The 68,998-nt window shown below is 49.3% G+C and overlaps 1 protein-coding gene across 4 annotated transcripts; it reads right to left on the bottom strand.

Annotated features, from left to right (window-relative positions):
- Positions 1-5,341: 5,341 nt before the first annotated feature.
- ICE1 (interactor of little elongation complex ELL subunit 1) lies at positions 5,342-56,584 on the bottom strand. Of its 4 annotated transcripts, none has more exons than XM_019653050.1 (19): positions 56,271-56,584; positions 45,181-45,239; positions 44,607-44,641; positions 41,857-41,875; positions 40,981-41,092; positions 39,432-39,508; positions 38,412-38,449; positions 36,554-36,636; positions 36,306-36,345; positions 36,166-36,222; positions 29,741-29,827; positions 27,330-27,712; positions 20,808-25,562; positions 19,543-19,711; positions 16,309-16,469; positions 13,511-13,701; positions 11,425-11,531; positions 7,433-7,531; positions 5,342-6,329 (listed from the first exon to the last, which is right to left on the bottom strand). In XM_019653050.1, the coding sequence occupies exons 1-19, from the start codon at positions 56,352-56,354 to the stop codon at positions 6,148-6,150; spliced, it is 6,738 nt and encodes a 2,245-aa protein (XP_019508595.1). In that variant the 5' UTR covers positions 56,355-56,584; the 3' UTR covers positions 5,342-6,147. The 4 variants fall into 4 exon arrangements, with proteins under 4 accessions (XP_019508595.1, XP_019508594.1, XP_019508593.1 ...); XM_019653049.1 differs by lacking the exon at positions 56,271-56,584 and adding an exon at positions 48,681-48,912 and having other exon boundaries at positions 13,541-13,701; XM_019653048.1 differs by lacking the exon at positions 56,271-56,584 and adding an exon at positions 48,681-48,910.
- Positions 56,585-68,998: the final 12,414 nt, after the last annotated feature.

Genomic DNA, 68,998 nt, shown 5'->3' on the forward strand with positions numbered 1-68,998 from the left:
GGACAGTCACCCTGTCCCTTCTCCTTGAAGGCAGCTCTCCAGGGAAGCACATGCTCCTTGTTTATCAAACAAGAGGAACTTATGAGGGTGGCATTCGGAAAGCTGACCTGCAAGAGGGGCTCATGACACTTTATAATGCACTTCTGCTGCATTTTAAGTTGGGGACAAGGGTCACATTTGGTTGTCTCCAGCATCTGTCCTTCAGCTGATCACACATCTCTGAAAAGACACCTGTCTCTACAGCTGCTGCCACAATGGAACCCAACTCTGCTTTTCTTGATGTTTCCACACCAACGAGACTCCGGAAGAGATAAATGCCCTGCAAGCGGCAAGTTCTCCCCCACCTCAGTCACTTTCCTCGTCGCCCCAGTGTCCCAGGGTGAGGTGAAAACAAGCCACGCCATGCCAGCCTCTGAATTCTTGATGGGCGCTTCCCGGAATCAGTGTGGCTGGGGTGACGGGCTTGGCAGGTGCAGCATTTTCCGAGCCTTCCCCTGGGTCAGGTGTCAGGGCCTGTGGGGAACCCCAATTCAAAGAAACCCCTGCAGGCTAAATGCCTTTTTGTGAAAACTCTTCCTCCAGAAACATTTTTCCCCCAATGGTGAAGCAGCCAAAAAATATCTAGGCATAGAGGTGAGGAGGCCTTCTCCCCACCGAAACACACTGAGCACCAGCCAACAGGCTTTCTACGAAGGAAGCTTCTGGAGGTCAGGTCTGGGGTGTCCGCACATGTGCAAACATGACTGCTGTTTTCTGGTAACATAAAGTGAGTTCTCAGCCATCTGCTGGTGGTGAAGGGCAGGCCATGATGGGCTTTGCCCCGCGGGGCGAGGTGCCCCTGGAGGGGCAGAGTGGGGCACACCTGCTTCTGGCCGGAACTTTGCCAACTGTCAATTGTTTTGCCAACACCCAGCCCCTTCCACATGTCCACATGCTGAAGGAGGCCTAATCGTAGTGGAGAGCAGGTGTAAGGAAAGGGACAGTCACTCGGGTGACCTCGTAACACAAGGTGGCCTCTTCGTAAACAACACAATTATTGCCTCCAAACCCCAACTCTGAAGTGTTACTAGCTGTCTTTTTCTTAAAGAACCATCATAAAACTTTAAATGTGCTGCTTCTTCAAAAATCAGAATGGTTATTTCATTGGAGGTTCTGCTGCGTTTTTCTTCGAGTTGGTTTTAAGAGTCTGACAGGTGTTGGGCTGAACTTCAGGGCATCGCACAACAGGCCTGAGGGGGGCGTCAGGCACAGGGGGGTGCAAGCTGGACAGAGCACGCGGCCTGAGTCCTATCGCTCGCTGCCTGCTGGACGGCCCTCAACCCAGGACCGCGCTGCCCGGCCTGTGAGTCCATCATGGGGACAGGGTGAGCCTGCTGGCCTGGGCAGGGTGCTGCACTGCAGTCCCATCAGGCACCGCTCTCCACCCCTCCCTCCCCCCCCTTCTCTCCCGCCCTGTCTCCCTCCTGCACCCAGAATCCCAAGGCCACACTTGACTTCCCGGCATGCTGAGCTTCTGAGGGGAAGTCACGGGAAGGCACGCTGAGCGGTTAAGTATGGTCCAGCTCCTCCAACAACCTGAGGCCACCGGAGGGGACCACTTCCCGAGCGGGCATGTGGCAGAGGACCCCGTTCCACTGGGCAGGGGAGCAGAGCGGAGGTGAGAGCGTCTCCTCCTGTGTTACCTCTGGGACCATAAGAAAGGTGCAAAGTGGGGTTCCTGTTACAGCATTGGGGGGAGCTGGGAGGGGGCCCGGGTGTGTGGAAGGAAGTGGCCGCCCTGCCGAGCCTGGTCCCTGAGCTGCACCCGGAGAGCAGGGCCTGAGTGACTGGACGACAGGGAGGCTGTATTCCAGTGAGTGGCCTGTTTTCATTTTTAATTGACTCCACACATACAATACACGATTAACATGAAAAGATTAAATAATAAAATACATTGGGTTACAACCAAAGCTATTAAAAATGGATACATAATTATACACATTTACATACAAAAACATGGCAACCAAGAGGGGCAGTTTCTATGAATGCCAATAGTGTGGTGGCTTCAGGATGTGTTTCGATGCCCCGTTTTCCCCATTTTGAGTTTTTTCAGATGTACACTCAAGATTTAGGTTGAGGTGATCTCAGAGCAGCAGTTAACGATTATTTAAGAAAAAAGGATTCTTAAGACCACAGAAAATATTAAAAACAAAAACAACAGGTCGTATATCAGCTCAGGGTGGCGGGAGGCAGCTACCCTACTCTCCTCCTCTTCCTCCCCAATTCCCACTGAAATGCACCCAAAGGGGGATAACGGGAGGCCGTCTAGAGGGCGGCTGGGAGGGCAGAGCCCAGAGCAGCGGCCGGCGCCTGGGCAGGACGGGTGGTGGCAGCTCTTAGGGTTCGCAGCTGCTGGGAGGCTCTTACACACCGGAGTCCCAGTTAGCACTCCGTGGGTTTGGGGACCGGCCCGTCCTGTCCCCCACTACAGAGCCCCTGGAAGGTGCTGAGCAGCACCGCCTTTCCCAGCAGGGCAACTGGGGGCCCACCTGGCCCAAAGTGTAAACCTCAGTGTGCAGGACCATAGGGGCAGGGGTGGCCTGAGCAGCACCTGCCCCGGGTCTGTCTGTCGCTCACACAGCCCACTGTTCATCAGTGCAAGCAGACACCTTTATTTTCATAGCGCACAGCTGTGGCGTCTCTCGGCGGCGCCTCGCCCAGTCCCACCTTCGCCCAATGGAGCTGCTTACTAACTGTGCCGAACAAACTGATCCAGATACAGTGACGCAGCTTCGAGTCACGGAAACAAGCCCAGCGCGCAGCGACAGAAATGTCCTGCTATGCAAATCGGCCTCCCTAAAATTCTCTTCAGAGGCAGGAAAGGGACTCCCTGTGCGTTCCACAACCAAAACCACGCCCACCTGGCTTCTCTGAGCAAGTGTCGGCCACTCGGAAGGGAACAGTGTTCAAGGTGACGGCTCTCTTACTTTCGACACCCCCTAACTTTCTAGAACATCCCTGATTGAACCCTTTCTTGTATCTGGGGTCTTATCAGGAAGCTTGATTGAGCTCACATTTATGAGCTCTATTCACACTACAGATTTTTTACAATATGGTTCCACACGAGAACGTGTTAGGAATATTATCTGAAAAGAACTGAGAATGCTCAAGTGGGCAGGGTGACGCAGTCACGGCTCCTTCGCACGACTGGCCCATCAGGAGAGAACCTTCCCGCCACGCTTACCCACCTGGCCACTTTTTCTTTGGTCGAAGCGTTTTGCTTCAGGGTCATTAAAAAACACCCAGGGAAGAATCTGACCAAACAGACAAACTATCTGCCTCTTTTTGGGGTGTGTAGGGGGTATGCTCTCAAATACCACGGATTTGACGTTACCCTTTCATCCTTTTTCTCTTTTGCTTTGGAGCTAGCAGGCCTGGCAAGAACACGAAGTGCATTCAGCACAAGTGGAAGCCGGTCTCGCTGACAAGGCTCTCGGGGTGTGCATGCGCCCGGCTGGTGCAGCTCGTGGGCCAGTCTGCAGCGCCCTCTAACGGCCACAGTGCAACTCTTTCCACCCCCAAGTACAGACCCTGTCTCACTCCCCTTCTCTTCAAGTTAAATGTGCGGGTGACACTGCTACATCCCATCTTAAAAAAATGAAGTAAGCGCTGTGACCAAGCTGTCTCAGTGGACAATTACAGCCTGAAGTACCTTCTATGTGCTGACCGCTGGGGATGCACAGCCGAGGGCTCCTTGGGACTGCACGTGGGGACAGGACTCAGGTGTCTACTACGGTCACCGGCCACGCTGCTCACCGCCTCACCGCCCACGCAGAACCTCTCCTCCGGCTCCCGGGCCGTTCGGTGCTGCCCAGCGGCCAGCCCAGAGCGCAGCCTGGCATGAGTCGCTGCAGGGGCACCGTGCCAGGCCTGTCAAGGGCAGCTAAGGGCTGCGGGACCCAGCTCGGGCGTCCAGGACCTGTGTGTACAGACCCGACTGGAGCCTAAAGCCCCACACAGCTCCAGGTCCAAATGTTTCACTGTTTCTTTAAAATGATAAAACCCCACCACAATGTTTGCCTGAGCACCAGAAATTAAATTCAGTAACAGCTTAGAAGTGCTTCACCCTCTGAGGGTGACACAGCACTACCGGCGAGTTCAGGTCTATTTGTCATCAGGTCACAACACAGCAGATGCTGACGCGCCAACGCCGCGCACCCAAGGGTCAGAGGAGTGGCAGCCGGCAGAATATGTCAGGAGCTGGCTACACACACATAAACCCGCTGAGGTTCAAAAACATGTGAGCACATGACAAGCCCCTCACTAGGCTAGTTCTCCCAAAGGCGCGTCTGCAGACATGCTCTGCTCTCTGCCTGACCTCCCTCTCACTTTGCATCGCTACGTCCACTGTTACACAGGAAGTGCCAAGGTCACCACGGCCACAGGGGACAAACCCCATCACCACCTGGCTGCCTCACCTGGCCCCGTGCTCCAAGCGCAGCTGGCCACCTGCCTGCCTTCTGGGCGCCGGCAAGGAGACCACCCACCACCTCCTGCCCTCCCCGGCGTGTCCTGCTCCGCCCAAGGTAGCATTTATGGTCAGCACTGCCACCACCATCCTCTCTCCTCTACCTCCCGACAGGTCTCAGCCACAGAACAGCCAGTGACTGTATCTCATGTGACACCTCTGCTCAAGTCTCCCAGGTCCCAGGGACTCAGCTACCGGTGCAAGCGGGCCAAGGGCACCTCCCCATCCAGGCTGTGACACTCATCAGGCTCCTCCTTGCAAGGCTGGCTCCCTCCTCTCAGGTCCTGGTTCAAGTGTGACCCACGGGAGTCCCCCTTGACCAACACCGAGAAGGGACCGGGCGTCCCCTGCTCTTCTCCTACGAGCTCCAGGCTCTCACTGAACTCACCCACACTTCCGACCGCTGAGTCACGGGCGGCTGCTCAGGGCTTTTCTCTATTGACGTCACAGGGCCTTTGGGAACTCGCTCCTCGCGGCCTGCTCAGTAAACACTGGTGGGAAAACGAGCACCCCAACCAGGAACTTGCGGGGGCTCCGCAGAGCTGTCCGGAACCCTCACTTGTTACAATTATTAAGGGACGTGAGTAGACTAGTGGTCAAACGTTATTTGCAAAGGGCGAAACTAACTGAACAAACACATCTGACGGGGAGGGCCCCCCGTCTCTACGCCACTGAGAGCCTGGCGGAGCGCAGGGCCGGTGGGACACTGGCCACGCCACGTTTCGGCCCAGCAGCGGAGTCTCCTGGGGCGGCCGCCGCCTTCTGTCTGTGGCTGGAGAGCTTTCTCCATCTTTGGTTAGACTCTTTACGGATCAGAACAATCATGTACATGGCTTACTTTTATTTTTTATTATAAAAAACACATACAAGAGTTTTAAGAAATGATGAATATAAGACAAATCAGAACCACGGTGAGTTATGAAACCCATTTTCTCTGTACAAATACTAAAATTCCGAAGTGGAATATGACTGAATGTGAAACACATTGTAGCACTGTCCGTATGTACACGGCCCAGGGCTCGGCCACTGGCTCGGTCTGTCCGCATGTGCCACTCACGCCAGGGCCGCCCGCGCTGCTCAGCCGCTCTCCCCTCCTGACACAGCGCTGAATGGCGCGGGGAAACCGCACCAGCATGAGTTTCTGAGGCTGTCCCGCTGTGCTCTGCCCCAGCTGCGCGTGCTCCCTTGGCCACCTCCACAGCCCGTTTCTGGCTAAGGTGGCGGGAGGGTCATCTAATTCTCTTTTAGCTAACTGAGTTTTTCCTATTCATTCCTTTGAGCGCAAAGCCCAGAATTAGCTCAGGAACCAAATCAATGCTTTTATATTAAATTCATTATAAAATGCCACTCATTTTAAAAAGCTAAAAGGACACTTTCTGCAGCAAAAAAGGGCTAAGTTCAAGTGTCTGTTGTCTGACCGAGACACAGTAACACACCACAGGTCAGGGCCCCGCGACACCGGCTGTGACATGCGTGTGGTTTAGAGCCGGCCGCGCCACTGCTTACGCCTCCGGCCTCCTGCCAGCGGGAAGAGCCCCGTGGCACGCTCTCTCGGAACCTGTTTGCATTCTGACAGCTGATTAATCTGTTTGTACTCAGGACATGTGAAGGCACTTCTGCGACGCCGTGCAGGCTGCGGTTTAGCCGAGCCCGTCCCCGCACAAGGCGCTGACTTCCTCCAGGGAGCTGACCACTGCACACGGGACACTGTGAGAGGCCTGTTTGCTCCACGCTTCCAGGATCTGGGATATTTCCGCTGGATTGCTGGGACTCAAGTCACAAAGAGCGTACACGGCTGCCAGCTGTATGCCCCACGGTATGTCTGAAAAGCATGTTCACATGGGTCATTATGCAAGACAATGTTATACAAAATTTCAATGGTGCAATCTACCTAATGCTCTTCAAATACAGAACACTCTCTGCCAGCAATGAAAATTAAATATAAAGGACCCACAATGAAAAACTTAAGACCTGTCTGTAAGTGGGGAAGAGAATGCAAACAGCATCAGGGCTCTCTGCAGGTCCCCAGGGCTGGCCTGTCCACCAAGGGCCGCCTGGGGATTAGCAGGGGGTGCCCAGCCGTGAAGCCCCTGCCTCCACGACCGATGCCAGCTGAGCCTTCCTAAGCAGCTCTGGGAGGATCACACGCCCATATTTAAGTTTTAATAAAATGTGGATTCCCCAAGCATTCGCCAAATAAATGACTCCTTTAAATATCCACTGGAAGTGTTTACAAATGGACTTTGAAAATGAAAACATAATGAAACGAAACAGTGACGAGCTGCCCTCATATCCTACTTCCGCACACGAGGTTACAGTACATGGCGGTAGATCAGAGCACATGACTAGTTACAGCTAGTTACAGACCACGGGGCATTCCACTTCTCATGCAGCAAAGGTTATGGAAGAGTTATTCCATTAAAACTCAATTTAGTTCACTAAAATAATTTAGTTAAAAAACTTAGGTGTGATTAACATTTATTATGTATTTTAGATTACTGTTAGTGATTTGATAGCCAACAAGACAAACAGCTACCACTTAAAATAAACATCACAACACCCACACATTCAAATGTCAATGCTGAACATGGAGCTAGCACTGCATCTTTAAATTCCCTCCCTGACTCTACCAGGCAATTAGAGAGGCAGAGTGAGGCTCACAGCAGGACTAAAAAAGGAAAATAAAAATGCCTAGCAGTAAGAGAAACCCAGTGATTCAGAAAACAATTTGAATACGCAAGAAGGTGCGGCCAGGGTGAGGCACTGGGCTCTGGGCCCAACGTCGCCGCCGCAATAGGGCCGGCCTGCAGCGTACACCCCTCCCTCGCCCCGCTATGGGCAGTGAGAGGCAGAGTGCGGCACCCACTGCGGACTCAGGCGGGTTTAGTAAGAGGAATGCATGTGATTCACAAACAGAAGCGTTACCTTCATCCCGGGCGTGCTGTATGAACATACCAATGACAGAACTAATGTTTTTCACAGCAGATGGAAAGCCTTCCTTCAAACCCAATTGGCCTAAACGACCTAGGGAAAAAAATAAACCAAAATATAAACAATCTTTGGTTAAATGTTTAACTTTTCATAAGAATTTGAAATTTCTTTTATTTCGTAAAACATTATGTACATTAAGCTTACTGATCCTGAACTTTAGTTAAAATGGGTGCCTGTTCTTTGGTGAAAACAGGCTAGTGAAGCACCAGGGCTCAGAAATGCACCACCTGCCTTATGGGGTGGACCAAAATGCCTAGTCGTCTCCTCATCCTCACTCGTACAGATGCTCTGCTTCCCAGCCAAGTTATAACACAAATGGAATGGACAGGGGTGAATGGTTTTGGCAGGCTCAATGTGAAATAGCCAACTCCTACTGGGTTAGACGGACTCGAAGACTGCGGTTCCATCAAACACACACGTTGTGGCTGTAACGTGGTGTGTGAGACAATGCTGTCACAGCACGGAGTGCGGTCCTCAGGCCCCCTGGAGTCCTCGAGGTCAAAACTGTTTTCAGGACAACCTAGGGTTCTGAGCCTCCCGACCCAGAGCTCAGACGTGGACTGACAGGGAAAAGCGATGGCTGATCAAGGACCCTCGCGAGGCCTCTCATCGCCAGGAGCCTCGGTCAGAGCAGCCCGCCTCCCTGAAGGACGTCACAGGGGATCTCAGGAAGTGCAGTCCCCTCCCCACAGGACTTTGAAGGGTGGCAAGTGCATGGGAAGCTTGCCCACTGCACACCTGGCATGCTGCTCGTGTCCGGGAAGGCACTGCACACATCTCAGAGGGGCGGGGAACCCGCTACGTCCTCCACAAAACAACCACTTTCCATTGAAAGAATGAGAAACTGTGGCTATTTAGACCGAAGCAGACATTTTCTCAAAAATGAATAAAGCGAGCCTGTCACTGCAAGGAAATCTGTCATTGTTGGCAACGATAAAATTTGAGGCTTTAAGCAAAATCAGAATTTTAGAAAAACTTCCATCAGCCACCCTGAGCTTGACAGCTTCAAATACTTGAGACTTCTCTGATGACGTCAGTGATGATACTAATTAATGTGTTTTCTTGATATTGCTGACACTTGAAAGAGCTATGTGAACCAGTATCTCCAGGTGAGTGATGCACGTTACAAAATCACAAAGGGTTATAAAGTCCCTTCTACGTACAAGTGGCGCAGAGCAGCGGGTTTTAGCGTAACGCAGAAGGAAGCGCACGGTAACGAGCCAGGTTTCACCGTGCAGCCAGCCTCTAAGAAGGAAGAATGTCCACAGCTACTGGAAAGACGACAAAAATACGCCTCCTTTTATCTATTCCATCTCTGTGTGAGGCTGGTTTGCTTCACGTATTTCAACCAAAACAACAGGTTACAAGAGACTGAATACAGAGCAGAGGAAAAGTCAGCTGTTCTCACTGACCCAGACAGGAAGGGGTTTGCAACAGACAGTGCCATTCTTGTTACTGTTACTTTTTATTTGTTTTGGAAATATAATTGTTTTTCATTAAAATTACTATTTATGTTGACATGAGTATTCCTGTTGGTTTTAAATGAGTAATTAAATATTTAAAAAATTTCTCAGCTTTAGTTTCTACTTCAATAATAATGGAAAGCTAGAACCTGGAGTGACTGAAGCTCCCCTGGGTTCTCACTAGGGGGACGGAACTCAGCTGCAGGCTGGAGCCCCAGGGCTGGCGCCTCCATGCAGCCCTCTCAGCTGGGTCTTTCCTTCAACCCACTGGGCCCGTGCGCCGCCTGGCTTCAAAGCGGGGCCCTGCGCTCCCTGGCCAGGCCCGTCCTCTCACAGGAGGACTCGGGGGACACAGCTGTGGTTCGTCGATCCTGTCCTGTGCCCACATTCTCAACACGCCCGTGGGGCACCAACAATTGACAAAGATGACGCAAAAATTTCCTAAACAGCTGGGAAGAAAAGTCCCCCCCCACAGAAGTCATGTAAGTGAGCCCAGGGTGGCTCAGCCACATTAAAGCGTGATGTCACTCGCCACGTCAGAGATAACAGCACATGCTCCACGCACGCTCGGGGAGCGTTAGCAGGGCTGAGGGCAGCAGGGAAGGCGGCCCAGCCTAGAGCGCGGGACTCACCAAGTCCCAGTCCCTGGGGTTTTCATTCCCGATTTAGAAACAGGTGTGCTAAGGAAGCGGAGAGCTGAGACAATGCCCTTGAAAAGCTCCAAGGCCAGGAAAGAGCACGGACAGAAATCCCCACTCAGGTTTCTCCCTGCAACGCGACACTGGTTTTCAGAGCGACTGTGAACACATTCTTCTTAATTCACGTATGGGTTGCTTGCTCTTGTGTAGTTTTGTGTGAAGTCTGAGAATCTGTATTTTTACAAAAGCTTCTCAGGCGATTTGGACAGTCCGCCAACTCTGACAGTGTCACGGGCTGGCTGAAGGATGAGGCCACTTTTTGAAGTGTGACTTCAAAAAGAACCACTTTCGTCTGTAAATTCCAGAAACTTCAGCTATGCATTTATAGGCTTAGCATCGCTCCTAATGTCTTATATTCTCAAAAAGGTTTTGCAATTTAAAATGAATAGGTTCAATGTATAAAACCACTCTTTCCCGAATCCCTCCGAGACTGTGCTACCCAAACCAGGCTTTCCAGACACACAGGTGCCACATCACTGTCTCTGCTGAACACTCCCGCGCGGGCTCTCCTGTGTCCGCACTGCTTCCTGTTCGGGGCTGACACTGACCTTCAGGGCATCCTGAGCTGAGAAGTTCAGCACAGGGTGGCCCCAGGCAGCACCCAAGAGCACTTTGTTCAGCTCCATTTACACGCCTTTATCTATCTGTGCATCAATCTCTCCTAATCCCCACAGTCTTCACACTGCCTGGTTTGGTACTTTTGGTTCTTTATGGTGAAATGAGATGTCAACCTTGAACCCAGGTGGTAATCTGGAACCGTTTTACATGTCTATGTGTCGCAATGTGCTTATGTTTGCACGTGAAGTGTGCACAGAGCAGGAACATATGTTTACTGACATAGTAACAAAATTAACCAAGGATAGTACATTTCCTACAGTGATCGATTTACACGGCTGACTTATACATAAAACTTCAATATTCCTGAACTTTATTTCAAATGGTATTATCTCGGAGCTCTATGTAAACTTCAAAGACACTAGAAGGCCATGATAACTATCTTCGAGGACCTAAAGGGCCTTCAGGCAGAAAGGAGAGGAAGCTGGTGCTGGGTGCCCTGGGGCAGGGAGCCAGTGCAGCTGCGAGGGAAGCCCGCTCCACACTGAGAGCCTGTGACCCACAGGCCCCGCGGCTGAGCTCCGCAGGGCCGGGCAGGTGGGCATGGAGAAGCAGGCAGGGCAAAGCAGAAGGGTCTGCAGGTCCGAGGGAGGCAGCACCAAGGCCACCGAGGACCTTCTTAGACCAAAAATAATCTATGTCTCATTTAAAGTGTTTCTAAACAATGATTTTAATTTCTGTATATTCAGCTTAGAGGAAAACAAAACTAGTTTCCAATGATAGAAGTACATAAAATGATCCTTACTGGGTAAGTATGAGAAAAATAGTGGTGTGATGAAGAGTGGGCAGGTAGCCTCATTTTAGGGAATGAAAAAGACTACGGTATAATTTATAGCAATTTGTGTGTCCTGGTGTGTCTATGTGTGCACCTCTGTGTATACTATATTAGCATCTGGGTAGCAAGACTTCACTTATAAGTCAAGTGTACTAACATTAAACATCTTAGTCTCTGACAAAAATGAATAAAATCATTCACTTATAACACAAGAGTATGTGTTAGGAGAATGAATCACGTGCAAAGCATCTACTGAAGGCTGTCAAGTCGGTCATTAGGTGAAGTTCCGGTCTACAGAAGCGATCGCACACTTCCTTGCTCCCCACCAAGGAACCATCAGCAACAAGAAAGCATTCAGTGAGGGCGATGACTCACCAATGAGCCTCAGTACTGACGCTACAATAACGTCAGGAGTGTAGGCGATGTTCGCGTGTCCTTTTCGGTATTTTATCCACTTGTCCATCACCGGCCACAGCTCCTTACTGGAATGACAACACACAGACACGCATATGAAAACGGCACGCTCATCATCACTCAAATGTTAAGGACTGACCTTAAACATGGCCTGTGAGAGAGAATTAGTGAAGGCGTGGGACTTCTGAAGACATCACTTTTTAGGTTAAAATGAGAAGACGCTGGAAGCCTGCGCATTCCCCACCTAGTCAGGGCATCTGTGCCCAGACTGGCTCAAAGGAGGCCGCAGACCCCGTGCTTGCATCTTGCCTCTCTCTTTCAACCCTTTCTACAAGATTCTGTGTAGAGCAGCTGAACGCTGTCCCCAACTCACAGAGCCGGAAGTGGAGGGATCTGGGTTTTCACTCAGGCCTTCCAGGCGTTACTGCCAGGCCCGTCCTGGGGACAAGCACGGACAAACAGGACCAGCAGAAAGAACCAAACTACACTTCAGAGCAGCGGTTCTCAACCTTCCTAATGCCGTGACCCCTTAATACAGTTCCTCATGTTGTGGTGACCCCCAACCATAACATTATTTTCGTTGCTACTCTATAACTGTCATTTTGCCACTGTTATGAATCGTCATGTAAATATCTTTTTGTTTTCCGATGGTCTTAGGCGACCCCTGAGAAAGGGTGGTTCGACCCCCAAAGGGGTCGCGACCCACAGGTTGAGAACCGCTGCTTTAGATGGATGAAAGAAACTCTCTGCTCAGTGACAACAGTGCCATTTCCTCTCTGCTTTCTCTTCTTTCAAAAATGTGTTTCGTTCTTATATAGTATTTACATTAGAAAAGTTAAATGCAGACGAACAACAGAAAAATGGAAATTAAAAGCACCCCAAGTAACGTCCTCAGATAACGCCTCTCTTCTCATTCGGGGCTTCCTGTCCACACGCTGCGACGTGTGCATGTTTACAAAAACACAGTGGGCGTGACCGGTGCTCCGGAAGCAGCGTCTGGCGTTGCTCAGACACGTCCTGATCGTCACACTGCCCTCATCGCCAGTGGAGTACCCTGACAAAACACCTTTGACTGGCACCGTCCCAGGCGGTCTCCTCCGTCACTGGGGACAGAGGGCCCTGCTCCCATGATGAGGCAGGAAGAGGAGGCCCACAGTAGGCACGCACACGTCATTACACAGATGACACTGGACAGACTTGTCACTTTCTTAGTAACAGACTATGAAATACTTCCATGTCAATACATGAAACTCCTTAATTTAAGGCTATTTGAATATGGCCATATCTCATTATATAAATGTACCTTAATTCAGTTCTTACTGTTGCCATTTAGATGTAAAATCTTTCCCTGGTGTTGAGGGGAAAAAATGAGTGGAGAACAAATTTCCATAGAATACAGTCCTCAAGTATCTCAAGAATAGGGTCGGATCCTTGGGAGAATCCCTTCCACTACCATAAACTCCTTCAAAACACCTTTCTCAGGCAGGGACCCAAGACAATTAAGATCCACAGATGGGAAATTTAACTATATTTTCCATTCTCCCAAAGATGGGCCACAGCTAGTTCCAGGATTCTTGATGCACAGAGGAAAGTTAACTCATCACTTAGTTCTCTTCCTCAAACCCCAGGTGGGAAGAGCTGCTAGCCTAGAATTCTGAGGATTTCTGCTCATGTGGGTTTTGCCAGAGCATCTGTATGTGAAGATCATGGTCGTCTACACAGACTGCTGAGCGTCTCCTGTACATGGGCACTGTCCCACGTGCTGGGATACGCCAGGGAACCAGAGTCACTCCTTCCTGAGTCATCTCTCCTTGAGACAGTCAGCAGGAACCGACTACCAAGTAGTGACAGGTCCCACAAAACAGTAAAACAAGGAGATGTGATAGTGATACTAGAAGGGTAGTTTTATTAACTCTTATCCCAATCAAAATGTCACTTGTAAATGTTCCCGCTGCATTACTCGTAAACGGCACAAATGATTCAGACCACAACTGAACAGACGACTTTCCAACAGCTCCACTGCACTTTCTGTTACACAGCCCTGTACCTTATGATGTTATCATGCGTCCAAACCCACTTCTGATGGCAGCAGAGCAGCTCAATGGCAAAGATGTACTCCCAGGCGCTATCACTGAGGTCCTCGCCGAACCGCTCACTCGGCTGGAATTCCGTTTTTGGACACAACTGGATGGTCAAAAGCAGCTTGGAAACCATGAAGCCGACGTCCGCAGGAGCATTCTAGCAAATGAAAGAATTAAATAAACAAATAAGATTTAGAGTTCCATGTATAACACACCTTATGTTAGTAAGCGCAAAGAGAATGCCAAGCATCAGGCGGATCATCATTTAACTTAAAAAGGCACCTTCTGAACGCCTTATTTTGAATAAGGCACAGTTTCTCAGCTATGGCCCATGTCCTGACACGATGACAGAAGGGTGGCTGAGAGGCAGACACAAAACCCAGGTGGGACGCAGCATCCCCTCAGCAGAAGAGACTAGCTACACTCCAGACTCGGATGCAAATTTTCACTAACTCGAATTGGAGAAGTTATAAAGCTGTTATAATAAAAACCTTAAACTTTAAAAACATACTCTAAATTCTGTCATCTTTCTGACCCTACATACCAAGTCTGGTGTTTTTCTAGAAATTCATAAACTTGAATCAGACAGCGCTAGTCTTTTGCCTGGGTTCTTTCACGCTCGTGTGTGTTTTTGCTCTTCATCCACATCATCTTACGGGCGGGCCGTCTGAGTGCTCCTTTCTATTGCTGGGTACCTCATCACACCGATACCCCAGTTTGGTCATCCATTCACCTCGCGTTGGGCATCTAGGTTGCTTCCAGCGTGAAGCTAGTTAATAACACTGCTATGAACGTTCATGTACACGTTCTGTGTGGACACAAAGGTGACTTCTCTCAGGTACATACCTACAGTGGAGTTATAAGTTTTTTCTTTCTTGTGTTGTTTTTTATTGGTTTCTGTTATTAAAAATGAACAGGGAGTTCTCAATCTTTTCCAATACCTGAAAAAAGATGGAATCACCAGATGCTTTCAAGATGAGACAGAATTCAGGTGGAACCTGTATGTGTTTTTTTGTATATCTCTAGTCATCTTTTCAGCCTCTTCTATGATAACCGAAAACAACTGCTCTATTCAAGTGTTCTACCCCTAAAAGCAATTTTGGTAAGTTTTACTTTACTAAAACATCTTCTAGGTTGCAGAATCTGTTGCTAGATTTTCAGGCCACAGTCTTCTCAGTCGTTGTCCTGGATCTGTAGCTGCGTCTTCTTTCTTAGCTGAAATCTTGGATATTTTTGCTCTTCTCTTTTTTCAATAATCTGAGCTTGGGTTATCGGTTTTGTCCATATTTTTAAAGCAATGATTTTTTCCCCATGTTTGTTCTACTTGATTACTAATACTTTTTAAAGTATATTCATTTTTCCTAGATTCCATCTCAGATTTTTAATTTTAAAGATAATTATTAGCCAACTTTATCATTAATTTAATAATAAAGATGTTTAGTTAAACTATTTTAATGAGTATAGGTTTTCCAAAAACTAGAGATCTTTGGTATGAAAGGTTTTCCTTTTCAATGACGTGTTAAAGATTGTGACTTTACTTTTATTTAAGTTTATATTTATTCCCAGGTTGTCCAGGACTGTGTATCTGAATTTCTAAGTAATTTTTATAGAATTTTTATGGAATCTTTGAATTACTTATGTCTAATTTTATTGCATTATTACCAAAGAATTTTGAGTGTAGAATCTTTACTTTTTTAAAATTAAGCTTTTCATGCCGCCAAACTCATGACTGGTTTTTATAAATGTACCACAGACATAAGAAAAAAATACCCATTCTTCATTCAAGTTTTCCTTTTATATTACTGAATTCCACTACTTCTGTACTGATTTCTGTCTATCAGATTTGTTGAACTCTGTAAGGGAATTTGGAAGTCTTGTACCATAATGGAATTTCCCCTCCAAAGGATCCCTCATTTTTTAAAGCTTTGACTTTGTATGTTTATTTGGTATGGCACAGGGTAATTACATTTATGAAAATTCTATGTTCTTCACAGATACTGTCTCTACTATCAAATGTTCACATCTGGTTTCCTCCTGAACTGGCTGAAGGAGAGGCACCTGTGCCCAGTGGAGGACCACACAGGGGCCAGGCAGCCCCTGAGCCACCTGAGGGAGGGGGAAGGGGAGGAAATGGGGGCTCTTCTGACAGCAGCACACACAAACACACTCTGGTTTGTCCAGACGTGTTGTTGAAGAGATGATTACAAAGTTGCTTTTCAATATTTTCCTAACTTTTGTCCAAAAACCCTTTCCTTTACTGTTTGTAAGAAAATAAGTCTAATAACATTAACATCAAAAAATACTAAAACACTAATCTAGATACTATTATTAGCGCATCAGTTACTAAAGAAAACAATATGTAAAACGTGAAAAAATACTTAGAACAAACACAAATTCCGTCAACTAGAAAGAAAAGTACAGAAAGCGAGATTCAGGAAAACCGTAACAGGAAGGAGCTGAGTACCCATTTTCCCACCTCTCTGAGCACCTGTAGAAGCAGATGGTTTGCATCTCTCCTCGGAGCACTGACACATACCTGAATATGTATGGGTTTCATCAGTCGCACATCAGTGCACAGAATAAACCGTGTTAAATTCACAGAGTACACAGGTCTTCCCAAAGGGCCTCATGCATACTCAATGAATGAAACGCAAAAGTTTAGACTAAGATGATATTTTAAAGAATCTCATGCAAAGAACATCATTTGCAAAGCGCCTATCACGGACACAGGAGCAAACCCTACTGTCTCTCCAGCAGCCCTCACCTTCTCCCAGCTGAGGAAAGCCCGCAGGCAGCTCAGCACCTCGCCCCGAGCGCGCTGCCTGGCAACTAGCTGCATCGCCTTACTGATCACCGACTGCGAGACAAACACGTCGTGCCACATGTTTGCAATGAACAAAGTCAGCTTTTCCGACTCTGGGAAATCTGTAAGAAAGAAAATAAGATAATGAGCCTTTATGTCTGATCGAGAGAATGAATTACATGCTAAGAACTCATTTTAATAATTCCACGTGGCCTTGTAAAGCCTCCTCCAGCTGAAGCGTTGCAGGTATTTCAAAGTCTTCTCTCTTCCCCGCCTCTCCCCTTTGGTGAACATTCTCTAATTAAAAATGAAACGTAACACATGGATATACACCACTGTATGAAAAGAGCAATCAACTCTAAAACATGGGGATGAGGCAACTGTCCTCTCTCCAGCCCGCCCCAACCCCAAAGCGCTCCCACTGGGCTCCTGCCACTTCAGGCCACTTTTCCTGCATTTACAAGAGAACTTGCTTGTAGAGCACATGCGGCTTTGGGTTGAAGATACAGGTTTTATACATTACGGATGATAATCCTTCAGTTGTAACTACCTGCTCCTACACTGCTGTCTTTTGTCTGTTCAATCAACTTAACAGACGCGTACGAAGTATGATAAAGAAACATGGTGAATGTTTAAATAAAAAATTTATTATAGCAAAAGACACGTTGCCATTAATCCCCCTCAAAATACTCCCCCTCCCTCACTTTGAATACACTTATCCCATTGTTCCTGCCACTTTCTGAAGCAGTTCTGGAAGTCCACTTTCATGAGTGTCTTTAGTTGACCTGTCATGACTGCCTCGATGTCCGGAATCATTTTGACTTTGGGGAAGAGCCAGAAGTCACATGGTGCCAGATCCGGTGAATAAGATGAAGACACACTGTAATGATTTTATTTGACAGAAATTGCCATATGCCAGAAGCGATGTGTGACACGGAGCGTTGTCATGATGGAGGATGATTTACAGCACACTTTAAAACATACCTCCTCTCAACCGTAGCTCACACCCGAGTGACTGCACTGAACAAGCTGAAACTTGCCACAGTTACTAAGGTTTGATGAGCCACTTCCCATATTGAAGATCCCTGCCTTTCGTTGGATGGCACTCGGCAGCAGCACTCACCATGTTTTGACCACACCTCGTAGTGTCCATACACTGAAATACGCTCTTTTTAAGCAGTCTGAGGAATTTTGACACATGAAATACACCCACGTGATCTCCACCACAATCAGTACACAGAACACGGCCAGCACCCCACTTCCAGTGAGCCTTCCTAGGGATCACTGCATCCCAGGCGCAGCAGCTGACCTCTGACCGCCACTCTTGTCAGCCCGCCTCACTGACATGGAGCACAGGTACCCTCTCTGAATGGTGTCCGAGGGCCCTGTGTGTGGTTCAGCCACGGGGCTGCACACGTCGGGGTCCGCTCCTCTGTAAGGCTCAGTGCTCAAGGGCTTACCCCTCACCTGCCGATGGACACGTTTCCAGCCACGGGCTATCGTGGATTAAGATGTTATGAATGTCTATGCACTAGTCCACGTGAGGCATGTCTCTATTTCTGCTGAATACGTACCTGGGAGTGAAATTTCTGGGTCAGATGATAAGGTTTTAATTTTATAAGAAACTCTCATAGCGTGCTGTAGTGTGGTTTTACCAGTCAAGGTGAAGAGCTGTGTCCTGTTTGGCATGAAGCCACATGTTGTTTTTTCTGTCCCGTTTTATCTAACATGGCCTTGTGTTTACAGAGTGGGTAACTCAAAGCATGAACTCACCGCACTATTTGGATCTGTTACTTTGGAAATCTTGCGTTCATCTGGTTAGACTTCCTCGTGGCCCAGGACGTCTTCCCACGTCCCCTCCGTCTGGAACATGCTCCTCACTTTTCTAAACTTAGGATGTATCCTTCTGCATCGTCACATCTCAAGCTCTAGTCACTCTGATAGGAAAGCTTCTCCGACCCCTCAGATGCCCTCAATCCCTCCCCCCACAGGGCAGCCCATTCAGTGGGCAGAGAAGGCTGTGTACAGCGCGCTTTTCTGGGGAGGGGGCAGAGCAGGAACAAGGCTAACGAGGTTCCTGTCCTTCCAGAGCATGCACTCCCATGGAAGGGCGTGACAAGGAACGGAGAGGTTGGAGCACAATGTAGCAGGGTGAGTGCATAAGGAAAGGGACGGAGGGCAAAGAATGACCGAGGGGTATGTGATGTCACCGGGTGAGCCGTGACAAGGCTGCCGGGAAAGCTTCCTGAGACAGGCCTGAGGTGAGGGGCCGGGGGTCTCGGAGGAGAGCCAGAAACGCAGCGTGCACTCTGCAGGGCCCGCCTCCCTCCTACTGCCCACCACTGACTGCCCAACGTGTGCTTGTGCAGTGTCACACGGACTGACCCCACCAGATGGGCCTGTCTACGTCTGCTTTGGTCCCCATCGAAGCCCTGATACCTAGCATGCGCCCCGTAACTATTTGTTGAATAAATCAGTGACTAAAAGAGTAAATAAAGAAATGAAGAGGGCAAAAGCCAGAGCAGCCTCGTTCCCAACTCTAAAGTGATGCACACACTCGCCCACCCTGATGTGTAAGCCCGTAAACATTGCGGTAGTGCAAGGACAGGCATCGCTGCCGCCTAGGTAAAACTTTCTGCATTAAGCTGCACTGGTATGTCATTTCACTAGTTAAAAGTGCCTCCACCTGGGACCTGACACAATGAAGAATGACTTCTCACAGTCATTAGCAGGGGCTGACGACATGGTAGTAAAAGGAAAAGAGAAGCAAAGCACAGCCCTCCTGCCAATTTCTCTGTGATGTTTTCTTCTTTTAACGAGCTCAATCCATCTTACTGTTTCTGCCCTTCCCAGCTGGTGACAGAGCAGTGTGGTCTGTCACTCACTTTAAATCATCCCTTAGCCTGCGTCGACTATCTGTGCTTCTAAAGCAGCTGCACAAGGAATAAACAAATGCACAGTAACGGGAGATCCCCTACTCTACGCCAGTGAAATGCTGACACAAGCAGGCTTAAGTCCCAGAAATTGTCCTAGTGGGACTAAGACACACCCAGATACAGCTAAGGCTGCTCATACCCACTGGTAACGTACAAACATGTAACGTGATTTGAGAAGCTCCACAGCGATCACTTAGCTGGAAACACAGGTCCGAGTGGAAGGAGGTAAACGCGACGGGTGATGGCACCGCGGACGTACCTTCCTTAAGGAGGCTGTAGCAGAACAAGCGTGCTCGCTCCACGTCGCCAAGCTGCCGGCACAGGCCCACGTACACTCTGCAGAGAGCGTGGATGTAATTGGGCTCCAGAGATCCTTTCTGAAGTTTCAGTTCTGAGAGAATAGAGTGAAGCAAGCACTCTGCTAAGTGCTGGAGGGGAAAAACCACAAAAAAGAGGCAAAGTGACATATTTATCTTTAGGCTACTAAAAACTAGCTACATGTTGCAAAATTCAGTACCTCCTGGCAAAGTGAGACCGGCTCTCTATCAGAAGGCTGCAGACGGCAGCAACCGGTCACAACCTGCTCAGCAGGCGAGGAGGGGCTCTGGGGGAGAAACCCACACTGCAGGCTTCCTGCAGTCACAGGTGGCAGGTCTGAGCACACCTGGCAGCCCGTTGTCATCACCACACCAACCAGTTACATGTCTAGATTCTGCTACAACTATGTGTGTGTATTAAGCCCTCTCTACCCTACTCCCCGCTTCCTGTTCTTTCAACCCCAGTGCACGCTACGCATTTTATCCTGTCAGATCTTAAAACACCAGGTAATGTTTTCCTTTCTTAGGAAACGGAGACTAAAATCTGACACATTCGTCCATTTGAAAACAAGCTTTCTCCAAGTTACCTACACTGCCCTGAATGCTTTCTGAGTAAGAGACCTATAGCCGTGACTCTGAGGACGTGCACATAACCGCTGAAGCAGGATCCGTGCGACCCTGGAAACCATCAACGCAGGTGTCAGCACGGGAAGTTAGGAATGAGCTAGGAATGCAAGTCCCAGCGAACTGCACGTACGTCTGCACAAGCCGCCCCATCCTAAGCCCGAGCACCGCTCTTGTGGGATGATAGGCACATTCGGGAAGCGAGGGGAACCCCTGCTGCTTGTGAGACTCAGACTCATAAACGTCGTGTGACCCTGGGCACAGGAAAGAAAGGCTCCATCACATGGTAATCATCTGCTGCAAATCATTTCGAGCCTTTACCAAGCCGAATCAATGGGAAATGTGCAATTTTTGTCCCGACAGATACTTTTGCTGTTTTAAGATTTCAAGTTATTTGACGAATACAAATTACCCAATCTCTTAGTCTTTTCACATCTCAAATGTACAAAATCCTGGCTAGAAATGAAGTGCAGGCCAGTGCTGGCATGGGGAGTGTCAGGCTCTGAGCTGCAGCTCCGGCTGGGGCCCTCCGCCAGGCTGCTGCCCCCGGCGGCCTGCCCCAGGCTGAGGACAGGCCACGTACCTTCTTTGCTGTACTGAACTCATAGATGACTTCCTTCTCCTCGTCCCTCAGGACAGGCTTTTTGGAGATGTTCCCCACGTACACATGGCTGCGGATGACGGGCAGCAGGTCAAAGCAGGACCCCGCGATCTTCTTCAGGGCGTCAGCGATGGCTTGGTCATGCGACTCCACAGTTTCTCTGGGGTTCGGGGACGGGTGGGAAGCTGCTCCAGCAGCCGGCACAGACGCCAGGTCCTCAGCGGTCGCTGTGACCTCAGCTTGAGGGAGGTCCCTGCGGGGGTGCTTGTGGATGCCTTCTGCGTTGGCGCTCCCCGTTTCCGGGTCTGGGGACCCGCTGTCCAGGCGCAGCCTTTTAGCGCTCCTCAGTGTACACACCGACAGGGCCCTCTTACCCCCTGAATCCTGTGGTGTCCCCAGGTCTCTCGGCTTCTCCTGGTTACAGTCACCACCAGAGCTGCCCCCCGTTTTGACAAAGGCGGTGGAGGTGGACGTGATGGCTTTGAACCCTGTGATGGCGCTGACGGGCCCCGGCAAATCCTGCCGGGCAGCAGGCGTCCCCCGCGCCAGCTGAATATTACCTTTGAGGATACTGAGGGTGCGGGCTCTGGCTGACAGCTCCGGGTACATGGTGTCGAGGATTTTCACGGAGTTCTCCTGGGGCCCGGCCACGGCAGCGTGGGCCGACGCGCAGGGGGGCAGCCGGCCGGGCACGGGAAGGGCGTGCTTTGGGGTCGCAGCACAAAACTGCAAAGGGGAGGACAGCGTCCTCTCCCCGGTGGGTACGGCGGACGGGGACAGGGGTGTGCACAGAGGGGAGACGGGTGCCGGGTCTTCCAGCAAAGACGTCATGGGCGGCACTGGGATGTCGCACAATGGAGAGAGCCGGCCCGCAGGAGAGGTGGGTGAGGAGGGACTGGAACTGGATATCAGGGGGGAGACGGGGCGCGAAGTCCTGGGGGGCGTGGCGATCAAAGGAGCAAGCAGGGGCGGCAGGGGAGGCCCCACCTCCTGCCGAATTTGGCTCAGAGTGTCGGCAGAATAATCTGTGGGAGTAGACGTGTCGGCGCTGGCGAGAACGGGCTGAGGCGGGTGTCTCGGAGCTTTTGCGTTACCTCTGTCCCCTGAAGGTGACCGGGACACTTCACTCGGATTACTTTCAACTCTGCTGGACGCTGAAGTCTTTGCCAGTTTGTTTGACTGATCTTTGTTTGAAATCTTCGATCGAGTCTTGGTTTTGCCAAATGGTTCTAGTTTCGAGTTATAATACGTGTGATCAGACGCAACGATCTGAGACTCAAAGACCTGATCGTATATTTCAGAATTAATCCTCACACTGGGTTTCACAGGCCTGTTCCGCAGACGGCTTTTATCAAAGTTGGAGCTCGGGCCACTGCTGGGACTCTCCTCTTGGGCACATGGGAGGCTGCCGCCGCACGGGGGCTCCTGCAACGGAGAGCCGGCGTCAGCGGCGTCTGGGGATCTCTCCGCGGGAGCCGCGGAAACGAGGCCAGCTGCCAGCCTTCCTCCCTCCGGGGAGCCTTGGGCGTCTCCGGGTGCGTCACACAGGATCACCTGGTCCCCATCTGGCACGAGTGCCACCCCATTTATGATGGTCCAGTTGTCCCCCTTTTCAATGACTAGATTTTGGTCCTTATTTATCAGCACATTTATAACTTCGGAGGTCACTGTGGAGATCTGACACTGAAACGTCCTCTCCGCCTCACAGCCAGCACTGTGCTCGGCTATCTGTCCTGCTCCAGAGCCACAGCCCTGGGGTGGGGGCTCCGCCAGTTCTGACAGGACCGTGTCCCCACTGTCGATCGGCCTGGTCATGTCTGAGAGACCCTCAGGTCTGTTCTGAGTGTTTTTGTCACTGGATGTCCCAGTAGCGGGAGAAGTGCCCTCGGCATCCAGGCCAACCACGGGCAGGGGGAGGTCTGACGGAGGCGACGAGGGGCTGCTTGTTTCTGGGGCTGAGACGTGCTCTTGCGCGAGTTCACTCGTCGGGCCGTCCTGCCCGACACTGAGGAGCAGCACGTCCGCGGCCTCGGGCCTGCTCACGTCCTCAGGGTCGTCGGGCTGCAGCTCCTGCCCGAGCTTGCTCAGCACCTCGGACAGCGTCTCCAGAGCGCACTGGGCGAGCCGACTGGCGCTCCGTAAAGAGCCCTCCTCATCCTCTGACTCAAGCCACTGCTCGCCACAGGTTTCCAGCGCTTCCTGTTCACCGAGTTGCTTCCTGCATTTTGCTCCTGTTTTTCCACTTTGCTTTAACTCTCCGTTCATATCTTTGTTTAGGGTTTCTTTGCTAGAACATTCTGAAACAGAGTCCCCTGAACTATAATCTCTCAACTGACAACTCTCAAGAAACTGCACCACCTCCGACGTGGACAGTCCGTCCGTCTCAGGGAGGGTGCTGATGTTGCAGTCCCGCAGAGCCGAGGTCAGGCAGCCCAGCTCGGTGGCAGGTCTGGGCTCAGCGGCACCGGCACCCGCAGCTTCGAAGTCTGTCCTGGGCGCCTGGGCAGCACTCCCTGGCACGGCTTCAGCCTCGTTTTCACCCTCACTGCAGCTAGGGGCCTCGCTGTCCCCCTCCGTGTCGCCGCCTCCTGCCTCCCGGATGCCTGTGTAACAGTACAGAGGGCGAGAGAGGCTCCCTTGGGGGACAGCATGGGTGTCGTCATGTTTCCTGCCAGTCGCTGAAGGAAAGGCAGCGGCTGTGGGGCCTGGGCTTTCACAGCGCACACCGCCAGGACTCGGCGACAGCAGCTGCTCGGGCCGCTCTGGGCTCTGCCGCACACGGGGACTGTCCTCGGCAAGGGCCGCGCCTTCCCCACCAGGCCCCGCTCTGCCTCCACAGGGCGCGTCTTCAGCGGGACAGCCTTCCGACGCTGCCATTCCTGCGGCCGGACACTGGTCTCCATCCATCCCGGACGAGTCCGGGTTTGTGGCATTCGGACGCGGCCTCTGCTTCTGCATCTCTTCCTGCACTGCGGGCTCCGTCACGACGTCTTGGTTTGGGACGGGGCAGTTTTCAGAAAAGAAAGGTAATTTGCTATTTGTGGGATGAGAATTTTCTACTGATGAAGAACCACCTGGAAACTCCAGCTCGAGTTTCCTCCAAGAAGGGGAGACGCCTGGTGCGGCCCTTTCCAGAGGACCCGCCTCCTGGACTTCCTGCGCTGCGTCCTCTCCCTCCCCACATCTCGCTCCAGATGACACGTATCCAGTCCCGGTACTGACTTCTGTCGCCGAGGCAGGCTCGCTCGTGGGCAGGATCAAGGGCTCGGACGGAGCACCGTGCGTCCTCTCCGGTCTGGCCTGCTTGGTGATCACTGACACTTGGTTCGGCAGCAAGGAGGCAACAGCCCCGAGCCGCACAGCACCGGCACTTTCTCTAGCGAGCTCGGGCTTGGACGCTGACCCCCTGGTTTCCAAGGGGACCAATGCCTTTTGTAACTGATGATGGGTCTCTTGTTCATGTTCTGACTTAGCTCTCAGCCTTTCTTCACTGCCTCTCCTCAAAAGATCACTATGGTGCCAGGAAGTGCTTCTGACAAAGCCAAAAACATGCTTGATCAAGCCGGACTGAGACTCCACTAGTGGTGTGAAATCTGACTGACTCGGCGTGAGCCCCACTTGCAGACCTTGGCCTTCACCCTGCCCACCTTTCGCGGCCTTCGCAAACACTGACGGAGGGAGTGTGCACACCTGGGCCGCGCCTTTCACAGCTTCTGCACATTCCACCTCACTGCTACTCGGCCCGTGAAATTCGGGGCACAAAGCCCAGGCGCTGCTCCCTGGCGCGTCTTCTCCTATAGAACACGCTGGTGGCTCAGGCTGCAGACTCGCTGTGTTTGAAGTTCCGGCCTGTAACTTTTGCTCTGAATGACACACTTCGGCGGAAACATGTGTCTCGTCACCACACTGAGGATGACGGTAGGCAGACGGCGCTCCCGAGGTACAGGAAGGAAACCTGACGCCGACATCACACCCTGTCGTATCCATGACGTCACCTGCGTCTTCTTCCGGCTCAGGTGACTGTCCCAGCACGAACCCTTGCATAGGTCCTCTCTCCTTTTCCGGTTCTCTGGCTATTCCCCGAAGATGGTCAGAAACGGAGGCACGGTCCGATTCAGAAGTGACTTCATTCGTTGGTATCCACTGAGTAAAGTCTGATTTGGGTGATCCCACCATTTTAGATAACAGGGTTTTTCCTTCAGAGCCCACGAGTTCATTTAATGGCCTCTGGCCAAGGGGGCAAGAACGCAGGTCTGACTTCCTGAGGGCCGCTTCCTGCTCCTGGGCGAGGCTGCCAGACACCTTTTCAACCCGCGCCCTCCCGATGGGTTTATGAAGCACGCCCTCGGTCTGCACTGACTTATCCGTCTCCCTGCCCTCTCGCTGTTGTTCAGCCTCGTCTACCATGCCTCTGTGTCTATCGCTTGTGAGTGGAGGTGACACTGTCCAGTGTTTCTCACGAGCCAAGGAGTACGTGGCTGGAGGTTCCCTTAGTGTTGTTGTCAATGTCCCAAACCCCACAGCTGTCACTTCGTTTACTTCCGACGCATTTGGAACCCGGACGGCTTCACGTGATCTGAGCTTTCTGGCCCATGAGCCATGTCCTTTCGTTTTTCTGGAGGACCCCGGACAGTCCTGCGCATCTGGTGCCTCAGCTTCTGAGACAGACTCAGCAGAGTTTCTGTGCTGGGCCGAGTCATCGTCACTGGAATCCGCGTACTCTCCAAAGTAGGTCTCCTTAAAAGTAAACGAGTGACTGTTAGTCAATGAAATGGTAGCCTGTTCCACCCCTCCACAGCCTATGCAATGCTTCAGAAAACCCACGACCCCCGCCAGCCCACTCCTGTCTCGGGCTAACTTCCAGCATCACACGTGACCCACCAGTGAGCTAACTCGTCGACTGCAGGCCTCCCGCTCAGAAAGGGAGATGGTGGGCTGGGCAGGGGCCTCTGCTCACAGCCTTGCTCCTCCTCCATATTGTCCGCCCCCCCGGAGTTCTATAGTCCCGGCAGCTCCTGGGTTTCCTCCACCGTCCTGCCAGCCATCTTCCATCTCCTTCCCTCCTCCTCTTTTCTACCTGGTCCTGTATGTACTGACAGGTCCCCAGGGGTCTGTCTGGGACCCCACCCTCCTCCTCTGCACATTCTTTAAATGAAATCAGAGCTGTGGCCTCTGCTGCACCCAAATGCTAACACGTCCTCAACGCCTGTGTCCCACCAGGCCCCGCCAAGCCACCATGCCCGTGGATCTAAAATGCACATCGCATATGCCCGCCTGGAAATCCCAACGCACCTAGGGACTAACATTTTACACGTTATCTTCCCGCTCAAGTAGGGCTTCTTCTTGTATTTGTTATTTTCCAGCATCCTTGATCCCCCAGCGCCCCTAAGCACCGCTGAAAATCTCACTGAAGGCTGATCCTTCGACCTCGTAACTTTTCAAACCGCCCAACCCTCTGACCCCAACGCCGCTGTGGGCTGCGTGTCAGTATGAAGGAGGCCGCTGAGCAAACCACTTCCTGTCCACGGTGTTGCTCTTTCCTGAACACTCCGCTCCCTACTCACTCACACTGTGACTAACGTGAAGCTTGCGAATGAAATCTGCCATCGGGGACACTTCTACGGCTCCGTCAGGAGCAAATGGAAAGTCCTCAGGACACGCGTGGCCCTGGAGGCCCCGGTCTGTGTGAACGGCCCCCAGCATAAAGCTCTCTCTTGGTGTGAACAGCAAGCCCATCTGCAGCGCCCCCTCTTCCACACCCATCTGAGACCCACCTTCCTGAGTCCCCACCACGGCCCCCCGTGGCCTCCTCCACCAGGACGAAGCCCCTTCTGGGCCCCTTCCTTCAGGCTATGTCTCCAACACTGCAGCACTCTACCCAGGCCTGTCCCTTGGTCCGGCTGCCACACAAGGTGCAACTACACGGCACCACACCCTATGTCACCTCTGCCTAGCACGGTGTCCAGAACACAGCAGACGTGAGTCACGTTTCCTGAACGAAGGCAGTGACTCAGTGGCGTCTTTTATCTGCTCCTTAAGCCAAAAAGTACAGAAATCTGCTTTAGGAAGACTGGCGTCCTAAGGAATTCTGATAAACCATTGTGCAAACACACAAAAAGATGATGAATTCATCAAGTGGAAGAGGGGAATTCAGCATCCTGGGTGAATGCATGCTACGGACATGGATATGCCCATCTCAGAAACCGCCATGCCTGCAAATACGTATTTAATTCACTCTTTCCAGATCTGCTAAGTGCCAGGCATGGAGATAAGAACAAACAACTAAGACACATTCCTCCCGCAGAACACTAACTCGCTCGTGGAGAAAGACAGAACTGCAAGCAGAACACAGAGCGCGCGAAGCCACGCCCTGCATGCCCTACCCGCTCCTCGCTGCTCCCTAACGAACGGGTTTGAGGACCGGGAACGCTCGCGGAGTCTGGCTAATGCACTAGGACAGCCATGGTACCTGCCTGGCGACTCAGATTCAAAGTGCAAACTCACGGGTGCCAGCGCAGACGGCAGTGTGCCCAGGGGCGACCCCAGAGGGGGAGATGGCACAGGCGACAGGAGAGGCGGGGGCAGTTTGAAGAAGTCCACGGCGGCCTGAAGGTCCTCATCAAAAAGGTGGTCGTGGTCGGAGAAGGCAGAACTGTGCCCGTGCTTTGTTAAAACCCCGCGATGCCAGTGCTCGTCCCGGGGAGCCCCTGCGGAGGGCCCCTCTCCTCCCACACTCTCGCATGCAGAGAAGTCGCCCTCGATCTCCATGGACAGCTCCGCCAGGCATGTCTGCACGGCCGAGGCTTTCAGGGGGCCGCGTCCTCCCGCAGCCGGCACCCCAGCCTCCCTGGGCTGGCTGGGTCGGGGTTCTTCTTGGACAGGCCTTTCTGTGGGGAAAATGTAAATATCAAATATTTACAATATCAAGAAAACTTTAAAAATCCTCACCCTATCCTACCAGTTAAAAATACTTGCAATAGCAAGTCTAAATAGAAACATAATTTAACGACACCGACCCTGCCCCCAGGACCTCCTGCAGCACCTCAGCGCATTTCCCGTAAGCTTCACTCGCGACAGACAGGACCGAGGGGAGAGGGGCGAGGGACGGAGGGGTGTCCATGAGCGCTCCATAGGGCCGCTGGCCTGGATGGCCCGTGACCCTGCCCATACAGCCGGCAGTGCACGGGAGAGACAGCTTCCTGCGTGCAGGCTGACAGGAAACACTCTTTTCTCTGACTGAAAAGCGATCTGAAGTCAAGACACCAAGCCTACCCCACGATCCTATTGTATAATGCTCTAATTAAGGAACAAGGTCACATAAATACTTTTTGCTATACAGCAACAGAAGAATGACTATAAAGGCAATGCTTGAAACTAATTAAAAAAAAAAGCCAATGTTTTCTGGGTCTCAATTTTGGTGACCTGCAGTGGTGCTAATAAGGAGCAAGGACAGGAGTGTCCTGGGAAATAATCAGAAATACCTATCTGTCATATTTGAAAGCTGTAAAAATACGCTTTACAGAAGGAGTCAGGGCTGATGGAGAAGTGGCTGATTACAGGGCCAGGCAGGGGAGAAACGAGTTGAGCCTGAGCCATCTCGCAGCGCCAGAAAGTAAAGATGCTCGCGACACAGGACGGGTAAAGCGGAAAGGCCTGCGCGCCGGTCAGAGGGCCGCCCCAACAGCGACGGCCGGAGCCTATGAACGATACCCACGACAGACGGAATTACTAAGCACGGGCAAAATAAACACCCATGAGCCTGCACTGACAGAAATAAATGAGGGATAAATGGCAGAAAAGGGACAGCTCTTCCTTATAATAAATGCAGAAGAAATTAGGGAAATACACGAAGACCGATTAGACACACGCAGTATTGCAGCAGACGAGATCCCTGGTTAGCTGCTAAAATCGGCGGGCCACAGGTGGAGACAAAGAGCACGTGCAGTGCCAGGGTCTCCCTGAAGGTAGCTAACCACCAGTAACTTCCCAGTGGAGAAACCTGGCGGCCGCCACCTTACATGAGTGAGAACCAGGAGCTTCCTGAGAACATTTTCCTCAGGAAGTGCCGCCTTCAGACGCCTGAGGGGAAACCAGAGGTGGGCCGTTCCTACAGATTTAGGTCTGCAGTGATCTGTGATTCATAGCAGCTGAGACGGCAGTCAGGGGAAAAACGCTGAAAAGCATGTGAATTGTATGCAAGACGGCCATCTCCCCCTATCCGCTCTCGGGAGACTAATGCCTATTTCCACATCTTAAGTCCTGAAGAACGTAACTGAGAGTGCGCCTCTGCAACTTTTTACTGCAAATCCAGGTATCCCACAAATTCCGTCCGTCTCTGAAAATGCATAGCTTACTGCGCCATACAATAAATAATCCGACACGACCGTTGGCATGGCGGGAAAGAATGGGCTGTCGGGAAAGTCATGACGCATCTTTGCAATGAAAAACAGAAACATAATGTGCTGACTTTTCCAACAACCCAACAGCTTTGTATGTACCCACATCAGTCCCGAGACCAGGAATGTAGAGTGTAACTAAAATCTCAGCCACAGGAAGTGGTAAATGACATCAAAAATCATTGACAATTATTTTTCAATGATTTCCTGGCAGACAGATGAAAACCCGGGAATGATTTTCTGCAGCCTTCTGCATCCACTGCACAGACAGGCCTCAGTGGGTCCGCCCCGTTCCTATCATGTTCTCTGAGGAAAGCTGCTACTAAAATGAAAACCCACACACAGGTACTGAGCTTGGTGGAAGGTGCACTAAAGAGGAAGGAGTTTTGTGTAATTACGAGTGCCCACTCTGGTTTAGTCCATCCTCAGGAGACATAAAACACTAAAGGCACACAAGGCCCGCGGTAAACACTTGCATCTTCAGGCAACGACAGGCTCTTCTGGAAGCTTCTGTCTCACCTGCGACACATCTGCTGCCTTCACCAGGTACTCTGTGTGTCGTGTTTATGCAGAGCCAGAGTTCCTTCAGAAGCAGTTTTACTTTCCCTGTGGAAGAGAATAAAGTATTGAAGACATGGTATTTGGCTCAGTCTACACAGGCCAAAAGACAGTCCTGTGAAATCAGGACTTAGCAGGACTTCAGAAAACCAGGTAACTTAGACACAGTCCTCAGAGTCCATCGCTGTGGATCATTCAGGGAGCTGCTGACGCAAAGGTCAGCCAAACGCTGAAGGCTGAATGCAGGCTGGGGCTTTTCTGGCTTATTCTTGCTGAGGCGGGGAGAATGGGGCCCAAAAGAGCAACGCTGCCCCTTGTTAATGGCATCTGTCACCTTCACCTGTGTGTTGAACACACAACTCTTTGGCCCGGAAGTGTTCTACAGACAGGGACATGGGACTGGGGAAAGACGCACAGACACAATGACCGACGTAAGAGATGGGGGCTCGACGTACTGTACACAGAGCAAGGGCGGTGCCGCCTCAGTCACGTGAGGCTCTCAGGCCATCAGTGGGCCGTGCGGTCATTAACCTGGGGCTTCAGGGGTCACAGAAAAGCCATTCATGGTCTTAGCGAAAAGGGGCAGGAGACAAAACTAGACGTATGTGTGGGGAGAGATCACATAGAAGGAAAGCAAATGCTTCGGGATTTTCATGAATTTTCAAAGGGGCCTGTCTGGGTTCCTAAAATGTTTAAGAACCACTGGCTCAAACTGAAAGGTCAAGGGGCAGCTGGAACTAAGACAGGCCCAATGAAAGTCATGTAACAGTAGAACGTTACTCTATGGTTTTAAAGTGAGTTTCACATTAGTAAATACACATTCCAAAAAAACCTTCCAAAGCTAAAAATATTCATAAAAATGTCAACAGCTTCCGGTCAAATCTGCATAAAAGGACAACCCACACAAATTAAAATTCAACTAAAAATAAACTGTTAAGTGTTGGGCAATTTCAGGCCGCCTCAAAGTTCTATTACAGTTTCCTTGAACTTAAGTTCTTAAATTAACCTGAAGCATTTACTAAAATCACCGAAATCTTTAATCCAGTCTAGAGAGGCTATACAGACCAACCTGTTAAAGCCAAGTGTCTCCACGGAACCACTAAGCTTGAGAGAGGGCAGCCCTACAGGAACCACCGGCAAACCGTGTGGCACACACGATGCAGCTCCAGGGACCGGCCAGGGCGGAGGGCAGAGGCCTGACAGTTTGAGCGGACACTGCCAACCTCCCCTGAGCCAATCAACCTCTGACGGCCACGGGGTATGAAGCACATCCATTTTGAGTCCAAAATTTTGTGACCCAGTAGCTTATCTCCTGGGAGTCAACATACCCCCCAGTCTGCTTCCAAACACTGTAATCCCCTTTACTTAAATGACCTGCCCAGGATCCCTGCTTATTAGGTAAACCCAAAGCAGCAAACAGTGAACCTTTAAGAAAAAGAAAGAGTTACTTTTCTATTCTTGTGCAGGCTCAACCAGAGCTATGCCTACCTAACTGAGCATTTGCTCACTGTATCCCATCTGACAAAAAGAGCTATCCTTTTCTCAGCGAACTAGGAAAAAATCTGCGCCTTCCTTCCTTAGCTGTGAAGAGAAGCTCTCATTAAACTGAACCGCGCACGTTCTCCCAATCCTTCAAAACACTGCCTTTCGCAAAATCGAAGGCACCTGAGTGTTTCTGGACGCGCCTGCTCCATCGGCTTGTTGGCTTCCCCATGTGTACGTGCTTTGTTAATCACGACCGTGTATCTGCGTGGGGAGGAGCCTTGCTCAGGTTTTTCCTTTTCAAAAATCTTATTCCAAGCATCTATCTTGCATCGCCTGTCCTTCCCATAGACAACCTCACTGGGGTTTTGAATGAGGCTGCGTATTTACAAACACATTTGGGGCAAATTCGCATCCTCGTGCTGGAGTCTTCCGCCCAGAGACACAATGTCTGTTTCCACGTCCGGGGCTCCCAGAATCCTCTTCAGGAGGCAGCACCGCATGCTCTCAGGCCTTTTCCTCAACGTCTGACGGTTCCGTTGCCCGCTGAGAACGGACTGTTCTAACAGGTTCATAACAGTATGGTGTCTGTTCCTTGTTTACGTCACCACATCCCCCAGCTCCTACACTGGTGCTTCCCAGCTGCGTCTTTTGATTTCCCAGTCATGCCATTTAGAAGGATGGCAGCTTGAGTCCCTGGTTAGTCCTCCGTGTTTGCTGCACTGCGTGGGGCCCCCGGCACGCAGAGGAAGCAATGAGCAACCCGCCCTGCTCCTGACAGATGACTGTGCTCTCACGTCCCACCTTCTCAAGTTCCAGTGAGTTTTCCTAGTATTACCTCACCAAATACATATTTTAATAATGGTGACTCAAGATCATATGATTTTCCTTAACCAGTTGTTACAGTATTCCTGAGATAAACTCTTAATTCATAGTTTGTCTGTATTCTAATTTACTAGATCCGAGTTCTTGATCTTGTCCTTTGTGTATTTCTCAGTCAGAGCTCTGCATCTTGAGGGGGGGGGTGCGTGTTAACTGGCTTTGGTAGTTAGGGTTACACTAGTCTAAGAGAATGAGACAGAAAGCATTCCCTATTTTCCAAAGTTCTGAAACAAACAAAATAACAACGTAAGATAATAATAATGAAGACATCTGTCTTCACTGAAGGCTTTACAGAGCCCGTCTTTAAGCCACCTGGACCTTCTATGGTGATAGAGCTTCAACCATTTAAAAAAAATTTCTTCTGTTATTTTTCTCTTCAGGTTTCCAACAACTATTCTGAGTCAACTTGGTATGTTTTCCTAGAAGAGGTCCATTTCATGAACATGATCAAACAGGATATAAATGTGTGGATTAAGACATTCTCCAACTGCGGTTTGATAGCTGAGTCCTGGTGCTACAGGGTTTTGTTCTTTCTTAATCAGACTTGCCAGGAGCTGTGGGTTTCACAGGCATTATAAAGATCCAGTTATTGGTTTTAATGGTCCCAAATCAATTGCTTAGTTTCCTATTCCATTATCTGAGGTTATTCTTTTCATCAGCTCCTTCCTTCCATTTTCCTGAAGTGTCTGCTGTATTTTCCTACATTGTTATTCATTCCTTTTCTGTAATTCTTGCTTTCTAAAATAATCACTGAAGACCACATATCATTCCATTGAATACCACATTGGCAATAGCTCAAAAATTTAATAAATGTTGCCTTATTGTCGTTTATTTCTGCGACAGTTTAGTATTTCAGTTTTTATTTTTTCTGTTATCCAAGAGGGGTTTGTGTTTGTGTGTTCAGTTACCAGGTAGGTTTCTAAAGGTTTTTTTTGGGGGGGTGGGAGAGATACTTTTGCAAATATCTTATTAAATATCTCATTTTAGATTGTAGGTTTTGTTGTCCAGTAAACCGTTTTGAAACATAGTACATATGTTTCAAAGGTATTTTAAAGAATTCTAGGTTTATGGTTTCAGAGTTATATGTAAATCACCAATCTGGCAATTATGACTCCAATACTATCTCCTACTTTGTCTGCCTTTCTGTTTCCGAGAAACATGTCGAGTCGCCATGAAACCCAAGTTGGTTCTTGTCCCTAGGATTTCCAAGCATTTTACTTGACAAAGTTTCATGCTCTTTGGTCTGTGACAGCAGCATCTTCTTGGAAAATTATACCTGCAGTCAACCTAGATATTCCCTTTTAATCCACGTAAACTCATTTCTAGGCTTGACTTATTTTTTTTTACCTTACAATAAGCTTTCAAGTTCGCATCTGCTTGGAATTTCTTTATCCATCCCTGTATATTCATCTGTCTGCTTCATTTGATTTTCAGCGTATTCCAGTGAACGTGTCAGGGATGGAGACAGCACACAAACGCCTCGCCCAATGCTCGGGAGGCCTTTCTCATGCAGGCGTCACACCAGTGCTCTGCTTGGGGGGTTTCCTTCCGTCATTTCTGGATCAGCTTCCTGACAAGTCCTAGTACACGACTATTATGACATCTGGTTCTATCTGCCGGATTCTTGTACTTTCCCAAATGCCTTTTATTTCCTTGTTCTCTTCTGTTAAGAGATTAAATTTCTTGGTTCCTTAAATCAATCTTCTATCTGTCCATTCAACAATTCGACCTTTCTAGTGGGTATATTTCTAATCATATTTTTAATATTCCAGAGCCCCAACTCCCAACTTCACAGCAGCAGCAGCCTATGCGTAAGTTCTCAGACTTCTCTAAGGCTATAATTCCATTTCTAACACTTCCTCCTGGTTCACGACTTCATACTGTTTCCTCGGGGACCGGCCCTTCTTGAGTTGGGTGCCTTTCTTTCTTGTCACTGCTTCTCCTTAGTTTCAGATGAAAGTTTAGGCAGGACATCTTTGGTAGCCAGAGTACGTTTCTTCAGCCTGGATTTTCAGTCCTGTATCTTGGCAATAGGTGCAGGTTCTCATTTCATGAGCATAAGGACCCTGCCTCCAGAGGAAGAGGGAGAGTGAATGCAGCTGTGAGGGTTACAGGGAGTAGACAAAGGTCTCATTTTCTGGGGCCAGGAGCAGCTATCCTTCAAAGCTGCCGTAATTACCCAACTGTCTGACACCCGCACCCACTAGGGGCACCTCCCATGTCATAACTAACACTCGGAGAACTAAACTAGGGGCCGAAGCCTGTGGACAAACCCAGAAACGGTTCTGGACCCAGAAGGTCGCACGCTTTGCACCCCTTCTCCATGGCCCGCTGCTTCGCCCTCTCCCTACCGCCTCTGATGTGGGGACGTGCAGGCTCTGCCACCCAAACGTGCTTTTGGAGAGCTGCAGTTTTCTCCACAGTTTGGGGCTGCGTCACAGTTTGGAGATGCGTCACATCTCCTCATTAAAATCCCCAGTGGCGCTAACCCTTTTTCGCTGTAAAGAAGAGCTATGTTTATTGTCTGCCGTTGTTGCTGGAACGTGACAGAACAGCAGGGCAGCTGCAGCGCGCAGGCAGCCTTCTGGGAAGTGCAGTGAACCGAACACCTGTCTGCCTGACTTGTAAGCCTCTTTCAGAGGTCAAGAACTAACAGAGAAAAGCAGGGAGAATACGACCAGACTTGGGATTTCAAGCTACCACAGTCCATAGCTTAGTCGGCGGATTCCTAAAGGCTTCATTTATGTATTTGGAAAAAGCAAAATGTACAACAGACTAGTCCTGCCCTCACAGTGAGGGAAGATTAAAAAAAAAAAGTTACTTGTGACAGTTACAAGTTCTTTGCAGAAAACAAAATAGCATGCAGGACAGACAGCAACTGTGGGGAGGGGTAGGAGGTTTGGTCTGAAAGAGTCAGGCCTACGACTAGCCGCATCCTAAAACGAATCTGTCTGCCCAAAAGAGACCATTACACTCAACAGGTGACGTGGCTGGGAAGGCCGTACCGTCAAGTCCCCTAGCGCTCTCAGCAACATCTATTATGAAAAGCCTCCCTTTTCACACGTCAGAGGTTGGAGGAAGCGTCTGAAGCACACAGGAGTGAGGACAGCGACAGTGATAAGTCAGCGCTCAGGACCTGAAAGGCTCGAGCTGGAAAAGCCTTAGGCCACAATAAAAATGGTCCAGCGCTCCGGATCAGAGGGGAAAGGATGACAAAGGCTTCTGAAGAGCCACCATATACTTCTACACACAGTGTAAGTGGCTTCAATCATTTCTATCTGACAGAAAAATAACACACTTGGTGACATGAAAATACCATTATTTACATTTTAAATGTATCCCTGTCAAAAGTGAGAGACAGGCAGAGCAAACTGAATCTCCCTTTTAAAAATGGAGAACGAAAGCACACGGAAGGGAAGTGAAAGGCCAGGGGTCACACAATCACTGCACAGAAACACCGCAGGGGAAACCCCATCTCTCACTGTCCAGGGTCAGTCCCTCCCGCCTATGAGATCCCACACTCGGTGGTGAGAGGCGAACGTGAACATCTGGGATGGACGTCCCGCGTGATTTCTGTGACTGCCCCTTTGCTTTCCTTGCAACTTTTGGCCTTTCCTAAGTTCTTGTCTTCCAAAAATAGGGCTTTGACTCCAGTTTTCCTGCCTGACTTTAATTATTTCTGTACATCTGGCACCTAAGAAATTTAATAAACTGACTTGATAAGTTGTAACCTAATGAGTAAACTATACTTATTAATTGAAAAGTGTGGAAATTACATCTCTAACTAGTTTTCCTTTCCCAAGCAGTATTGCTTGTTTACACTTTCATTCACTGTATTATTTTATCAGGCAGGAAGGTGATAACATAGGCAGATCTAATGAAGACATGAAATGGGTATGGCTTCTTACATGAAACATCTAGTAAGCCCTGGAATTTTCAGTCATAGGTTACAGCAACATGCAACCTCCTAAACCATTACAAGTGATGCATAGAAATAAAAATAGAACTTGGAATATACTTACTTTTATCTATGCTTCCGTAAGAATCACTTGAAATTTGTGTTCCAATATGTCTCAACTCTAAAAATGGGAAGGGAAACAGTTAAAAAAGAATTCTACGTATCAAAACAGAATTGTTAAATAAGCAATAACTGAATACTCACCCTTCTCATTTTTCTGTTTAGAAAATTCATCAAGCCTTTCCTGTGAAAACAAAGCAGTCAGTGTCTGAAGTGGGGCCAGAGTGCAGCCATTCTAGACCTAAGCAAGGGGTGGCCTAATGGGCCCTGGGACTGTTTCCCCCTGGGGGGCCATTCCTGGCTCCTGTGAGATTAGGACTCGGCACTTACAAAGGGCGCTGAAGGGCCCTGAGGCCGGGAACTCAGGGAGTGTGCATGCTGTCATCTATTACCTGTGTCTTCTTAAATTCCTTTTCAAGTACTTTCTTTTCATTCCTCAGTTGCTTGAAGTCCTGAATTTGCTTCATGGCAGCCTCTTTATTTAAAGAGCACAGTGAAGTAGGAAAGAAAAGTAATTAACCGGCTTTACAGCTACAATTAATGAAATTCTTAAAACATAATCCATTTAGAGTTTTTCTTATTTCTTAAAACTTTGAAACAAGTGTTGCTAAAAGGTTACTGTTCCTTCAGCACTGTATCAGGGGTACATGCGGAAACGCTTTCTGCTTATTCTCTCTATTGCCTACACACCCACGGAGCTGGCTCCGCCCTCGACACCCTTCACAAGGCTTGCACAGGCCCACCAGGCCCTCTAGGCAGGCCAGACTTCAACACCTGCGAGCCTCAGAAAAGGGGAGGACCCTTGTTCTTCACCATCAGCAACATTCAAGGTTCACATTTAGATGTGCTGTTATGTTGGAATACAGTTAGTACCATCCTGTTTATTTGGAGGGAGGCATGCTCTCCTCGATGCGTACTACACTGTTACTCCTTCCTGGGGTTCCCCTCCATAAGCTGATAGTCCTAACTGTAACACCTTTATTATAGATTACATTTGACCCTTGAACAACGGCCCCGAACACTTGAAAATCTCTACCTAACTTCTGACTTCCAAAAACATAATTACTGAGAGCCTACTGTTGACTGGAAGCCTTGATGATAACAGTCGATTAACACATATTTTGTATGTTATATGTATTATATGCTGTATTCTTACAATAAGCTAGAAAAAAGAAAATGTTAAGAAAATCATAAGAGAAGATACATTTACAGTATTTATTGAAAAAAATAACTGCATGTAACTCGACCTGTGCAGTTCAAACTCGAGTTGTTCAAGGGTCAACTGTACTTTTAAGGCATGTTGATAGCTTTTCTCCAAATCTTCAGCCAATTCCTCATTCCTATTTTTGATTCTGAAGCACTATACAGTCCAAACACACTATGAAGAATCTGAGCAGTATTGGTTTTATCTGAATTCATATACCATTGCTAGGAAAAGTAAAATCCCAGAAAACACTAGAGCGACAACCCTTTCCCAAACACACGTGTCACACATAGCAGGCACTGTGATGAAAGCACGCAGCAGAGTCAGTGAGCCGCAGCAGGCAGGAGGGCTGCCAAAGCCCACACTGGGCTGAAAAGAGCATCATGTGCCAGGGACGGGTCTGCCAGAGCCCACTTGCCTCTACTAAACGGTATTTCCACGTCCCAACCACCGATGAACGGGGACAAAAGGAAAAGTCGTGCGTTCAACTCCTGAAAGGGCTGTGAGCTGCCCACGTGGCTGCACCAGGCCCCCCGTGCCCTCTGCACTGCCTTGTCAGTGTGGACCCCAATCCCCAACCAGGCTGTGGGGTGTGGGGAAGGTCAGGGGAAGTGACAACCCCAACGTGGGGACTTGCACGGAAATCTCTCCATGGGTGTGCTCTAAGCATCCACATGCATCAGGCTTCCTGGTGCTCATCATAACCTTCTCTGCTAACCTTCTGATTTCATTGGGAAAAATGAAAAAGCCCCATGCGATTCAACGTGCAAAATTAAAACCTTCTATTAATTACTTCTTTTTACGGGAAAAGTATATCTAGGCTGCTATTATTGTGAGTGCGTCACTTCAGGGATTTGCACATTCCATTTCCATGCCACCCGGTGACTGAGAGGAATGCAGCTTTCAGAGCCCTGCTGACAGTGCCTTCACCGGCCACCCCGGGGGGCGCCACCAAAACCACCACGACCGAGCTGCAGCCTCGGAGTCACGGCTGGTTTGTACAGACCAATGACGTCCATCCGCCAGACGGCGACAGTGCCAATTACCTTCCAGCTTCTTCACCTTGGCCTCTAGTTTCTTCTTCCTGATAATAAAATGTTACAAGTTAAAATGGTAAAAAAAATATATATGCATATATATATATATATTATTATTATTATTATTATTATTATTATAAAAAATATGTATTACAGTTTGTGGTACATTTGCGTTTTTTTTAATTACTGAGATTTCTATACCAAAGAAAATGTCAGTTACAACGAGCATCCCTCGTGGACAACGACATTCCCAGTAACTGTCCTAAGAGCGGAGGCCTCCGCAGACAGCAGACAGCTTGCCTTCTGGAGTGCGTTTGTAGAACGCTCAGAAAACTGTCTTTTTGTCCCTGAGCCACAGGGACCTCATCGATGAGCGGAGCTGTTGTGTCCAGAGGGTCCTAGCGTCAGTCAGTCCAGTGTCCTAGGAGGCAGGGCTACTTCCGGAAGCCTGGAGGCGGCCGTGGCTGGGGAAGTGCCCTGGTTCTCGCATGGACTTCTGATCAGAGAAGGGGGGTGACTCTGAGTTACTGCCGCAACACACCGACCTTCAACTACTGGATGTGTAGGCTCACAAGGTTTCTGAACAACGTGAACACAGCATGAAACTTCAAAATAATCAAGCAGATGCTTCCGCACAGCCCCTTTTGGGAAAGGTAACAAAGGCGCCAGTCGCTATGGTACCCATTCAAGTGCTGGTTCAGAGACAGGAGTCGATGGCTACGTTTTCACAGACACAGCAGCACATTCTCTCTCTCTCTCTCACACACACACACTTCCACAGAGCTCCTTCTCTGTGCAGCCTGTTCATGTGTGAAGCTTACATAACCCCCCTTCGAATCCTTCAAGGCAGGTATTATTTCCATTTGACAGATATGGGAACCAAGGTTGAGAGGCTAATTTAATTCAATATCACAGTTAATTACAGCCAACAAACCCAAAGACAACGAACAGAGATGCACTACTGACTGAAGGCTTAGCTATTTTCAGAGATGAAAGCCCTGGTTCCACAGGCATTTTAAAAGTACTCACTGAGCATCAGTTTTCAAGCATTCTTCCTTTACACGGGCATATTCCTGATGAGTATCCTGATACAACTTTAGAGAACTCTGAAACAGAAATACATATTGTCAATTTGAAAGTCACTGACCATCAGTAACAATTTATTTTGACCTTGAAAAGCGAAATTACCATTTAACAGTATGAAGTTAACCAAATGAATAAATACATTAGGCAGGAAACCAATGTTCAATTCACTGAACACTTTAATGAACATAACCAGATCCTTAATAGACGTAAGATTAATAGTCTAATCAAACAAAGCTATAAAATTTAAAATATACAAATTTTATAAGGCAACTCTAAATCTTTATAAAACTAAATAGCTAATATTTCTGTCTCAACCAATTAAAATTCAACAAAACATAAAGAAATTTTAGAGCCTAAGATAAGCTATTGTTACTACTATGCAAAAATAAAAAAACAAGTCATTACACTTAATAGTAACTGCAAAAAGTGTGTTAACATCATCAACATATATACCCTGATGGCCTCTGTGGATGGGAAAGAAACTGTTACTGAGCATTCTATCATAGTTTAGTGTGTCTATGATACTTCTTTAATCATCACAGCTCTGAGAGATGGGCTTTATGACCCCTTTTCACAAATGAGGGGTCTGGGAGCTCCCAGGTGACCAAGTCTTCCAAAGTCACAGTGCGGGGAGATGGGGGTGCTGAGGGCTTGCCATTCAGTTCTGACCCCAGTGTGCCTGTCTCCTCTCAGGTGTGGCTGACAAGACCAGCAACAGAGGAAGACAGAAGTCAGTGGCATGGCTGTTTCTGTTTAACTTCTACTGTATAGTCAAATATGTAACAAAGACTTTCTACAGAAATAGGAAACTCAATCACTGGGAAAGTGCGAAGACTCAGAGAGGCAGATGGCGTTACTAAACTGGCACGATTTGAAGATGGAGAGGCCCCAATGCCATCGTGAGAAGAGCTTCGAGAACAGGAAGAGAGGCCAAGCATCATCCCAGCTTGCCGACAGCTTGTCTCATGTAAACCGCCTCACGTTATTAGGGCCAGGTTTGCCTGATCTTAAAGCTACGAATTCTCCTCTAACACTCCTATAAAGAGCCAAAATTTATACAAAAAAGTGAATTTATTTATAGCATTTTAAATAAACTGACTGCAACTTGATTTTAAAACGGAAAACATGATTTCTGTGCTTTTAGCTTTAAAATTTTGCCTCTTATTGTATACTTAAAGTAAAACAAACAAAAAAAGAACAAAGGGAAAAGGCAGTGAACGCAGGACACGCAGAGCCATAGAAGTTCACAGCCAGGAGGTTCCCCTACTGAACCTCTCATGCGGCATAAGCCACTGACACAGACTCAGAGCCAGTCACTACTGTGGGCACTGAGCCCCTAAACACGCCGTCAGTGTCCGCTAGACACAGTGACACACTTAGAGAGCAGCTCTTTCCTTTGTTGAGATACAGGCTGTCCCCTCACCCCGAGTATAGTACATAAGCAGCTCTCACTATCTGAAGATCAACTTCTGTGGGGAAATTACTTCAGTACCTTTTTCTCCTCCAGCTCCGCCTTTAAAGATCCCAGCTCTTCCTGACATCTCTGCAGAGGCGAGATTCTCTGAAGCATCTGTTCCACCTGCTGATGTAGAGTGCTGTTTTCCCTAAAAATGAACAATGCATTAACGTTATTACACTAAAGAGCCTGCACTAAACTAGTAGATATATCTACTGGTGATTTTCAGATTTGTTTCTAAACAAAAAAGGAATAAAATAATTTCTCTTTATAAGTGTATTCATTCCGTCTACATATACCAACATGATCTTCGTATTGCTTTTTATTTCTTTGGCATTGTGGCCGACTTCTAATAAAAATGTATCAGAAAGCCACCTGAGAAGCGAAGCCAGCAGCAGAGCATATTAAAGGGCAAGCTGCCAAATAATCGGCGCTTCTGATCTTGAACTCAGGCCTATTTAGTCCAATGAAAGGATACGTACGCCATTTTGTGATTTGGTTTATCATCATGTTTTTCCTTTTTTTTTTTGTGATAGATGTAATCAGAGTATAAAATATTGCTAAATTTTTACCTGTCTATTTTAAATTGTTTCCATTACACAAGATAAACAGCCACGTTAAACTGTCCAATTTACACAGACAATAATTATATAGTGACAAGCTTTGTCTCAATGGCAACGTGATCAGTACAAGCTATTGAAAAGGCAAACCAGGCCAGAATTTAAGACCTTAGTTAAGAAACTCATTTGGACAATTTAACAGTAATGCACATGCAAATCTTCTTTTATTATGAGCCTCAAAGCAACGTTCTGAATAATGGGTCAATCCTACATGACACTTTATTCCAATCTGTTTAAAAATCTAGGCTGATAAATGTCTCCCCCAAATCAACTATGAAAACAGATAGCTTACCTTCTGGCAAACTGCAGCTGTAAGACTTGTTAAAGAAAACTGAGAATTTTATCCCCTGATACTTGTCTGAAGATAAAACTTACTTTACAACATCTGTAATAATCTGTGTTCAATGTACATACAGGCAAAATCATAATTCCTAAAAAACAATATTCAAAGTCCCATCTATAACATACAACAGAGTGATAAAACTTTTTACTGAGTTATTCCTATTTATCCTAACACATACCAAAAGTCAAAAGGTCCACGTCTAAATTCTAAAAGGTATCTGATTAAATATATGATTACTATTAAATTCCAAGAATAAAGACAGTAAGAAACCAATGGGAAGTTCCTTGAATAAGCCTGTATATATCGGAGTCCCCAAACAACCCACCCTTCACTCCTCAGAGTCCAGAGCACCACTCCAGCAGAGTTCCATACTTACTAAAACCACATATCACTACATTCAATGAGAAATGAGACTAGAAAAACGGGCAGAACATGAAATCCAGCAAACCCTTCACTTTTACAATTTACACAATTTGATAAGTTCATTTCCCATCTCAAGCTCCCAATAAAATGTTCTAAGATAACAAAGAATAACGCCTTTAAGTTTCATCTCCTATAATTCCTACTCTCATACCACAATATAGCAAATATTTATAAACATGTCTGTATTACCCTCTATTAGAATGTAAGTTTCTCAGGATTAAGGAGTGTATTTTATTAATTCTAAATTACTGCAGTCTTTGTAAGAAAGAAAAGTTCAAAAGAATATCTGATGAAATAAAATACACTATGCCCTGCAGAAAGAGGAACTAATAAAACAACAAAACAGTCAGAATCACATAAAAAAGTAACAGATCAAGTTATTCAGGCAACTGCCAAGTGTGTTTAAAAAAAAAAATCACTATTTAACTATAGCTGAGGCAAAAGCAGATTACCACATCACAGAATGGGCATTTAAGAATAATCGAAAGTTGTATAATTTTTAAATAAATTATCCTAACAATTTTGATGATTTTACAAATTTTAGAAAAGCAAATCAATAATTTTCCTGCTTACCTGTGTAATTACCTCAAAAAGGTTGGTTATGCCATTTCTTCCAAAAGGATATAATAAACACATACTTTCCTAATATTGGAATTGTCTACCTATTTTCCTATGTAGCTAATTAAAACCATTTGCAGTAACTGTTTCTATAAGCTTTCATATGCAAAGATATTACTCATGGAATAATACAGAATTAAAGAGACTGATAGTTTCAAAATAAAGCATAAGAGATTTGAATGATCTATACTTTTGAATGTAAAAATTCAGATACAAAAAATTAAATGTTATGCCTTGATTTTACTGCTCTAACTGCACAAATTAGATATGGTGGTACCGAAGCATGTGTGAGCTCAAAGGCACCAGAAGAAAGCCAGGAGCATGTGGTGACGGCCCACGGTGGGCAGCAGGACCGGCCCGGTGCAGAGGGGCATCTGCACCAGGACTGGACACGGATGCGTGTCCTCAGGAGGACACTTTCTTTTCATGGGGCAGGTCCAGTTCGGGGGAAGGGTGATCACCACAGATGCGGGGGGACCAATCACTACTTTCACCCTGCCGGGGAAATATTTAACCAGAGGCCAACCACGTACACCGCTGGTGCGCTGCACGGTTACTGAACAAACGTGACCGTAAGCACGAGCATGGTCCTGTGAATACAAAGGACGCTGTGACTTGGGACATACACATGAACTCTTACAAGTCACTCACTGATAAACAGAAGTCAGTTCGGTGGCGTTCTGAGCATTCCCACACTGCCCTCCGTTCTTGCAGAAATCCCAGAGTTTTCTGACAGTATCCTACTCAGCTTCACATTACTTGTGAGCCTGAAGGATTTGTGGCCCGGCCTCAGTACCAATGAAATGACCTGCTACTCATTAAAAGGCTCCTATGACCCAGCAATCCCTTGTCTGGGTATCTACTCAAAATATCTGAAAACATTTATTCGTAAAGATACATGTACCCCTATGTTCACTGCAGCATTACTCATGGTGGCCAAGACAAGGAAACAACCAAAGTGTCTTTCAGTAGATGACTGGATAAAGATGTGGTTCACATATACAATGGATACTACTCAGCCATAGAAAAGATGAAATACTGCCATTTGTGACAACATGGATGGATCCTGACAATATCCTAAACGAAATAAGTCAGAAAGAAAAAGTCAAGAACCATGTGATTTCACTGACATGTGGGATATAAAACTGAAAGCAACAAAGGAACAAGACAAACAAAAACTCATAGACACAGACAATAGTTTAGTGGTTACCAGAGGGTAAGGGATGAGGGGTGGTAGAAGAGGGTCAAGGGGGTCAAATATATGGTGATGGAAGGAGAATTGACTCTGGGAGGTGAACATACAATGTGATATACAGAAGATGTATTACAGAATTGTACACTTGAAACCTATATAATTTTACTAACCAGTATCACCCAAATAAATTTAATTAAAATAACACTTAAAAAAAAGCTTATGGCACCTTAAGAAAATCAAAATCAATGACAAAAACAAAATAAATTATAAAATGAGGAGATGAGCAGTCTTTACCATGAAATTTATTAACAGTAAAAGACCAGCTGATTATTCTCCTTGTTAGAAATATTCCCTACTTTGAGCCTGTAAATACTGCCTTCCAAAAGATAACTATGAAAACTCTCACATTTCTTTAAGAAATCATAATTGAAAAATGCAATTGAAAAGGCCAGTAAAAGGATATCATCACATTTCTTCTGATACTCTGTTAACAAATTGCTGCAACAAAGAAAATAATTGTTACTCTTATTAATCTAGAAAACATACTGTGTTAAAATCAGGTTTCAAAATATGCAAGGCACCTTTCTTCCTTTGTAACAAATTTGTTTAATTAAATATATATACACACATACATGTTACCTCAAATTCCTTAAAACACAGCAGCATTATATGAGCTTTTAATTTAAAATCTCCTTGATCTAAGTAATATCTTATAAATTCATGTGACTTTTATAGAATTAAAAACAAAACAAAACAGAACATTAACTATCACAACATGGCTATGGAATAATGAGGACATCTGAAATCCAGTGCTAAAGCTAAGAAGGCTTTGAAACAGGAAACAGCTTTAAAAACATTTCCAGTTTAGCAAAAATCACTTCCTAACCCATGGACCTTGCTGTAAAGGCCCATACACAGGACTTTCATTATAATCATTCCCACACAGGCCTCAGAGGGAAACTCAAGTTCTCCTTTCAGACCTCTAGCTTGTTGGTCAGATTTACCAAGTTCAGCCAAACACGTGGAAACATACTCACTCTGTATTAATAATTTTTTGCTTCAAGGCAATTAATGCTTCAACATATTCATTTAAATTCTGAAAGAAAAAGAAACATTACAGTCAGCTACTTGTTTTTATAGATGACTTTAAATATAATTTTTTTCTGTAACATGTAATTTATGATGAAATACAGACATACTGTTTACTATGTTACATAACCAAATACGTAACTATTATTTATTTACATTGTACAGAAACACACAGATGTACTCTGTGTGATTTGAGCTTGCGCTGCCTCTCTCTGAATCCTTGTCTGAATGAGGGCACTGTGACCGATAGCACGGCACGGTGATCAGCTGTACAGACTCTCTGACTGGGTGCCTGATCAGTGAGCTGTCCTCCATGCACACAGGACTCCAGGAAGCATGGGATTCAGCCACGCCTCAGGGACACTGGTTCTCCTCCACCTGGCAGGAGAAGCTCTGCTTTTGGAAGAAGTCCCTGCCGGGGACACTGAACACCTAGGGCAGGGGGACTGGATGAGAACAGAGGGGCCAGGTAGACCTGTGCACAAGGGCTGCAGGACTTGCCTCCCCATGAAGCTGGGGACAGTGGCAGCCCATCCTCTGCCCTGCAGGCAGGAGGCCACACACTCTCTCTCGGGGGCTCTGAGGCACCACGGAGCCTGGAGATCAGCCCGAAGGCACTGAGGCCAGGTCCTCTTCACTCTGGGAAGCCCACCCAGCGCTGCTGCACTGAGGCTCGGGGCCCACAAGCCCCACACACTGGATGTTTCCAACCTGCACAATTAGCCACAGGGGTTCCAAACATCACAGAGAACTTGAACATGAGAGAGACACCAAAACCAATCAAAGCAACTGGGAGTAAGCAAAAACTGGGGTGAAAGCTTCAAAAATATTAATTCAGGGCTGGCCGAGTGGCGCGATGGTTAAGAGCTGGCTGGGATGCCAGAGGGCCCCGGTTCGGATCCCACATATGAGGGCCAGTGACACTGCCCTCTACAGCTAAGATGCTGAACAACAGCTCAACCTGGAGCTGGGCTGCCGTGAGTCACCGGCAATGGCGTAGGCTGTCTGTGGCAGTGGGTTGCCATGGGCTACCGTGTGTAGACAGCAGCCAGCGTGAGCGGCCAGCAGCCGCAGTGAGCGGCCGTCCAGAAACCGGCGACTGATCTGCCTCGCCAGTGAAGAGCGCGATGATGGTGCCAACTTGGGCCAGTGAAGCAACGTCCTCCACAACTAGACTGAAGAACAAAACGACAGCAACTTGTCTGTTCCCCTTCCCCCAATTCCCCAGCACTGTTCCCTTCCCCCCGATACCCCAATACAAATCTAAAAAAAAAAAAAAAATTAATTCATATGATCTGAGATACATTATGGCAAATTCATGAAACAAGAACTAGAAGCTATGTTTAAAAGGAATACTCAGAGCTCTTAGCACATTTTTTTAAAAGTTCTTAAACTTTAAGAAATTAAGCAGACGGGCCGGCCGAGTGGCACGTTGGTTAAGAACTGGCTTAGGATGCCAGAGAGCTCCAGTTCGGATCCCACATATGAGGGCCAGTGACACTGCCCTCTACAGCTAAGATGCTGAACAACAGCTCTACCTGGAGCTGGGCTGCCGTGAGTCACCGGCAATGGCGTAGGCTGCAGCTCCTGCTGCAGTGGGTTGCCATGGGCTACCGTGTGTAGCCAGCAACCGCTGTGAGTGGCCGTCCAGAAGCCGGCGACTGATCTGCCTCGCCCGTGAGGAGCGCAATGATGGTGCCAACTTGGGCCAGTGAAGCAACATCCTCCACAACTAGACTAAAGAACAAAAAACAACAGCAACTTGTCTGTTCCCCTTCCTCCGATTCCCCAATAAAATCTTAAAAAAAAAAAAAAAAGAACATAAGCAGGCACTCGTACAGCTAAAATCAAAATGACAGGCGGTCACAAGTGCGGTGAGGACGCAGAGGAGCTGGAGCCCTCGCACACCGCTGGGGGCTGTGACACGGTCCAGCTGCTGTGGGGAGCGTGAGGTCCTCCACAGGCCACAGAGCCACCACAGGCTCCAGCAATCCCACTCCTAGGTAAACACCCAGGAGGACGGAACGCGCGCGTCCAGGCCAAACTGGTCCTCTCTTACTTATAACAGCATTATTCATGTTAGCCAAAAAGTGTTATAACAATAAACTCAGTGTCCATCAACCAATGCATGGATAAACAAAATGGCCTACAGACATACAATGTGATGACTTTGCAATGAGAAGGAATGAATGACACGTGCTACAACATGGATGGATCTTGAAAGCAGTGCGTATGTTAACTGAAAGAGCCAGTCACAAAAGGCTACATGCTGTATGATTTCACTCACATAAATTGTTTATAACAGGCAAATCTGGAGACAGGAAGTGGATTAGTGGGGAGGGGGTGGGGCGGGGAGTGCCTGCTGAAACTTAGAGGATTCCTGGGGGAGATCTGGGGTGGGGAGTGGGGATGACCAGGTTTCAGAATTATAACACACAGTGGTGATGGGACTGGGTAGCTGTGGATGCGCTGAAAACCACTCAACTGCACACACTAAAAGGAGGGGTTGGATGGTAAGAGAACTGTATCTCAACAAAACTGTTACCACTAAGTTAAAAACAAGCAGAAGACTCAAGATTTGATGATACAGTTGAAAGCAATGTCCCCCCAAATAAAGCAAACCACAGGCACGGGAAAGAATAAAGAAAAGAAAAACAATTCAAGTGTCAGTGCAAGAGGTCCCACAAGCCCCACAACAGGAGTTCCAGAGAGAGGATAATGGAAAAGATGGGAGATAAGCGAAACAATGCTGATGTTCATGAAAAACATCCCAGAAATGAAACCAGAGGTTTCCAAATTGAAAGGGCCCAGCACATGAATCCAAACAGGCTCCAAACCATGACATATCAGCACAAAATTTCAGAGCATCAGCGACAAAGCAAAGAGCCTATAAGAATCCTGAGAGAAAAATAAAATGAGACAAGTCACATACAGAGAATCTGGACTCAGAATGGCTTCAGGCTTCAACAGCAATCTAGAGGCCTAGGAATCTAGCTGGACCCAGAAAGCAAGCCTTCAAAACGTTGAAGACAAATGAGTTCCAAGGTAAAATTCTGCACAAAACGATCCATCGGCCATGATGGTGAAGCAGACATTTTCAAATCCAAGATCCATAAACTTTCTTCTCAGGAGTCCTTCCTCAGGGAGGCTCTGAGGTTGTGGACAGGCTGCGCCATAATCATGGGATAAATGAGGGGACGAGGGGGGACACGCAGAGCTAAGGAGAATCTAGGGGGGCGGCTGAGTGCCAGATGAAAGACAAAACCGACAGAGCATCTGGAGGCATGAAGGCATGAAACGGTACTTCTAAGTGGCAGAAAACCGCAAGAGCTGAGTGTAGTTGGTTTTCAGCATGCACTTCAATTATGGTTATTTTTTAAGTTAGAGCCATTCCTCCTTTTTTCCCCACTGTTTCGCGTTTTTTGCCAGTGAATCTCACCCTCCCCACCTTTTGCTGGCAGACACCATCTGTAACGCCAAGCAGCACGCCAGGGACACTCCAGAAACCTCCACTGCAGCCGCACACAGCTGGATTCCAATGCCTGTCCCTCCACTTTCTGGCTGAGTGGCCTTGGGCCCACTGACCTGACTGGCTTAACCTCTCCCGCCTCTGGACCATCCCAACGCGCAGGAAGGAGATAAATACGGGGAGGCTGCAACTGGCCTGCCATCAGGATTAAAAGGACAAGCCCAAAGAAAGCATTCCACAGAGCCCCTGGCCTGCAGTGAGCACGCCGCTACATTTTTAAGGCCAGCAAGCTGAATTAAGGGTGTAATCATTAACCAGAAGAAACAAGAAAACACACAGGAAAGGAAAAGTAATCATAATTTACTCCAGTTTAGCTCTGAATAAGATATAGTTAGGTCAACTCTGCTAGTGACCTAATCGAAACCACAACTACACTGGGGGCGGGGAGGGGGGGAGAGGGTTAGGTGTGGTGGGGAACAGGGCTTCCAAAGTCAGAAACCGGACAATAAGCCTCAAACTGAAAAGCAAGAAGTAGCGAGTCTATTATTTAACAACGTGAAGCTCAGTATGAAACGCACACAGGATAATTAAAAGCATTGTCTTTTGGGAAGGGGGCTGGGGGAGCTGGGGACTGCCGGCTGTCTCACAAATCCTGTACATTTAGCTGTCTCTGAGCTATGTCCCTGCAGGACTCTAATGAAAGTAAACACTAAAAATCACAAAACACAGCACTGCACGGACACACACACGAAGTGACGGCGGCTTCTCGGTCTCCTACAGCTCTCTGGCTCCGGGCTCACTGTGTCCTAAAGCCTGGCTGGGTGGCAGCGCAAACGCTCTCCCCTCTAATCTGACTCAAATGTCACTTCTGTTGGCTGCAACAAAGGCCTCCAACTAAGGACTCTCAGAACTGGGACCGCGAGAGGCTGCCGAGGAGGCGGGCACTGGGCCCGCACCTTCCTCAGGACTGCACCCGCTGTGCCCCATCGCCTGGCCTCTGGGGAAGGAAGTGAGGTCGGGGCGCCCTTCAGGCCCAGGGAAGGCTGGGCGGGCGCTGTGCCTTCTCTGAGGACCGCTGTCTCCCAGCGGGCCTGCCCTCTTCTCCTGGAGCTTCTGTTATCACATCGGATTTACCCCGATGCTCGCTCCTCTCCTAATGCCATCCTGGTCTTCTTTGCCCTCTGGCTGGGTTCGTCCCTTACTTGTCACTGGGTCCCTAAAACAACGCCCGGAGCAGCCCATTGTTACTCAGACTCTTGCTCCCCACCGACCCCTCTTTTCCACAGCGCAGCTTTAATTTTCTCTACAATCTCCTGGTGTCGCTGTAAATACGTATCACTGAGAAAAAGCAATCCGCTCTGGGTCTCCTCTCTTCCCTTCTCTTCTTGGGGACATGGCATCAGTGTAGTGGCCCAGCACACAGGAGGGGACAGTCTTGGCAAGGAGCAAGCCAGCAGGCCTGGGGGCTGAGGGGCTGACAGAGACGGCCAGTGTAGTTTAAAAAATGGTAATATAAACAAATAAGTAAAATATGGATACACAGCAAATAAGTAAATAGCTGATTATGGGAAAAGAAAATTGCCTGACTCACTGCTACTCTAACACTGCTATGGTTTGGGGCTGGAAGGTTCTCGGTTGTGGGGGCTGTCTGTGCCCGCTGGGAACTCTGCAGCACCCCTGGCCTCTACTCATGAGGGGACAGAGCATTTCCACCCCAAGGTGTGGGGGCACAACACGGTCACCCCAGCAGGCCTGAGACTGCTATCCTCAGGACGGCCGGCTTGCAAGGCAGGGCCTGGCTGGAGTCGGGGACCTTGGCCTTCCGGAGGCTTCCCAGCATTCCCCGAACTGGTGAGAGTGGCTCCCTGGGCCTGAGCTGCGAAGTGCGCCTTGCGCCGACGCCCGCTTTCCTTCTGGGAGTCTGGGACTGTGGTCCCTGCTAGGCAGGGGGTGTCCACATGACCAGCCCCTAACAGCATCACTGGTCCCTGAGTCTCTAATGAGCATCCCTGGTAGACAACACATCATGCGAATTCAGGGAGTCATTCTACCCAGTTTCCTCTGGATTTTACCCCAAGCGCCTCCCTCTTCTCTGATTTTGCATTCTACCCTTTCACTGAAATAAACCACAGCCACGGGCAGGACCACACGCCGAGTCCAAGTCCTCAGAGCAAATCACAGAACCCTCGGGTGGTCTTGGGGGTCCCTGACACACTGTAACCATCAAAATTGTCTCTAGACTTCGCCAAATGTTCCCCAGAGAATACAAGGCTCTCCACTCTTCAAACTTTCACAAAAGACTAAAGGAAGAAGTCTACAGACAATGATATTTAATTGGTTCCCAGTAGGAGCCTGACCCAGGAAGGAAAAAGCTACTCCTGGTCCCGGAGCCAAACCCGAAGGGGTTCACGGGCTGGACGGAACCGCTGCACTGATGTCAATACCCTGGTTTGGAAGGCTGTGGGCTGACTAAGAGGAAGTACTCAGATTTGGGAGAACACGACCAGGAGTGTGAAGGGGAGAGGACGTGTCAGTGTGTCACACCAATAAGGAAGCAAATGCAGAACTATTTTAACAAGCTGGGAATGGGGTGAATAGAATACCCGAGTTCTCTGTACTATTCTGGTGACTTTCTCGAAAGTTCTAAATTACTTCAAAATAAACGATTTTGACAAATCACACTGATCACAGTACTCGCTTTGCTGGAGGTGAAATGGCTGGCTAATGGTTCCTTGAATCCTCTCTGATAAGCTACATGTCCTCCAGGAAAAGCTCTAATTCCAGGCCATGGATAGGACCCTGTGGGATTTCCCCTGGCACAGCGTGGACGGGGACAAGGCGGGGAGGGGGCACTGCCCACCGCTGTCTGCCGACACGCACCCCGGCACAAGCTGGGCGGCTCTGGGTCGGGCAGGCAGGCCCGTCTCCCCAGCCTGGTCTCCGGCTGCCCTTCCCTGGACTTGCTGCCTGATCACCAGGCGTCTTCCTCCTCCGAGCCTCGCACAGGACACCCCGTCCACAACACTCTCCCTACATCGCTTCCCTCGTGTTTACCGACGAATCACCCTTCAGAGCTCAATTTTGAGTCACTTCCTCCATGAAGATGTCAGCTGTCCTTCTAGATGCTCCCAGGGGCCCCAGCGCGTCCCCCAACACCGCACTCACTGCGTCACCCTTAGTCTGGCTGCTTCCTCGCTCATCTGTGAGCTATAACCCCAACTCGAGCTCCGTGCCTCTTCGTTTCCTGACTGTATTCCAAAACACCCCGTGCATCACACACGCAGTGATGCTCATGAATGTTTCCTAACTGAATGAATTACAATTCTGGGAGCATTCCTGGTAGTATAACCATTTACAAATCAGTATGTCTAGGGGGCATATGCTTCAAGTTCCAAAGGATGATGTTCAAACCACTGGCAATTATCAACGGGACTCTAGCACAAGTTTCTATAAACGAGAGGCTCAAATCTGCCCCAAGGGCAGCCAAACACCATCTACTATGAAGCTATTCCAGTTACATGAGCTTAACAGTATAACCGTGTGCTTGAAACTCATCTGGATTTGCCAAGGGCTCGATCGCTTGGCTCTGCAATGAATGAAACTGGTCACAGAAAGCAAAGGGGTGTGGGGGGGGGGCTCCTTCATTAAAATAAAGCAACTTATAGCAGCTCGACTTCAAACCACGGACTTGCAGCCTTGTTTAACTGTGCAGGTCACCAGAGGAAGGTCCACACTGTGTATAATCACCCAAGCTCGGCAGCCCGTTGGACAGGGATGCAGATTCCCTGATGGAACGTTTCCATCCACCAGGGCGAGGAGACAGGAACGAGGCGGCGTGTGACAACACAGGAGAAAGGCGCACAGAACGGGGTCGGTCTACGCACCGCTCGGCGAGCCATGACCTCGGCCGAGGTGCCGCATCTCTCCAACCACGAGGAAGGAGGGTGGGCAGGAGGACACGGAAGGGGCCTCTGGTGGGAGAAAACAACTGCTCGACTCAGGACAGACACTTCGCTTCCCATTACAGCTCAGAATGAAATCATAGCATCCAGAGAGGCTCCTGTAACGTGCTTGTGAAACTTCTGCAGAATCCAGAGGTTCCTGTGTGTTTAAACTCCACAGCAGGATGTCTCCTCTGCACAGGGAACCTCTCATGTCTCTCTCAGCACTTCAGCCAGAGCCCAGGACCCGCCGGGGTCTAACGCCCTGAAACGTCCTTCCTCTCGCTGACCAGCACAGCCGCCTGTCCCCAGTTCTCCTTCTCCCATCCCCATTCCACGCTGGCCTCGTCACTGCACAGCTGGTTTCCTTCACTGCCTCCTCCTGATGGCACGTGCTCTCATAAACTGCCACAAAGGTTTTCAAAGTTTCTTTTAAGTAACAGGACTCACTCCTGCATTGTCCTATCCCCACAGTTCCCCAAACAAAATCCTTACAGTGAACTCAGCGCCCATCTAACCTGGCCTCTTATCTATTTCCTTGGAAGTATATTAGGGTACCACGGGGGCATATTAGGGTACCTTGGAGGCACTGTGCTCCACAAGCAACAAATGTGTAAACAGCTGAAAATCCCCAGTTCTGACGTCATTCCAAAACTTCGATCCCGTATTTCCAAAATCCCTTGGTCTCCGCCCTCGCCTGCCTCTACCACAGCTCTCAGCCACTCGCATTTTAAATCTCTGCACCTTCTACCTCCCTGACTTGAGATCTGTCCACTCCGCAGTTTCTCATAATCAGAACCTTTCTCTTCTCTGGCCCCATCCCCAGGAAACGTCCGCTAACCCACACTTTTATTCCCACTAGTAGGCACGAAAAAAATAACTTTCCTCCAACCCATCCTGCATAGCACCACCTGTCAATTTTACTACTGGGTTGTCGGAAAAGTCATGACGTATTTTTTTGTTTTTCGTGGCAAAAATGTGTCATGACTTTTCCGACAACCCACTAGAAGCACTGCTCTTGTGTGCCAACTACGCAAAACCCTTCACCGCTCTGTAACGCTGACAGAAATAAGAACAATGCTTTAAGTTGGTAACCATTCGAGGCCCCACGTAATCTGCCATGAACCTACTTTTCTGGTCTTACTTTGCAGTATTAAACACTTGTTCAAGAGACTCCATTCATGACTAACCGCCTTCTTCCCCTAAAAAGGCTTCCAGGCAACAGAGAACCCAGATGCAATGGAGTGTCCGGACGTCGGGAAGAGGCTGCAAACCAAGGAAGGCCCTTGGCCTGTGTGTGTAAATACTATCCCACCGGACACAAACACGCCCGTCCCTTAGTCCTGCCTGTGCTGTGGCTGCTTCCAGGCTATAACGGGGGGCCGAGCAGTGCAGAGCAGCCCGCCCGCCACCCCAGGCTTCTGATCTGCCCTTACACAGTCTGCAGATTTAACAGGCCTGCTCCTGCTGCCGTTCTGAGAAACAAGAGAGGAAGGAGGGGGGCTCGTGAGGAGGCCACTGCCGTCACCTCCAGGCCACGGACGACAGTGGTCCCTACGGGGGGAGGCAGAGGAGGTGGGAGGAGCGCACGGGCAACACAGGTGGAGCCAGCAGAATCGGCGGATGGATTGGATGCAGGCTTGAGCGAAGTCTAGCTTCTGGCCTAGGCAACCAGGATACAACTGCTACTTGTAACCAAGATGGGGGTACTAGAGGTAGACCAGGCTTTTCAAGGAAGATCAGATCCACAACTGAGATCAGGCCACACAGTTGTTCTCCTGCACAAAAGCCTCCAATGACTCACCGTTCTTTCAGAGCGAAAGCCAACAGCCTCACCGCGGTGTACAAGGGCCCACGCGATCAGGCCCTCCTGTGTGACTTCACCAGACTCCGGCTGCTAAAGGCTGTGCCCCCACCAAAAAGAAAATTCGTATGTTGAAATCGAATCCCCAGTGCAATGGTATTTGGACGCGGGGCCTTCTGAAGGCGATCAGGTCATGAAGTCATGAACGTCATTAGCGCCCTGATGAAAGTGACCCTGCCACGTGAGGACACAGCCAGACGACAGCCATGAACGAGGGCCGGGTCCTCACCAGGCACCAAACCCGCTGGTGCCTGGATCTGGGAGAAATACATTCCTGTTGCTTATAAACCCACCAGGTGAGGCGCCGCTGGCAGCAGCCCCCAACAGCAGGACACCCACCTTCACGGCGCACACGCAGCCCCCGCTCCCCGGGCGCACAGCAGCCAGCAGGCCCGCCCTCTCCCCACAGCCTGGGACGCGTTCTCCCAAGACACCTACGAGACACCTGCGGCGCTCAGGGCGCGTCCCCTGCCCCCTGCTCAACAGAAGCTGCTCTCTGCGCAGCCCTCCCTCCCGGGGCTCCCGGGTTAAAGGCCACCAGCCCAGGCCCTCCCCCACCACCTGTTCCCACCTGACCCCTTTCACTTGTCTCCTCCGCCACCTCCTAGGACGGATACTCCCAGGGCCCGAGTACCTGTCTTTTCCCCACGGCTGTCATTAAACTGCTGAAACACAGCAAGTGATCAATAACTATCTGCTGAGTGAATGAACTGACCCAAAGAACAAATAAAATTTATTCAAGATTCACGAGAACTTCACTCACGTTCCTGGGGTTCGGGGGGGGGGAGCAAAAGCACGTTACAAACGCCTAGACAATGCAACTCACACATGACTTTCCATTAGTTCTCCTCCTGTTAAGGGCGCCGGCGCCGGCCTGCCTTTCCTCCCCCCTCTCGACGACGACAGCGTCCGGCCGGCCAGCTCCCGGGCGAGGCGCTCCGGGTCCCGCCTGGCCCGCCCCCTCCGCCCCGCTCCCACCACCACCACCACTCAGGCCTCCGAGCGTCACCTCCTGAGACACCGCGCCTGCCGGCCCGGCCCCCAGCCACGGCCACCGCGGCGGCGGCTCCCGACTTCCTCACGGGAGCGCTCCGGCCTCCCGTGCACACGCCCCACTTACGAGGGCGCTCACCGCGTCCGCTCGCCGCGTCCCCAGTGCCCGGGACACATGCGACAATTGCATTACATCTAACAGGCGGACGGCGGGCAGCCCCACGTGGCCGCTAAGACACCGACACGCGCGGACAGCCAGGAGGGTCCGGCTGCACACGAGTCGCGGGGCCGTCAGAAGCTTCCAGGGTCCCCAGCGCCGCGGAAGCGCACGGCCCTCGCGGCCAGCCCGCCCGCCGCCGAGACCCTGCCTCCGGGCGAGGGGGGTTACGGGCGCGCCCGCGCGGCCCAAACCGTCCTCCTCGGGGAGAAAGCCCCTCCGCACGGCGCCCGTCACTCACCCGGCGCGGCGCCGGCCCTGGGCGCCCCGAGGCCAGGTGAGTGAGGGGGGGGACCCCCCAGAACTCGCATACCCCCCATCACCGCATCCCCGTAAATGAGTCCTGGGTTCGAACCCTGAATAACACCAAGAAAGCGGTTCCCAAAACAACTGCAGAGAAAGGGGAGCGGGACCGGGTGTGTGCGTGTGTGTGAAGGTCGCCGGGTAGCGGGAGCGGCGCGCGGAGGCGCAGCCCCTGCTGCCGGACCCCCGGTCCACGCCCAGCCCCGCCGGCCGAGCCCCTCCACGCCCTCGGCTCCGGGGAGGCCCCGCACCTGCTGCAGGGAGGCGCAGCCCTGACACCGCGAGAGGTCCGCCGCCGTCCCGGGAGCCGCCGAGTGGGTCTCGCCCGGCATCATGGTGCCGCCGCCCGGCCCGGTGGGCCCGCGCGCCTCAGGGGCCCGCGGCCTCGGGCCTGTACTGCCTCTGCTGACGCCGCCGGGGCCGCCGCCTGCCAGGCCGCTTCCCGCCGTGTCCGGGCGGGTCCATCCGTGCACAGAGGTCCCCGTGGAGCTAGCTGAGGGCTCCCCGAGCCAGAGCTGCCCCGGGCACTAGAAAGAAACGCTACCCGGCGCGGCCCCCGAGTGCGACGCAGCTCAGCCAGGACCCCGCCCCGCCCTAGTTCGCTCCGCCCCTCGCCGCGGCGCGGGGCTGCCTGAGGCGCCGCCTGAGTAAAATAGGGAGCGGAGCCGTGCTGGTGCGGCGGGGCCACGCCCACAAAGGAACACCCAGGCAGAGCCGCGGCATCCGAGGTGCACTGCTTCCGCCGTTTCGGGGTTACTAGTCTATTACCGGCTTTGCTGCGTGACAGGCTTCCGATAGACACCGAAAGCCTTCAACGAGGGGGAGGTGTGCCGCGATGACGTCATTCAGGCGCCTCCTGGACTGGAAGGACCCCAGCCCTGGACGGGCAAGTGCGCGATTTACAACTAGGGAGAGCGGAGCTGTCCGAGTCCGGCCGGGCTCCAGGAGCGGAAGAGAGGACTACAGTTCCCGACGCCCCGCGCGGCGGGCGGACTCCGAGCGGTTTTTCGGGCCGCGCCCGGTGCGCTTCAGCACCTGGTGGCGGCCTTCGCCGCCGGCGGCCGTGCCTTCCTCCGGGGACGTTGTTCTCCCGACAGCTCCCTCCGCCTGCTGTGGCCCACGTGCCGTGCGACCCGGTCGCGTTCCCAGACCCATCCCCGCGGCCCCCTGAGGCCCTGGCCGTGGGCGCCGCCGCCCCCCGGGTTCCCCGCGCAGCTCCGGTCTGAACCTTCGGCGACCCCGCCGCCGCTCGTGGTTAATAGCCAGCCACTACCACGTCCCATTTTAATCTCTCTCGGGACGGAAGAAAGACGAGAGATCCCCCCCCCCGGCCGCACGTATCGGGTACATTCAGGCCCCGGCCCTTCGGCCGGAGCCGCAGGTTGCCCACCCCCGGTCGGTACCCCCCGCCCCCAGGCTCCCCGCCGTCATCACCGCTCGTTACCACCCGCACCGCCGGAAACCTCCGGGGCTTCCGACGTCGGCTTTAAAGTCCAGATCCTTAGCATCAGCACGAGCACCATGCGTGCGAGCGGACGTGCAGACCTTCCCGGCTGCGTCCCAAAGCTCCGCGGGCACCGCAGCCGCCGACGCCCCTGCTCGCGCGCCGGCGACACCTGCGGGAGCGGAGGGACCGCCGACCGGCCCCGACGCCCGACGGAGGCAGCGCCCTGCCCGACCCGCGTGCCCAGAGCAGAAAGCACGCGTGGGGGGACGGGGGAAGGAGAGGGGGGCCGGCGCGCCGTGGGACGCGGCCGCGTGCCCCGGCAGAGACCCGGGAGAGGAGCCCCGCGTGGGTCCTGGTGACTTCCACTTCTGGCTCCTCGTCCCAGTCGCGTCCCTTTTGTTGAAGGGTTCCGAAAGGAGCGTTTCCCCCAGAGTGCCTGGTGGGGGGACACGTGCCGCCCGCTCCCCGCCCTCCGCGCTGCCCCCCTACACCCACACCCGCGGCAGAGCTGCCTCTGCGGGAACCCGGCGCCGCGCTGCCTTCCCGCCCGCGCTCACCTGCGCTCGCCGCCCCGCGCCCGGAACACCTTCCTCCCGGCGCTGACCCACGCGTCCTCCGGGGCCCACACCCCGAGTAACGCCCGCCGCCTCCATCGCCCCTCAGCCCTGAGGAGTTGTTGGTAGCACCACATTGGGGCCTGGAGCACGGGCCTATTCATGTCTCAAATCCTGCAAAGTGCACGTAGTAGGTGCTCAGTGAATGTCGGTGCATTGACTTTCTGCAGCTAACTGAAGGTAAAAAGAGAATAAGGAAGCGCTTGTGTTCAAAAATTAAAGTGCGTTCGTTTCTATCTTTCTCAAAATCAGTTCCGAAGACATTTAAAGAATGCGAGACGTCTTCTTTGTGTAGCGGCAGGTGAGCAAATTCTCCTTAAAGGGCCGCATAGTAAATATTTTAGGCTTTGGGGACCATACAGGTCTCTGATGCACATCTGTCTTTGTCATTTGTTTTGTTTTGTTTTAAGAACCCTTTAAAATGTAAAAGTTACCCTTACGTTGCAGGTTTATGAAAACAAGAGTAATTATAGGAAATAACGCAAATTGTTGTAGGTCCCTACTTGTGGAATGCTGAAAATGATATTGCTGCTCTCTCCACGTGGTAGGACACACGTCTGTCAAACAAGCGAAGGAAGGTTCACTTGCTACGCTGCAGAAAGTGAACAATGGCTTTGGAACTACACGCCTGGCTTTAAATTCGTAAGCTAGTGACTTATTTGAGCTGGTATCTCCTTACAAGACTGGTGATAATTTAGGTGGAAAGTGACAAGGTCCGGGCTGACTCCCTAGGATCTACTGCACAGAGCAGTTGTTAACGATTTATTGATGGCATTTGTTTATTTTGGAAAACAGAAGAACTTTGTGTTTTTCTGTCAGCGCCCTAAGACCTGGGGTGTGTGTAGATCTGGGGCTGTCATTTGGGGGCTTCCCTGTGCCTCCAGAGTCCAGGCTGCTGCTGGGGGGATCCGACTAGAAAGGGCTCAGTGCCCCACCCCCACCTCACCCCCTCCCAGGTACTTGGCAACTCTTTGAAACTCTTTATAACATAATGGAGAGGTGACGGATGATTGAACTTATTAACTGGCTTCCGCTGAAATGGCTTATAGACTTGTAGAAGCAAAGGAGGTTTTACCATAATTCAAATTGGAAAGCTATTTGTTGGTTGAAAGTTGTCATATTTTGCTTTATGAAGAGCTGTCTTTTCATTTAATGCATGTACCCATAAGGAAAATAAGCTACATTCTCTTCTTTATTGTAAAACCCTGGGAGATATTTTATGGAGCAGTTTGCAACTCCAGCGGTCTTAAATTCAGGGAAATGATCTCATTACATTATATTATGAATTTCCAGGCCTGTGAGGTAATGCTACCGCAGGCCCACAAGAGGTCCATCTTTCCCTGTGTGTGTTTTAGACACCAATGGACTTTCCAGCCACATGTATGAGGTGTCAGCCCCTTCGTGGGGGGGTGGGGTGAGAAGGCCATGCTCTCGGGTACGCTAGGGTAGGAGGCCTTTTGGGGGACCACCTGCCCATTCCCAGTCCTCTGTGCTCCGTGCTGAGCTACCTTGCTCCACTGTTTCTCGCTCCCCTGGGTGCTTTGTCCCCAGGGGTCAGCAGCAGGCCCTGCGCCTTTGCTTACAGCTCCGGCTCTCACCCTCAAAGGCACACATTGCTCTCTCCTGGAAGATTGAGTTTACTTAGAAATCAGAAGATTCGTTTTGTTTTAAAACAAGCTTAGTTTGGAGTAGAATGCAAAACTGACACAATTGTTCAAGATGAAGCACAAGTTTAGAGGACTTTCATGGCCTTGGATTTTTTAGGGCAGTGAAACTGCTCTGCCTGATACTGTAATCATGGATACAGGTCACATTATACATTTGTTAAAACCCACAGAATGTGTAACACCAAGCGTGAGCCACAATGTAAAGTATGGACTCTGGGCGATTACAATGGATCGATGCTGGCTCATCGGTTGTAACAAATATACCCCCTGGAGAGGCATGTCTATCATGGGGAGGCTGTGCTCATGGGGAGGCAGGGGTTTGGTGGGAAATCTCTGCACTTTCTACTTTAGTTTGCTGTGAACCTAAAGCTGCTTTAAAATTTTAAGAAAATAATTAAAAACAACAACAACAATAAAAGAACAAAAAATTACAGGCACTGGGAATAATAGTAGAAAGTGTCCACATTAATAGTAAATGTGGCACAAATGCATCAGAAACCACCAGCTCATGGTCTGGAGTGCAGTGAGCCAGGAGCCTCCGGGTATCGATTAGATTAACTGAGGGGAGGGGCGGGCACAGACCAGATCATACAGGGGCTTGTAAGCCAGGGTAGAACTGTTTTAGATTTTAAGTACAAGGAGCAGCCATCAAAGAGTGTTAAGAATGGAGTGGCATTATCTGATTTACAGTGAAAAGTGCTCGTTGTGGCTGTCACCTGGAAGTAGCCAGGGAGGCTGGGTGTCACTGCCTGAGTTGGAAAGACGAATCCACTTTGGGGGGCAATCGAAGAAGTGCTGCTTCACAGATGGCTGCAACTTAACGAGGTTGTTTCCTTTCCTTCTGGATTTAACAAGGAAAGATCATACAACACAATTATTAAGACCCCAGAATGACACCATTTTTTGAAAAGTAATGTTTTAAGTGTTTTACTGGCCTTAGAAAGCCATGATTCTCAAAACTTCATTATATCTTAACCTAAGGGTTCAGATTATGAGTTGGGATGGTTTTATTCTAAGATCATGAGAACATAGCACATTCGGTCCTTTATCCAGGCAGAAAGTGATAGCCAAAGAGAGGGGAAAAAATGTCTTTCATTTAAAATAAATCCCTAGTAATTGTTTGAATTTTAGATAAAATGATACCAAACATCTTCGGCCAGCTTTCCTCTGGCCTCATCCTCAAGCCCTGACATGAAGAAAAATGGTGTTCAACATTAACAGTACATTCCAGATACGTGGTGGGAGCTCCAAGACAATCATTCACCACATGCTAGAGTGGAAACAAATAGCTTAGCATAATGATCTTTATTGGAAAAAAAAAGAAAAAAAAGGTAGAAGTGTATAACCTCAAACATCTCTGGGATATGTCCTGTCAAATGGTTGTTATAGTCTGAATTTCTACCAAAAGAAGCACTTTTCTATCCAGTAAGAAATTGTATGGGGCTGGCCGAATGGCGCGTTGGTTAGGAGTTGGCTTGGGACGCCAGCTCTGAGCAGCAGAGCCCCAGTTCAGATCCCACGTGAGGGCCAGTGACGCTGTGCCCTCTACAGCTAAGATGGTGAACAACAGCTCAACCTGGAGCTGGGCCGCCGTGAGTCGCCAGCGACGGCATAGGCTGCAGTGGGGCTGGCTGGCAGCGGGCGTGAGCTGCCAAGAGCCGCTGTGAGCGGCTGTCCAATGGCCGGTGAGCAACTGCCTCACCCGGGAAGAGCGCAATGATAATACCAACACGGGCCAGTGAAGCAACGTCCTCCACAACTAGACTGAAGAACAAAAAAACAGCAACTTGTCTGTTTCCCTTCCCCGATTCCGCAATGCTGTTCCCTCCCCCAATTCCCCAATAAAAATCTTTAAAACAAAAAAGAAAGAAAGAAATCGTATGGGTGTTGAGAAAATGAAATTCAAGCATCTGTCTAAACACGGGTTGAAATTGCTTTGAACATTCACAAATAAGATCTAAGAAGGGCTTCTGTGAAGATGGCCACATCCCCGTCGAGCTCTGAAAGTGTGAATTGCAGGTTGTTGAGTCCATCCTTGTTTTCAAGAACTAAGAAATCCAGGTGTGTGGAAGGGAAGTGGGATGTGACATGATAGCGCTTCCTGTTTCCTGAGAAAAATATAAACAATCATGGGCACTTTTGAGTAGGCAGTTATTTAGGGTTCTGCTGAGGCCAGGTAGTTAGTTATATGACTTAGGAATGACTCAGTTGTAAACAACAGAAAATCCAGCCTCGTTGATTTTAAAGGAATGTGTTGGTTGGCTCGTGTGACTTGCCAGGTCCAGGGCTCAGTGGGTCTGACTTTCTAATGCTTCAGGGATCAGACAGGCCCTTTCTGCACAGTCACGTGACGGGTGACAGCAGCTCCTTATTTTGCATGTCTGTAGGCTCTCATAGAAGCTTAGGTCAGGGTCTCACGCCCTGCCCAGCTGCCAGGAGCACACGAAGTGCCCCTCAGCCCATGGGCTGTAAGGGTAAGAACCAGACACCTACATGGAATCAGACATTCCCCATGATGGACGACCCTCTTGTACAAGAGGTGACTCCCTTGGACTCTGTGACTATACCGCCCACTTGTGGGCTCCACTTCATGTGAAGTACAGTGGAGCAGCCTGTGGGTGACAAATGACTCCCTGTATTGCTATGGGGACTGATTGTATTAGAAACTTCAATAGTAAAAGGAAACCAGATTTTAGAGGGCAGCTATGAAGGCAGATTTCTTTATTGCATTCATTCATTCATTCAGTCAGTCAGTCATTAGATGTATTTTATGGACCACTGTTCTCCCTGCCAGGCCTTGTGTCCTGTGCTGGGACATGGAGGCACAAGCTTGCCACGCCTTGTCACCAGGAGCTCACTTCTGAGTTGAGTCACTGAGAGGAGCTAAGAGTATCTGTTGTTGAAGTTATAAAAGAGAAGGAAGTCCTAGGACTGCCTAGTGGTCACATATCACTGGGAAATTGAGCTGTACCTGGATACCTCATTCAAGAGCTTTATATGAATATCATATGAAAACAAAGGGTTTGGCCCTGTACAAGTAATTATTTCAAAGGGATGAGCAAGAATGCTTGATCAGCACGCATTTCGTTGATGGCCCAGAGGCTGATGAGTTGTTGATAGTGAGGAGCTATAACCAGAGCTCCCAAACATCAGTGATGACAAATGAGCCAAGCCGTAGATGTGATGTTAGAGAACGCAGACTCCTCCAGTGGTGCTGAATTTGCAAACCTCCGTCTATATTCAAAAGGAAAATGACACATGGTATATAAGTTCAAATCCCAGGCAAAGGAACAGTAGGTGTTCTCCCATTGTTTAAACACGGCCTACTGTGGTGGACAGAGGTAAGCGGCCACAGCAGTCTGCTTTCATTTGCTCTCTGCTGTATCGTTTGCAGACCAGAGGGTCTAGACCAGGGGTTTGCAAACTGCGGCTCGCGAGCCACATGTGGCTCTTTGGGTACGTTCCGTCTCAAAAGTTTGCCGACCCCTGGAAGAGCCAGTCCTGTCCCTCACAACAATTTAAAAATGATTCGAGAGCCATAAATCTATTTTTACATAATCACCATTATGTGAATAATATCCTTGAAAAGTTTTATGAATGAAACTATAATAGCTTTGTTTTATTTTCATTTTCAGTTTTACTTCAGAGGCTCGTGAGCCGCAGTTTGCTGACCTCTGGCGGCTCCTTCATCTCAAAAGTTTGCCGACTCCTGCTTTAGCGAGCTAACAGCCCTGTGCGCCTGTGTTTTTGTAGCTAGAGTGATGAATGCAAATTAGCTCCTGCCAATTAGATGCACTCATGACAGTTTTGGAAGAAGCAGGAGGGAAGCCATGTTTCTGCTGCTGTCACTCTGTAGGAGTGCTTCCTTTCCCAGTCGTGTCCCCACGTGATATCACTAGTGGTTTAGGCGCCTGCAGTCCTTGGCAACCATGATGACTCGCGCTTCTCTGTCTGGCTAGAAAGGGAGGGGCCGTACAGGCACAGGCTGCACGGGCCTTCTGACCTGCGCCTTCCGACTTGGCCCAGGCCCCACTCCTGATCTGCTTCCTCCTGCAGTGTCCGGGCACCATCCCTGGCGTCCCAGCCTGGAGCGCTTTTGCAAGCCACTGTCCAACAATTGTGTGGACTCTATATTAAAGCCATCGGTACTTAAAATGGCCAAGGTGGCTTTTAGTTTTTGCTGTGTGGTGCTTATGCATGTGGAATTTGGTTGCAGACGGAGCTGTGGGCAGCAGACCCCCAAGGAAGAGCCCGCGAGACTGTGTATCTGTCTTGGTTGAATTGGAGGGCAAAGGGGATCAAATTACCATTAGAAAATGAGAAAGTGAGCATAGGTGGCACACAGTAGGGCAAACACCCACTTCAACTGTCACCTGGCGTCACAGGGAATAAAGAGCCCATTGAAAGCAAGACTTAGGTGGGCTGGCTGCTGTGGCATGACCCGGGCTGTGCAAAGGAAGAAAACGTCAGGCCTGAGGGTGTTCACGGTCAGCTCATGGTGCAGCTAGTGGGGTTCCTGAGTCCTAACACGCTTACCAGCGCGCACTCGTAGCTGCAGGCCAAACATGGCCAAAAGGATCGCGGGAGTCCAGGTGTGCACGTCGCTGAATTGCAGTGTCAGTTGGTTTCAAAGCGTCAGCAGGTCACCTGTAAGAAATATAGTGAAACGGGGAGTTAAGAGTGGGGACTGGAGAATCAGAATGCGGAGATTGTCTTGGTGACAGAAGTTCCTCCTCCTTTTATGATGAGGCCAATCCTATCCTAGCCTGTGACCTAGTTACCTTGAAGGAACGCTACGTCTCCCCGGAGCCATTCCTACCTCCCCCGTCGCCTCTAGACATAACAATTAGAACCCACCGCACAGCCCTTAGAGGCAAAGCATAGAATTTGACCCAGGCAGAGAAGACTTGCTAGTCAAAATAATTACGATTTGTTTATATTTAATTACATGAGAAGAAACCTGGATAATAGGTTTGGGAATGGATTACAAACATGCTACATTAAGGTAAAAGGAATATAATTAGTTTGGGCAAATATATGTATAAATGAGATAGCCTAGACTCTTACTTCTGATACACATCAGCATTTTCATTGTCACAATTTAGTCACTGGGAATTTGATTATCTTATCATCCTACAGGGCACCATACTGGCTCAGTTTATTGATGTCATCATGCTCACTGAACTTGGTGAGTCAGAAATATCCTGTCACCTGCATGACAGAGCAGGTGAGATAAAACCTGTGGACATTTGCAGGGGCCACCTCTCCCGGTGGAGTTTCTACAGGCCCAGATATATCCCTACATGGGACAGTAAATGGCAATTCATTGGTCTCTGAGACCCTACCACTGAAAAAGCAGCTCAATGCTGCAATGCGGGGTAAGCCTTTTTTTTTTTTTGGGCCAGAGTGTACCCCATTTGGGTGTGCTGCTCTGACCCATTTATTAAGTAACTTGAAAGCCTACCAACTTTGAGGGGAGCTCAGAGAACGAAAAGGCAAGGAACTCTGTCATCTGGTCTCCCGGCACATGCAGGGGGACAGACCGTACGGCACATGGAACCTATTAGGAGCCCTAGTAGGGGAACAGGTGATGTCCCTTAGGCATTTGGAACAAACTAATGCCACCTTTGGAAAATAACTATAACTGTTTTTGTTTGTGTGTTTGTTTTTCTGAAATGGCTCTAAGTTGTTACTGGGCCCCAGTGGAGATTGAATGTCTAACCATGAGGTAGCGTGTGACTATATGATCTAAGCCATTGAGTCATAAAATTTGATTTCCTTAACAGCACCGGGTCACATCGAAGTGACATATGTGAGACCGAGCATAGCTGGTCTGGAAGGCTAATACAATGGCTGGAACAGGGGGACCCCCTCAGTGTTCCCACGAAGGCTGCTGCACATCTCCAAACCAGCCCACCACTACGGCCTCGTGGGAGGGCCCTGTGCCCAGGCGTCGGAGGAGGAAGCCATGAAGCCTCGATGACAGAGGGTTCTGCACTGTGTGCGGGTGACAGCCCCAGCTAGATTACTGCAGTATCAGCTCCTCTCAGATTAGTGCCCGTAGACGCGTAGTGAAGGGAATTTCTCTCAGGGGTAGAGACTGAGCACTTCAGAGAGGTGGCTTCTATTTTTATTGGGGAGAGAGATGTTTCTGGAACCCGTCAGTGGAAGCCATTAGCCAGCTGGGCCAATGGAGCCCCGTGCGCCCTGTGATGTGACATTTTTGAATTTTTGATTGTCTCACTGTTGAGGGTGGGGGAGTGCTCTGGCATCTAGCAGGTCAAGTAGGCATGGTGCGAAACATCCTACAACCACAGGACAGTCCCTCACCACACAGAATTGTCCAGCCTCAAATGCCAACAGTGCCGAGGCTGAGAACCCCTGATCGCAATCCTTACACACAAACGTGAAGCTAAAGATACTGTGGGGTTTTTGGTTATTTACTAAGGTGTTTCTTTCTGCCTCAGTCATACCTCATAGCTCAAGCCAATGAACATAAAGAGTGACAGTCACCTGGTTTGAAAGCATCTACAGAATTCAGCACTTTTTAATCACACAGCAGCCTTAGGTACTAATAGATCAGGCAGGAGCGGTAGGCCTCCCAGAATAAAGTGCACGGGGATGGGAGAAGACTGACGGAGCTTTAAGGACTAAGGAAAGTGACGTTATCAGTGACGGATCAGAATTAATCAAAGGTTAGAAAACGCGCGGCAGAGCCAGCCTCCTCCGCGGCCTCCCTCCCACAGAGCACCGGGATGGCTGACCATCTAGGTCCCATGGCTACACGGTCCAGACCTTGAGAATGCTTTCTAAGATGACATTTCTTTGGGATTTGGGGGGCCCAGCACTTGAAGAGAGGCCTACCTGACCTCTCCTCACTGGAACCTGTGAGTTTTTGAAAAAACATAGCAGAAGAAAGTTGTCAAGCCCAGGGACCTATTTGAACAGGCCTGTCAGTGGTGAGGATGGAAGCCACCCAGTCATTGCAGGGTCCTGGGACAGACACGAGAGGAATCAAGAGGGTCAGAGCCCTGGACAGGCCCCGGGGACCACTGACGTCCATTCCACAGATGGTGGGGGGTTATGGCAGAGCCCAGGGGGAGGCCAGATGCAGGATGGACCATCCTGTGTCTCCCCGGCTCCCTGTGCCTTCTGCTCTCAGGATGACTCGGCGACGAGCGGACAGACAGGCCTGAGTCAGCGCTCGTCCCCTCCCCTCCCCTGTGTCCTCAAAGGCGGGCCCTTTGCTCCGCCCTTAGGAGCAGCCCCAGGACCCAGCCGCCATCCCTAGGTCATCACCAAAGCTGTCGGCTCAGGGCCGAGCTGAGTGACAGGCAGGCCAGCCAATCCAGTCAGCCACTTCACAGGCGGGGTTCACAGCTGATGAGGGGTTAATGCATTATCTCTCCACAACAGGTGTTATTACAGATTTAACATCATCTCCACTTAGAGACAAGACTACTTAATGACAGACCCTCAGGCATATATATATATATATATATATATATATATATATATATATATATATATATGAGAGAGAGAGAGAGAGAGAGAGAGAGAGAGAGAGGTACCATAGTATGTGTGCATGTAATATGTATTTCATTCATATGCTACTTTCTATAGAGATATATAAAGAATATATTCTTTCTACAGAGAACATGAAAGGTTGCATTCTATAAATATGTATATATTTTATTTATATGTTTACCTCTCTAGCCATATGACCATTGCAAATATAATTTTATAACCATTTTGTTCACTTAATGAATTCTAATCATAAATATGAAAGTATACCGACACGATCACAGTTGTTCGTTACGGTTGTAAGATGTTCCTCTGTCATTGATTTAACCTGACCCTATAGCGGTGCATTTTGGTCAGGGCTTCTCAGCCCCGCACTGTCCTGGCGGCATCTGGGGTGCATTGTTCCCTGAAGTTAGCCTGTCCTGCAGGACGCTGAGCATCATCTCAGCCTCTGTCCACTAGATGCCGGCAGCGGCCCATTCCAGCTGTGACAGTCTAAACCCTCCAAACGGGGAATCAAGTGTCCCCTGGGGCCAGAATTCCCCAGGCTGAGGACCACTGAGGTGAGTCATTCTTTTGTTTGTTTGTTTGACTATCATCAGACAAAGCTGCCTGCACTTCTTTATAGCTCACTCCCACCTCCACCGCATTATAGCTTGAGGCCAATTCCTAGGTGCTAAATTACTGTTGCAGAGAAGAGGCATATTTGAGAGCTTCGATATAGTTTTGCCGCGTGCCTGTGAAAGTATCATTTTTTGAAAGTTAAAAACACAACTGTCATACAGATACAGAGCGAGCCTTTGCCTGAGGTCTTGGTCTCATTGAGTGAGACAACCGGTAGGATGGTAGGACTGATTCCCAGGGAAGTGGGGAGACCGTGTCTTGGGGCCCCCGCAAAGGCTCTGTTTGGAAGGAGGGTGTCCAGTTGTGCCCGCCATGCAGCGAGGCTCACCATTGGGCTACAAACCTTCGTGCTGCTGCAGGACACCGTCCATTTCCACTGACACTGGATGAGAACACCATTTGCATTGCTGTTGATTTTCTGTATGTTAACATGGACTCTCAAGGCTTGTGCAATATCCTAATCAACAGAAAGCGATACGTCAAACCAACTTTTAGGTAACTGTTGGATGACGCCCAGTATACCTATGAAAGGACAGTCAACCTTTTGCCTATTTCTGAGTTTTGCATTTTTTTTTCTCTCAACGTTGTCCTCCTAAAATTTTGTAAAATTTACTCTCCGTTCAATTGACACAGCTCCCATAACCGTGAGCAGCATGGGAGGGTTCTCATTCTTTTTTATGATATCCTGTTGGACAGGTGTCTCGTTACCGTGTTCCCATTTAGCCCTCTACCTGTGAGGTGGAAAACATTCTCATATGCTTTTTGGCCATTCCTGCTCTAATTTATTTTGCCTATTCATGTCCTTTGTCCATTTTCCTTTGAGGGAATGCAACTTTTTCTCATTCATTTGTAGTTCATTTATCACTTAGAATTCCAATCATTTGTGCTTCATAAATGCTAGGAATATTTTTCTGAAGTTTCCTTTACCTCTTCCTTTAGTTTTCCTTTAATACAGAAATTTATGTATAATCAGACCCATTGGTATTTTTCCTTATGGTTTCATTCCTGGGATTATGTTGGAAAGTTCTTTCTTGACCCCAGGATTAAAGATTTATCTATTCTTTCGTTTAATATAGTTAGAGGTTATTATTTTATACTTAAAT

This window comes from Hipposideros armiger, unplaced genomic scaffold (genome assembly GCF_001890085.2).
Source record: "Hipposideros armiger isolate ML-2016 unplaced genomic scaffold, ASM189008v1 scaffold_193, whole genome shotgun sequence".
Classification (NCBI taxonomy): Eukaryota; Metazoa; Chordata; class Mammalia; order Chiroptera; family Hipposideridae; genus Hipposideros; species Hipposideros armiger.

Excerpts from the sequence above, each read along its gene's own strand:
- ICE1 (XM_019653048.1), bottom strand. The coding sequence starts at position 48,851 with ATGGTCCAGAGGCGGGAGAGGTTAAGCCAGTCAGGTCAGTGGGCCCAA. Across the intron at positions 44,642-45,180 it reads CAAAAAATTATTAATACAGA|CAATTTGTTAACAGAGTATC; the intron begins GTGAGTATGTTT and ends TCTTTGTTGCAG. Across the intron at positions 7,532-11,424 it reads GTCAGTACTGAGGCTCATTG|GTCGTTTAGGCCAATTGGGT; the intron begins GTGAGTCATCGC and ends TTTTTTCCCTAG.